Below are 72,089 nucleotides of genomic sequence, written 5' to 3'. Positions count from 1 at the left end.
ACTGAGTTTTGTCCACGACAAAATATTTTCAACCATTTTGTCATTGGGCAGGAGCAGAGGGAAATGAAAAACAGGGAGGGCAAAACTCAGTTACAGAGTGTAGGGACCACAACCACGGGTCTTATCGTTCCCTTACTGTTTATTGGGCAGCCATAAAATCCCCCTAGTCACCTGTGGCTCTCCACGTCCTCCTTGTGTTATAACCATAAGTCATAGTCTTCTCCTGACAATAATAATAGGACAGATCCAGTGATGAGGATGGTGACGTGGGCCGTGCTGGGACTGACGTGGAGCACCTTTCCTTCTGTTGCTGCCTGCAATCAAAGGAGGATGGCGCTCCATCGCTAATGGTCTACACTGCCTGGTGCACCTGAGCTGAATTGACTCTGCGGGGAAGGCCAGGCTTTGATCTTGACCAGGAGTTGGCCACATTCATAACCACGTATATAACTGTCTACTGTAGTATCCCTACCTGATCTGAGATATCAGAGGCTGTTAGCACCTCCCAGCTGTTTGTTGAGCGATGTGCTTGTTAGAACCTGTGAGCTAATGCATTTTAAGCGATATGTTCTAAGAGTAGTGGAGGCAAAGCTGTGCACATATTTAATACTAGTTTTCTGGCTAGATCAACAACTAGGGGATGGCCTAGCATTTAGTTCTATGTGATCCTCTCCTCCCAGCTCTTATCAGTCACATACCATAGCAAAAATCTGTTAGGACAGCACGGTAAGTCTGAACAGGGACATTTGCATAAGAATGTGAATTCAGACATGACTGTATCACGCATAAATCCACAGGCAAGTGGTTTAAAAGACTGTTGAGGTCTGACATGTGTGTCTCACTTTCTGGTGATAGAAGTATTCCTACTGAAGAATTTGTGTCACCATCTAAATTGCTTGTGAACAGCTGACCTAAATCCAAATTTTCATGGACAAAACAACTGCCAGTGTCGAATATACAAAAAAATCTCCCTGGAAAGAGGGGATCAAATAAAAGGAATCAGGCAAAACAAAACGTTGCATTATAGTATGTCTGCAAAAGTGTTTCAGAAGTTATATATAACTGTAATGTTGGCTGCAAAGTCCCTCGGCAACTGGCAAGGAGCACATACATGCATACCCTGAGCTCCATCACATTTCAATATTTTCATCACACCACAATTTCAACAGATAGCACACTTTCTCCATGTACTTTGGACAGACGATTTCACAAGTAATGCAAGAAGTGTTACAGTTTCTGTGAAAGTCCTTATAATGAAAACTCATCACTGTACCTATTAATAATTTTTTACCTTCAAGACATCTGTGTGATGTAGGAGACAATTGCTGTCACTTAGCAGATGTGGGCAGTGGCTGCACTGATTCCAGGGAAATTTCCATCTTTCTAGGCAGTGCTCTGCTTGTTGCTTTCCTAGTCTACCTGGACATGTGCCGGTCCTTCTTTGTGACCAGAGCCTATATCGTTCTGGTGCTACCTATAAAAAAGCGTCGGGAAATTTGAGCATAAACAACAAATATTTTCTGTAGTGCCAGGCTGAGCAGTTTCCTCACCCTAGTTCTAGCAGAGCCACACAAACAATGGTGTCGGCTTAGCAGAGGGTGGGATGCATCGCAGCAAGTGGTGGCAACGGCCAGCTCAGCCTGGCATGCAGGGGAGGGCAGGAAATCCTCTGATCTGGTGTTATTGGGTCTATTAGCTCATTGCAGTACTGCTTCCAGCCCTAAACTGCCACATACGCATCGTATTGTACCGAACTTAACATGCACGAGGACATACGAATTTGAGGATCCATTTTACTAACCTTCCTTTTCTTCTTCACATCCTCCCTGTTTTTAATCATTTTAATAGCCTCATTTACATGCCTTACTTTATCCATATTTTTGTTTCATCCCCTCTTACCCCACCCTTCCTCCCTGTTATACTGGATAATCAAGAGTTGGCAGTAAGCGTATTTAACAAAGGGCAAAAAACATCAAGGAAAGTGATTAACCACTCTCCACTCCCCAAACAATTTATGCACATGTTTAGACTCATCTAATCTATGCTTTGCTAAAAGATGGATTAGATGGAGTTACCTCTTGGTTCGCAGTAATGGGGCTGTCCTTCTCAAACTGCAGTTCTTGGGGCTCCTCTGGGTCTTGGTTTGTTAACTTGCTCTGAGAGGCTTCCTCTTTTCCTCCCTCTCCCTTTCGAATAAACCTCACCTTTCTTATGTGTGTCTGAAGATGACCGCTGCTGCATAAACAGCCTTCGTTGTAGCATTCGTGTGAAAACTTTCTTTTTGCCTGGCACAACTTTTTTCTCTCTTGAATAACCATGACATCTAGGGAAGGAAGTTAGACCCTTTCTAACTGTGGTTATAAATTTGCATGTGGGGCAGTCAGTGTATTGTCTGCTCTCTGTTACAGTCCAACGCATTGCTTGAGGTTACCTGAAAACACGGTTTAAAGTACAGGCTTGTACTCTTTATCAGGTTCTCCGCCACCTATGACAGATATTATGCTAATTGCAATAATCAAGGTAGCGTTTGAAATGTTAGATTGCAATTTTTCCTCTTTTTCTTTAGACATGGGTCTTGCCTTTCTGCACCTTGTGAAATGTTTTTCTGCGCTTACTATAATGAAAGGGAATTCTCCAGACACCAGTCCCAGGGGTATTTTGTATCCTTTATAGAAGTTAAGTATCTCGCATTTTAACATCCAAATATCTTAGATCACCGTCACCTTTCCTGATACTAAATATAGCCCAACTTGTGCCACATTGGTGCCTGACACATAGTTACAGCCCTGCTCAGTACAGCCAAGGGTAGATTTTGCTATACAAGCACGCCAGAAGTCCTCTGCCACCTTCTAGAAAGCGTGAAAAAGAAGAATTTCAGTTGTTTCAGATATGTGAGCTACCTCTGTGGTCCTCAGTATGCTGAGGACACGGTCCTTAAATTTGTTGAGGCACTGACATTGTTTCCTTTGCCTTTGGTAACATGACAATGTCTTCCTGTCTCTGTGGTCTGACATCTGGATCGATTAGACAGGAATATCTGTAGACCATGTGGGACCAGAAGATTCTACTCTTTCTGTCAGCATTGGCACACAGGTGGACATTGTGAGCAGTCTTAACCTTTTTTATATGTATTTTAGTACCTCCTCTTACATACTAGGTCATGGTTGGTGTTTTCCATCTTAAATCCTGCTTTGATTTCAAATAAGAACCTATATTGGCTGAGCAGCTGCTTCCATGAGACTTGTATCACAAATGGGAAACAGCATTTATAGTGTCCTCACCTTACTGTTGGGGTTCTTCCTCTGAAGTCTGAGGCTTCAAACCAACATGCAACAGTAGCCATTTGAGAAGCAAATGGGGAAATGCCTTTGTTATTAAAAAAGCAGAGTGAAACTTTGGCGAGAAAAGGGTACAGAATCGAGCAACAGTTACGCATTTCTGCATCCAGCAGTTGCATAATAAGCCTCAACAGCTCTGAGCTTTTCTTTTCTAAAGAGAGGGGGTTTGATATGTCAGTGCAACTTTTTTAAGGCCAAAAGAGTTGCTAGTCCCAGTGTTTTCACTAATCTTGGCACTACCTGCAAGCAATTGTAACAGCAATCGTCTTGCTGCCAAGCTGGACCTGTATCACAAGTGGGGAAAGTGCTAGCCAGCCAAGCATGAAATACTCTTGCCTGCTTCTCTTTCATTCAGAACTGATGGAAATAACATGTAAGTGAGTAAAAATCTCGGCAATACGTCCCGCAAGAGAGAGAACCTTAAAAGGCAGCTTCACTTAACAGCAAATTTGGGGTTTTGCATCAGGATCTTTACTTAGATGCTTTAATCAGGGCATTCATCAATTTATCCCGTGACCTAAGCAAATATTTCAGAAATGCTACAGGAGATTATAATGCAAAATCATGTTTTTAAGTACAGTTTTGTGTGTCTTTCTTTCATGTTTGCTGTATACCAAAATAAGATGAGGTGTCTCTGTAGCTTTTGGGAGACCTAGCTGTGCTACAGGCTCCTTTTGAGATGAGGAGCAAATCACCTAAACTTAAGTCCAACAAAAACCATAAATACATAAAAATCAGTTACAGAATCCAGTAGGTAGGTCAACTCTATTTTCTAAAAGTTTGTTGGCTTTCAGGAGCCCTCATTAATTACCTCCTTCTAAGCATTATATTTTTGACTCTCTCATTGTGCTTATATGGCTCTCAAATAAGCAACTCACAGTCATTAAGGAATATCTCATCAAAGCCTCTAGCGAGTGTTATCTTTATTTAACAGGTAGAAAACTGAGGTACAAAGATACTCAGCAATTTATTAGCAATAAGACAAAATACCTTTGTTACATCAATGCAACTCAGATATTCGCAGAGCCTCTACCTCTGACATAACTTGTTTCAGCTATTTCAGGACAGGGCTCATGATGTTGCTGATCCTTTCTTGCTTGTTGACAGTTTTATCCACATTTTGAAAAAGACGTGGGATGGCTACCTCTGATTTTTCTCTGCTTTCCATCCTCCTTGTTTTCTAATGTTAGTCTTGAACTTCAGATTGCTTCTTCGCAATCCTTTTACGTTAGGGAAAAAGTAAATGGGAAGTCCTTGTTTGCTCTCAGGTTTAAGGGCACATAAGTCAGTAAGACTTGTTTAGGTGTCTTGGGATAGAAGAGACACCTAAAAGGCCTCCCTCAGTTCTAAGTATATCTATACGTCAACGCTGACACATTGTTTTAATCACATGGTCAGCTGAACCAGATGCAAGGCTTCATCTCAGATTTTGCCTGACACACCTGGATGCTTAGGATCTCTGTTTTATTGGTGAAATGAGTAAAAGAGAAGGTTGTAACGCTAATCTTGGGCAAAGAGCTCTAGAGTATTGTGGTGGGTAGACCTTGGCTGGCTGCCAGCTGCCCACCCAGCTGCTCCCTCATTCCTTCTCCTCAGCAGGACAGGAGAAAGAAAATAAGAGAAAAGCTCATGGATTGAGATAAAGGAGGGAGATCACTTACCCGTTACTGTCATGAGCAAGCCAGACTTGACTTGGGAAAAATTAAGTTAATTTATTGCCAATTAAAATAAAGTAGGATGGTAAGAAACAAAACCAAAATCTAACCCTCTATTCCCCACTACTTTTTTTCCTAGGCTCAACACCACTCCTTAATTTCTGACGCCTCTGCCTCCCTCGCAAGTGGTGCAGGGGAATGAGGAATGGAGGGTTGTGGTAAGTCCCTGACAATTCTTCTTTGCTGCTCCGTCCTCCTCAGGTATTGTATCTGCTCTAGCGTGGGACCTTGCAGCGGGCTGCAGTCCTTCTGAGCGAGCCTACTCCAGCATGGTCTCTCCAGGGGCTGCAGGGAAATCCCTGCTCGGGTGCTTGGAGCGCCAATTCCCCCTCCTCCCCCTCTCCACTCTGGGCTTGCAGGGCTGTTTCTCACACTTTTCCCCTCACCCCTGGCTGCTGGGCAGCATTTTTGCCCTTCATTACACAGAGGGGCTCAGCCGTGCCCTGTGGCCAGAACCAGATGTGTCCGGCACAGGGCAGCCCCGGGCCCTGCAGCCCCTGCCAGACCCTGGGCACGTGCAGCTGGTACAGGCACTCTGATTAAAAACACTGCAGAAAGGCAACGCAGAACGATATCCTGCAGTTTCCGCTTTCTAACCCATTGTCTTTTTGCCTGACTTCACTGACACTGTCACCTGCTGCCCTTCCCCTTTGCCTTTTCCCTCTGCCTTTCCTCTTCTAGCCCAGGGCACCAGGGAGGGGGCAGCAGAAGCAGGGAGAAAGACCACTGCAGTGGCGTCATGTGTGCTGCTGTCACGGAAACTAACATCCTCAGTTTTTCTCGTCTGCCTCTTCACAGCGTAAGATCTTTCCAAGCCATGCAAAAATCTAATACCAGGCTCTCTCTTCAGGAATTAAATGCTTGACAAAATTGATCAAACCATTTTTATTAGGCTTGGATTGATGATATCCCATTTTTGGCTGTCCCTTGCGGACACTTCCTCTGCTCCTCTCTGAGGGTAGCAGGTAAGGTGAGGAGGCCTCTTGCTGGCCTCTGCTTCCCCCCCACCGTATGTGTGCACCTGCTGCTTTCCTCCACCAAGGGGCTGGATCGGACCCGTAGCTGTCAGCAGGAAGGGTGGGAGCATGGGGGCAGTGTGGGCCTCCTTTTGCTGCTCCCTCCACTTTTTGGAAAATTTTAAGTCACTGTAATAGTCCACTGCAGAGTCATGCTCGCTGTCTCCCTGGCCGATGTGCAACAGCTCATGTGAGCCACTTCTCTGGCACGTAACCGTGCTTGCACAACTCCATATTAAGACTATTAATACAGTTTGCCCATGTGAGCAACCCTTGTTGCAGCAATGTAACACGTAGCTCAATCACATAATGTTAACAGAGAACTGGAGTGGACACGTGGGCCCCAGTCCTGGAAAGATTTATCGTTAGGCTTGACTTCTAGCATCTTGCTAACCCCTCGAGTGTTTGCAGGATTGAAAACTTAATAAAATATTGGCTGAAATATTTTATTTACAAATGTTATCAAGAGAAAGCATGTGCATTGGCTTATAGAAGAAATGAAGTTTTTAAAACAAAACATCCATCGATCCTCTGTGTCAGTTTGTGCCATAGACACTGTAAGAGAGCACAGCAAGAAATAAACAGACACTAGTAAACCAATGCCTGGATTTGTATTTTCCCTCCTGTTACCGGTAGGTCTTCTGGAAAAACATCGTTCCTGCCTGAGACCAAACACCAAAAAAAAGTCAGCAAAACTTTCTTTTTTAACTTCCATTTATCTTCACTAAATTTGTCCTCTTGGCTTTAATATGCAAAGCCTTTGCTGTTGTGGTGTGGACAGGGTCCTTGACTTCCAGTGGGTATAAAGCTGAGCATGTGAATACGTGTTTGCAAGAGATGCTTGGGACCCCTGTTGACGTGCCACCTTTGTTGTGCCACCAACTCTTTTTTGCATAGCGTGGCACAGGATATATTATTGTTTTAGGCGATAAAGAACTAAAATCAGAGAGCATGGGATGGTCATGAAACCTTTTCATTCAGTCTTATTTCCGTGAGTGCAATGGAGAAGTCACAGCAGATTTGACTGCATGGTTGGGATTGCCAAATGCATGCTTTTAACTTAAAAGCTATACTTAAAGCAAAAGTAAAGGTTTGGATACATGATTAAGGTTGATCAAGGAAAAAAAATCACAGGTTTTGAAATTTCTCGAGTTTTCTAGGAGTATGTGGGCCTAAAGAAGAGAGGGAAGGGGCAAAGAGGGCATGGGGAAATCTTTTCCCATTATTATTATATCTACCAATTAATCTCAGTATTTCTACTCATTCTCTTATTGCTGAGTTCCACCTTCTGTTTATTTAGAGGATTATAAGTCTTAATTCCAAATATATTTAAATATGTGATTAAAATATTGCAGACAGAAAAATGCATAATAGTTTCACATGCAATAATATTTTTAGCAGAATAATTAATTTCATTGTGTGCACAAACTCAGCTGTCATTCCTGATCATAAGCTAGGCATAACTGGAAGGCAGGCGTCACATACCTTTACCCGCAGGCAATGCCCTCTACTGTTATGAAAGAGGCCTGGATCTGATGCCTAATTTGGCCTCTGGCTCCCTAGGATCCATGGGGAGTACAGCTGAGGCAACCCCAAATTGGGTTGCACTCGCCTCTGCCTGCCTCAGCTGCATGCCGAAGCCTGGGCAGAGGGACATCTGCGTGTCCCTTGCAAAATGCAAGTGTGTGAAGAGGCACAAGAGTGTCCTCCAGCAGCTTGTGGCCGATCCAGGCTGTTTCATGCTTGGTAGACCTGCTGGCCAAAGTCATGTGGCCGCCAATGGGCTGCTCTTCTGTGGTGTGTTGGCAAGAGCAGGGTGGTGCTGGGCTGGTCCAGGGGCAGCCTGGGATAATCCTGTAGGAGTTAATGAGGGACATGGACTGGAGGAGACTTTCTGGGCTTCTAATGCTGACATCCCACAGGGAAGCATGGTCTGGTTACACATTATGTGGCTTCAAAGGCATAAATAAAAGCAGCTAGGGAAACCCCCTCCCTGAGACCTCCAAGGTCCCATTGAAGGGCTCCCTCTGAGCCTGGACTTGTCCTTACACTTACAAAGTAGAACAGCACAATTCCTAATTATCTGGAAAGAAGAAAATTGGTGTTACTCTATGCTGCTTCTCTCACCAACATTTTCTTTCCCGATTATTTAAAAATCTCACCGGTTGTTGCTCAATAACATTTATGAACTGAGTGTGGTATAAAAATCCTAGGTACAGCGCAAATATGCACAGCTGTAACACACCTTTTAAAACGAAAGCACCATCAGGTAATTTAGCAAACAGAGAGGTAAAAAAATTCCACTTCATAAAACCATACATTTATATAATTCTAGTGATGCCAACTCAGCTGTCATATGGTAAATACATGAGCTAAAATAGGTTGTGTAAAGAAACTGCTAATAAGACAAAAAAGTGAAACCAAATTTGACTGAGAGGGGCCTGCCAGCTTTATTAATGTGGATTTCAAAGCTCTCCAAGAAAAATATTCTGTTTTTACCTTTTCAAAAGAAGTAAAACTCGGACATATTATCGGAAACACGCTGGAAAACTATAAACATTCAAGCTATGACATAAGGCACTAAAAGCTCAGAAAATATAAGTGACAACATTAACTCATGCTGTTTGCTTCAGGGATAGCAGAAAAGCAAAAGTCAATTAAGGTGAGGACATCCTCTGCTAAAACTGCCAACATTTGTTGCTTTATGTTAATCTTTGTGGCCCCAATCCCACAGTATTTTTCAGATATCGGCGGACAGCTGCGCTTGAACAGAGGCCTATTGACTTCATGTCATTTGAGCATCTCATTTGCATTTGAGTGCTTTGATCTGTGTGGCTGGAAGTCTCTTCTCAGCTTCCTCCTACAGCATCGTCCCGGCACATACCCACCACTTTCTTAGCACAGTTGCAATTCTTCTTGACTACTGCAACTCTGCAAAGAACTATGGAAATTCATTGCATTTAACTCCCATTAGATCATTTGATTGTACAATTATAATGTGACAAGTACCAAAAGCTCTAGCTGTGAGCAATATGAATGGTGGTTGTCCACAAGCCAGTCATTTAATAATTAGTGCCAATGAAAAGAGACCAGACTATTGATGTTGGAGACTGCTGCATCCATAGACTATGTGGCCTCTCACGGGTGTGGTTTCATGATAAGGCCTGCTGTAGATGAAACCGTTTGTGCACCTAAGACCTGCTTTCCAGCAAAGGGCACAATGGCTGTAAAATTGAACTTGATTAATTTCTGAACTGAATTACACGTCTCTCCTACCACAGCAGAAGAAGGGATACACCGATGAAGGAAGTACCTTTCAGACTTGTGTCCCTGAAATGCTACAAACCACACATGCCTAAACCCCCTGCTCGGGCTTATTTCAACATCCTAACAAGCTTGCAAGCAGTGTTTGATTAGCCAACAGTAGGGGAATGCAAACCTTCTGACACCTCCAAAAAGCCTCCAACAAGCACTTGGACTAGGAAGTGGTGCCTGGGGAACATTTCCACACAGAGATAAGTTTAGTTGCAGACATCAGCATTTTGCTGGGGAGGCTGCCGTGTCCAAAATTTTGCAGTGTGTGCATATGTCATTTCAAGCCTAACAGCTAGCAAAAAAGGATCAGCTGGTGCTCTAGGCTTCAAGGCCAAATGCTGTAAATATCTACAATGAATGCTGTTCCACACATGAGTAATTCCTTTGGCTCTGTCTGTGCTGTCTCTGGGACCATGAGCACAGTACGAACCCTGACCTGCTCTTTGTGGGCCTACATTGCTGGCAAGGGGATATCCAAAGCCCAGCTACCTCCAAGCCCTGTACATTCTCTATCACAGGTGAAATTAGGCTTTGCTATGGGAAGTAGCTTGTTTGTTCTGGGGTAGAATGGGGTAAAGGGTAAAAAGGCTTCTCATCTCATTAAGGGAAAAGGAAACCCTGCTGAAAGCATTACTTACTTCACTACACTGAATTTGTTCTTGCTTAAGATTAAACCAGTTGACAGCCAACCTTTTCAAAAGGACATTGTCATCTAATCCTTTTAGACTGTCTATGGAAAAAGCAGGGTTTTAGGGCTAGATTTGGTTATTTGTTACCATGTACCAGGTACCATGGGCATAATATTTCATGTGTGCTTTTCATCCTATGGCATCAGTGTAGGTGCTAAGGTGGATTTTTGGATGCTTGGGTTTTGGTTTTTTTGTATTTTTGACACACAATCTGATTTTGGAGCTAGCAGGGAATACAGAGTAGAGACAGAATATAAGCAATTAATTTAATGAGTTTACTGTTGGTCTTAAGAGTCAGAAGAAAGAAATTTGGTGATAAAGGGTGTGACTGGGATACATAGATAATTATCTGATAAAATAGCATGAACGTTGGCCTAAGTTGGAAAAAAACAGTGTTTCTAAATAGGAAAATATTTTGCTGCTGGGGATTTGGGGATTTGTGTGCTAAGAAAGGGCTGGGGGATTTCTTTATGCAGCATGGAAACACTCCCAGCAATTCATCCTCAGATTGAGTTGCTTTGTCATCTGACTACTGCCACTCATCCGTCTATGGTCTTCATGTGGCTGTGGGGAGGGCTGGAAGCATTTTGATGCTGGAAGAAGACTGAAATCTCATAATTAAAGGCACATACCTTTTTAAACAATTTCCCCTGAAAAATTTAAAAAGAAATGCAGAAGTCTTGAGCTGTTACATAGGAGTCTGTTGCCTATCAAGGTATTTTGCAGTTATCATGACCGGAACAGTGTAAGCAGAGGGTGGAATTTGATTGATTTTATGAGGGTGCATATGCACTCCCACACCATAGGAGTGCCCTGAAGGAGCTTGTAGAAACTGCAGTATCTGTCCTGTTTCAAAGAGCTACTGTGGGCAAGGCTCCTCTGACCCATTTTCCCTTCAATTCTCGAAGTTGGTAAAGATTGATACAGGCACTTCCCATCCCCAGCAGCTCCACAACAGCCTTGCACCAAGCAAGAGGCCTAGATGCCTATTTCCTTACCCAGCTGTCGAGCATCAGTCTGCCTCTATGGTGTCATTACACCTGCTGGCACCAGTTGTACCTCCTTGTCTTCATTTCACTGATTCTGCCAGCTTTGTCCCACAGTGGCAAATAGTGCCCCCGCTCTTGAACCCTGACTAGCACAGCCTGAAATCAGTGCAGCCCCCTTCATCTCTGCCCGTTTGATCTTTAGGGAGCTCATACACATTAGAAAGCAAAATCTTATGGAGAGCTGTAGTCTAGGATAAAAACCCCAAACGCTCCAGAACCAAGTTCAGGGAACTAGTGGCACATGGCTTCCTAGCCATGGGAATGATGGCAAATGTGTAATTGATTCGATTAAGCTCTTCTGTAGTATTAGGGCCACCCAAAAGATGGCACTAAACAACCTTCAGTCACACACAAACACACACACACACACACACACACACACACACACACGAAATTTGCTTCTAATACTCAAATAAATAGTTCACTAGCTTAATTCTGTAATTTTGTGTGCAAAAGTGGATGTCATCATAGATAATTTTGTGTTAGGAAAATTGAGGAGAAACACTTTTATAAAAGCAGATAAACTTTGTACTGTAAATATTATTTTTCTAGACCCACATGAAAGCATTAATATTTTTGTAAATATGAGGATGTGACATTTGGTGAGCAGCATAAATGTGTTAAAATTACTCAGAAGTTAGGCACTGCACTTAAAATACTTGTTTCTTTAGGAGCTACTGATGATGCCGTTGCTGTACATTGACCTTTGTAAATCTGTGGTTATTAGGCCAACAGTTTTTTTTTATTTATGTGGGTGCAATGTGGAGTCATTCCACCAGTGCCCACAGAGCCACATGGAATGACAAGCTTTAGCAAGGGGAAGCTCTGGCCTATTGTCACTACCTTTCTTAATAGGTAGGGCTGATTATGTTGATTCTTAAATTAGCTTAGTTGTCTATGATGGGAGGAAGAAGACATGTTTCTACTAGTCACATTCCATTTTGTGATGGAATAGTTGAAGGGGAAAAAAGTCCCTTTCATATTTATAACCTCTGAAAACTCAGTCATGGGATGTAATTTATAATAAACCCTAAAGATGACAAAAGTGCTGGAGGAGGAATCCTCACATCCTGTAGGAGTAATTTTTTAATATGTCTTCAGTTTCATAATTTTAACCAAATACCACGTGTTGCTACTAAACGATACAAATGAAAGAACGCCACCTTTGCTTAGAGTAGAAATCATTTGGGTATGAAAAGGAGTTGGGAGATCTGATGCCTTCCACAAATGTTTGTTTCCCTTGTATTACGAGGCTTCTCTTCTGAATGTGGTTACCTGTTAGCTTACAGCTAAAGTAGAAGGATAAAAAGAGATTTCCCAGGAACTGGGGGAGATGTTGTGGGAATCGAGCAGTATAAGGTCTGCCTAGGTATAAAAACTGCTCAGTATCTTTACTGAGTTGCAGTAACCAGTACTAACATATAATTCAATAATTGCCTTTAAAAGCTCTGTAGTAATGTACAGTTTTAATATCGTACATCAAGGCTAAGTGAAACAAGTACTTTTGCATCTTTCCAAGGCCCTCATAATTTGATTTTAAACAACTTTGTATTAGTAAAAAAATCTGCAAATAAGTCTTAGTGTAAAAATTAGATCACACCACAGGAATATATTTTGGGCAGTGGGAGGGGAGCAAAGCATTTTTCTGGCAATCATTGCAATATGTATAACCTTCATATTCCAAGGGGTTTTGAATTCACTGCAGATATTTCCTATACCAAAGAGGATGTATAGTTTCTTACATGAGCTAAAAGATAGCTTTTCAATGAAGTAAGAGCTGGAGGACGTAAAGCGGAGGGATGATAGGGAGGGAGAGAGTCTGAACTGGAACACTACTAATTCTCACAATGGTAGCTCAGTGAACAAAAATGCTGCAGAACAAACCTGCCTTCATCCAGTCAGTTTCTGGAAAGAATTGAAGCCATTTGGAACTGAGTTTTTACTTGAAAACTTTTTGGAAACAGGGTACTGCTCCCAAGCACTTTCAGCCCTTTCGAGACCTGGAACGAGATTCATCTCACTCAACTTCAGACATCTGCACTCTAGCTGTCTACATCTGAACCCTATGTCCCTTTGTCACTGGAAAGAAACACACATTTGTAATGTGCAATTCATCTAACCTATTATGGACGCCTACTGTAGGGTGAAATGACTAGCATGTGTGAAGTGCTCATTTTCTCTCTGCTGAATTCAAAAGGCATCTATAAAGGCTATTTCAGATGCAGATTTGAAAGTCTATGAGAGGAAACCCTTCCCCAGTGTCAAAATATTTTTTTTAAATTTTTGAAAGACCATGAAACAGTTGCCACAGTTTCATGTATTTAGACTTAAAAACTTAATAAGAGGAACAGTGTAACATACCCTTGGCAAACAACATGGAATGATTTATGACAGCAGCGTTTGTCTTCATGGACCAACTTGCATAGAAGTCAACCACTGTACCATAAAGCAGCCTGTAGAGCTGTCTGAGGCCAGGGATGGCTTTGTCTGGTCAGAGGTGGAAGACTTCTCCGCATCTAATACCCTAGACGCTCTCTACCCCGTTTATAATCAATGGAGAGAAACAAGAGCCCGTGGGACACAGGTCATCTTATCCTAAGGTCAATGGCAGAAGCCACAAGTCTTGTACCTTTCAAGTGCCTCATTTCCTCTGTCAGTTAGCAAAGGTGCCTGGGTTGGATAATTAAAGGCACTCCAAGAGCTGCTGCAGGCAGGACCAGTGCTTCTGCCTGCAGTAGGGAACTGCTTCTGTGGATGCAGCTGCAAGAGGGGACTTGAATGAAAAAAATAACCAAGACTGTCAACCTGATGCTGAAAGCAGCTGTAAAAAATCCTGGTAAAAGAGGAACAGTTGTTTTATATCAGTATTTTGGAGCCTAGAAGCCCACAGTACGTTCCTGGCTGTGCTTCTGCTCACTGTGTGACTTAAAACAGGATTAATTATGACTTTTATGTCTTCCAGTTGCTTCAGCTGGGAAACAGGGGTAAGGATATCTTCTGGTGCCTCTTTGTTTGTCACCACTTGATTTGACCTGTGTAAGCGCAGACAAATTCTGAAATCTTGCAGCTCAACTTCACAGTTAAGGGAAACCTGGGGTTACTTGATTAGGATTATGCTTTGAATGGTGACACTTTCTTTTAGCTAGCTTAGTCCTGGGTCAACCCAGCATAACTTGTTTGGGAGAAAATCCAAGCAACGAATTAAACAGTGAGTCCTTGGAGATACAAACTTGGTCTTATTTTGTGGCATCATGCATATATGTTTTGCATTTTTTTCTAATTTGTTCTCGTTCTCCTGTTGCTGCAATGCATGCTGGCTCAAGTCTGGGAACTGGAGACAAGAGCAGGGGGCAGGTATTCCTGTTGGTGCACACAGCCTTCCTCTTTTTTTGGAACTACTCTGGAGAGAGGGCTCGTGTAACTCCACCGTTAGCCACACAACTCGCATGCTAAGAACATGTGTGAGGGGGCCACTTGATGACTCCTGCCATTAAGCTAACCAGTGGGAAGGGATTTTTAAATACTCTGAAGTGCTACTGCAATAGCTCTCTATGTTTATTTTATAAAAGAAGCTAAAATGCCTAATGTAGCTATATGATACGTCACTTGCGCAGAGGCAGTGAAAATAATTTTGAAGGCGAAAATCTCAGTAAGGTCGGTACTTCATGGGGAGAAAAGGGTTTTAATCAGTGAGAACTGCATTAGCACAGAATACTAGGTGATGCAGTCCTGTTGCTGAGCTTGGAAGCAAAACCATAGTAATATCGGCCTCACAATTTTGCATTGGACCCGTGTCTCTGCTGTTACTTTTCCTTTCCCTCTGTTTTTCGTAATTTCAGGCTTGTGTACTGTATGTGCTTTTGGGTGCTTACACTGTCTACACCGTGTTTCTGCAATTTGTTTGCAAAATATCTTGTAGGCTGAAGCTACTGTGGTGGAAATTATTAACAATCACAATGTGTGCAATGCCTAATTAGTACTGGAACTCAAGCCTTATCTTCTTCTCACACCCAGCCAAAAATCTGAAAGTGACTTGTGTCATGGTGGCTGTGTTACATTTTCATATAACTTCTCAGTTCAGTCTGTAAGAGAATTCCTGCTTTACAAGTGGCTGTTCATCTCATTGTTATCACGATTCGTGATGCATTCCATTTTTTTACATTCTCGTACATTTGTATTCATTCACTATACAGGGGATTGAAAAAACAGCACTGTTTGCTGGAGTGGTCTGTTACAATGTTTTCTCCTAACATGAAAGCACGAAATCATCCAACTCTGCTGGAAAATGTGCTAATTATTTTCTGAGTGGGTAAAAGGTCACAGCCAACAGGGCAAAGGAAAGACAAGCAAGCTCCATATAACTGTGCATTGGAATTAAGCTAGGGAAAAAATATTTGTAAATACAGTCCATGAAAATAATTGTAAAGCTTTACCATGTTGTCAACCAGGAAATTTGAGAATTATTTTGTGTCAAGACCAGAAAGGCTTACTCTCAGAAGCAGTTTTGGTACTAGCAAAGCATAGGGACATTTTATTTTCAAATTCATAAAGTAAACTTTGATCATCATGCAGGAAGTACACCAGACTTAAGAAATCCTGCCACTGACCTCTCTGGTAGAATAAAACTAAGAGAGAAGGGGAAATAAGTCACCAATTTTTAAATTTCTATTATGCAAAGACTTTTAAGAGAGTTTGAATCCCAAATGCACATTCTAAGAGAGGAAAATATTTTCTTTCATTGAACAGCCCTGGGGGGTGGCTGGCTTCCCCCCACCCCTCCCCAAGAGTTTTTTTTCTTTTTTTTGCACGTACATGTAAATATACAAAGCCATTTGAAAGAAGTCCACTTAATTCCTCACTCTCAGCTCACATTTGTTACAGATTTTGTTTGGCTTCCAGTTTGCTAGAAGAGAAGGGAAGAGTGCACTCTAGCCAGGGAATGCTGCTGTCCACTGAAAAATGTGTTTGGATGGAGAAGCTCTTTTTCATGGATGGATTGTGGCTTTTGGCAGCAGAGGTGGCAGGAAGCAGTTGCCATAACTACTATATCGTTAAGAAAAAGAAGTGGGGCTCTAAGTAAAAAGGCATTTTTGAAATTATGCTTTTATTAACAATCCTGGTAGAATCAATCAGTTCAATATGATGGGTGACAGGATACTGAATGTGGTCTCTTGGGTGCACGCTAAGGATATGATATTAGGGCTATATTCAGGCATTGGCTTGTAAGGTACATAGGGGAGGAAAATATGTAGACAGCCAGAGAACTGAACATAATCTGCCTTGCGTGGGATTTCAGGGCTTGGCTAGAATCACACTATGGTGCTAAATAGCAGACAAAAAAGAATATATGTTTTTCAAAACCTTTAAGGGTAGGTTTTACAAATTCACTGAAATGATTTAAAAACATAAATCACATTTGAAGTCAACACTAAGGACTCTACCTTAAGTGTAGACATAATTTAATATTTATCTATATTCAAGTGACAGATACTACTCAGATAAAAAAGCCCAGATATAGTTAGTTAGCAATGAATATTACCGGCGTAGACCCAGGGATGGTTTATACTGGGTCAAACCCAGCTGAAGGTTTCTCATCCTCAACATTACACCACACGTTATTGTCACTGGCAAATTGCTTTGGCACTTTTTTTGTGTGCTGTTGGAATCAGAAAACATTTCACACTGCTAAAATAACCTCTGTCTATTGCCATATGGATACCAAAGTAGTTTTTGTGGTCCCCTAGCTACTTCACTGCAGTTCTTTGAGGCATGTCCCAAATAACAAAGCTATTTATTTACTCATGGGAGCTTTACTGAACTAGTCAGGTGAATTGGACTCACACCCCTGCTTAAACACCAGCTCCCAGGCAGGCTTTATCCTTCATTCTCACAAATTTCTAGGGTCAGCACCTATGAGACTGTCCCTCAACAAGCCTTTGCAACCCGTGGTTGTGCTGCACCTTCAGCCGGGACCCTTACTCTGGTCCCGTGGTGAGGAGAAGGGCGCCCACGTTCCCGTTTCGTTCAGCCAGCGGCTTTCTCCTGTGTAATGACACCAAGAGCCCTTGGGGTATTTGTTAATTGAGCTTCAGCTTAAATCCCTTGTCTGTGAGGTGTGTTTCCTATGGTACATCTTACTGACCTGAGTATGTGTATCGAAGAAACTTTCTTGTCTACCTACTAACCCTTTGCTTTACATCCAGGTTCAAGATGGAAGAGATATTGTTCATAGATACTTTTCCTTCTTGGAGCTTCCCCCCCCCCCCCCCCTCTTTTTTCTTTTGTAGTTGTAAATGAGGAGTAACTATATCTCCTAATTTTTTTGCCAATGTCTTCTTTTTTCCTAAATTACTAGGTCGTTGTCACCCTCTTTTACATATTGCTAGAGATCTGACTAGCTCTAAAAACAAACCAGGTGATGATTTAAATAAACATTATGAATGCAGCCAGAGGAAATGGTTCCTGGGGTAGAAGGTGCGGGCTCTGGGGAACAGGAGCCCAGGACTGGAGTCGTATGGGAAAGGCCTTCAGCAGGCTGAGGCAGGCAGAGACCTTCTGGAGGCAAAGCTGCTCCACAGTAGCCTCACAACTTGTCTTAAGTTCTGGCTCTGGCTCTGCCCTGCCTTAAGAAGCTATTTTGGGGAAAAAAATTAGCCAAAAATACACAATGAACTCATCCCAAAATAATAATTATTTGGATGGAGAGGGAAATAAAACATCCTTTGCTTCTTTCTCCTCTACTCTGAAGGAAAAGTTGTTCATATATAACTCTTCGTATTCTTCATATTCAATACTTAAGTTTTGTTTTAACCTGATGAAGGGCTAGTGTTCTGATGGTGATTTCCTGCATACATGAGGAGGCTGAGGTTTACACAGAGAAGTCCTGCAACTTCCCTTCTCCCTTTGAAGTGAAGCTGAAGAGCATTACAGCGTGCCTGTACGGCCAAGAGTCTGACTGTGTATTTTGGCATTTGAATGTCAGACTGGTTGGTAATTTCCCCTTAAATCCTTTCATAGCTCAAGTTCCTGTCGAAATAACCTATATCTCTGTAGCCGCTGGTTTACCATACAGAGCCTGCCTCTGCTGTCTGTGGCCGCTCTGCCATTCGGTTTACCCCTCAGAAGCAATGCTGTTTCACGTGCTTTTATTCGGTTGTGTGCAGCATATATTTAAAATTAAATACTGGCTGAAACCCCTCTGGATGGCTGTCAGATCTTAGCATGCCACATAAATATCAGTGCGAAAACATTCCTCCCAGCCCACACAGAATGCATCTAACGCTGTTTTTTCTGGAAAAAACCATCCCTAAGTACAGCGAGGCCTTCAGCAAAGGACCACTTCCAGTGGGCAGGGCCCTGTCTTAAACTGACCACTTTAAAGTGCTCTGAAAGTTTCCAGTATAATTTTCGTTACCCTTTAGTTACAGACCACCTTTACTAGGTAACTAAGCTCATTTGCCAACCCGTTGGGTAGCTGCCATCTAAGCAATTGCCCAGGTGGCCTGCTGCCAGCTTTCAACTTTTTCAAGATGTGAGTTACCTGATGCTCTCAGGCACTGCAGGACCGTAGCGATGTTCACTGTGCTGGTGCCTTCCTGCTTACCAAGCAGATGTTCCCCTGTGGTACCTTCACGGCTTTATGGCTGCACGGGGCTGGTTTCCAATGGGCCTCTGCTGGATTGCCAGTCGAGGGCAATTTGCACATTTTTTTGCAAGGATGTGCACTTTCTGAGCACTAACACATGCGTACGGCTCTTCTGTGGTTACCGGCACAGCTAGGGCAGAATTTACATCTGCAAACCTCACCGGGGCATATAGCCTTCGCTCATTACAGGAGAAAAGCAAAATTATCAAGGGCCATGAGAACATGCAGCTCCCAACAGCAGACGGCCCCAGAACGACACCTGCTACCACAGCAACTCAAAGCTTAAAAGGAGTAAGTGCCTCAGTGCCTCCAGAGCTAAAAAATGTAAATCCATTCTGACTGTACTCTCTCAAAATAACACCACGAATGTGTAAGGGGAGACAAAGGTGACTGGCAGAACCAGCGCTAGAAAAAGAATTAATTTCTCATGCACACCTGTGCGAAGTGCTCAGATGAGCTAGACACAGGCATGTCCTTGCACATATGGAGGATCTGAAAGGTCAGCCGGCTTCAACCCTCAAGACAGTCTGAGAGCCGATGCCACCAGGGCTCTCGCGCAATGCTGTGGGGCTTGCCCCCGGACCCTCCTCTTCTGTCTCTACTGAGACAGAGGAATAGATGGAAGAAATGAAATAAAGGCACACCAGTAAACCAAATTCAGATAGGCGAAAATGCACACGTATGAACTTCCTGTGGCAAAATGCATTAAAGCTAATAAAGATTACAGAATGCAACATTTCTTACCCCTTATGCCTCCTGAGGTACCCCTGTCTCTCCCATACCTAAACGCACATGCGTTCTCCAGAATTTCATCTGACTATCCTGTCTTACTGTATTTGTTTAGCAACACTTGGAGGCGTGAAACTGCAGTGGCAATGGCCACAATGGCCTTTTTAAATAAGCTCATCCTTAGGTTGCACCTGATCGCTACAACAAAGCTTTCTGGAGCAGCTGCTTAAGAAAACGTCTGTGCGCTTTCACTTAGACATACTTTTCCCAGAGTAATCAAGGGGAAGCGAAGAGATTGCTGCCCTGGTCCTCCAAGCATGGAAAATAATAATTTTTCCTTGGCTTTTGTTGGATTATTTTTTTCCACAGGTTTTTCTCTTCAACCCTATCCTTAGGTCAGCTTAGAATGCTGAGTGGTCTAAGTATGATCAATTTATTACCTTACACTTCACAGGCCACAGCATAAGGAGAGTGAGGTAACAGCGTAAGCAATGTGGAAAGCCTTGAACATTTTCTAGTTTAATTATTGGATATATATTGAAGTTTCCAGAACGTACGTTTTTAAAAAAGTATCACTTTGGCTAGAGGACTGAAATTGGATGTGATCCATCTTGCATCCCCACCTAAAAATGAGATTTGGGTCTAAAAGTTCAGAGTCCTGGGAATAGAAGGCTCCCTCCTCATGTGTAATTACGTATAGTTTCTGAAGAGGTGAAACGTCACATTATGAAGAGATGGAAAATACATAAAGAGAGAATGAGTCCATCTTGCTGATACGGAACAGTTCCTGCACAGTAATGGGATTATGACAGCGTTGGACATTTGAGAAAGTCTATACTGCTGTCTCTGCTCTGTTTGATTTGTATACGAATGGATTTCCATTCCCGGCAATGGCTTTCTCTGAGCTACTGCAAACTCTAAAATGGGAAATAAAAATGGAATTTTGGGAAGATAGGACCTAACATATCACTCAGTGACATTGCAGCTTGCTATGCAGACAAAACTACAGAGGAGGTACTAAAGTGTCTCCGAGGTGGTAACACCTGTGGACTTCTCCAAGAGATAAAAAATACCTAGAAGTAGAGGACAAAGTTGTGGCATGGTTTGCTTGGCTGCTGTTTCTACCTCAGGTGGGCAGGGGGAGACAAGCAGTTGGTGGAGGTTTTGCCCCGCTCCAGGACCCTGGCTGAGGAAAGAGGCAGGGAGGGATGAAAACCTCTTAGTCAATCTCTACTGAAGAGAGTGTGTCGCAGATGACTCATCTCCCTAAACCCTTCAGGCAGGATAAATGGTAAAACTGCCTTCCGGCACAAGATTTTCGCAGCACCCTTCACTGATGTTGACCACTGTGTTCTTTCTGATGGGCAACGACGAGTTTATAAACATCTTGTGTAAATTTATACGCAAGGTTTTCTGAAATATCTTTATATTCATATAGGCTGTATAAAAATATGTAATATTGTGCGTATATATAGGCATATTCTGTACCAAGCAGTAGCAGGACAGCTCTCTTGTAATGTGATTCAAGCAGATTTGTAAGCAGTGTTAGAGATTATGAGACCAATTTTTCTGAAGACCATGGGCCTCTCCATAGGTACTGGCAGCTCTGCAAAGCTTCGCTGCCGTTGTGTGAGCAACCTAGGAAGAAAAGCAATTCCTAGGCATATATAAAGGGTTTACGTAAATAAGAATCAATTTCATTTACAATTTGTAAAACAAAATAAAGCAAAATCTCCACATTAAAAAAAAAAAAAAAAGGCAAAATCCAAAATTGATAAAAATGCCAGCAATCAGTAGACATGCACATGGGGTAGGATTTAGACAGGATGAATTTGCTTTCGCTTTTGGAAAGAAAGCCTTGTTTTCAGGAAGAAGAAAAACTCAGTGTTGTGGAATGAGGAAGGATAAGCAAGAAATCAGCATGCAAATTGAATTACAATGCATAATCATACGGTTCTGTTGGAAAAGTAAATGTTGGTAATAACGCATCTTAAAGAGCCACACTGCGGCTGGAGTGCGTCTACAACTCTGCCTCACCAGCCCAAGCCCCTAGCTACTGCTTCTGTCTTTCCTTTGAGGCACATGCTGTACCACCACTTCTGCACACATCGTACACTTCCTTTACCCATTCTGGTGGGTTTTTACTACTCTTAGATTCGTTTATATGGCTAATTATGACTCTCATTCTGAATAGTTTAATCTGCTAATCCTGCAGGACGTTGCTTTTGGACAGATCCCATGGATTTCGGAGGGGCTTTGGGGCAGCTCAGGAGATCCCACCTTTCTGAATTACAGCAAATAGGAACCTTGTCCAAGGCCAAGGCTCTGGAGAGGCACCGAATGCCGCTCCCTGCACCTCCCTGTTGCACTTCATGACTCAAAAAACCGCTTTGACAGAACACCCCACCACAACTAAAGTGCAACGTTTACATACAGAAAGAATATTTATGCCTTAATGTCGGGATCAGGTCAACCCCTTTTTGCTCCTCTGTCTCTAGTGAGACCGAATGGCAAACAGTAGCCCACAAATATACTGTATAGAACAAATATTTTGGACCTAGGATACAGTTTATATTTATTACTTTTACTGAAATCACAGAATCAAATGTTTGAAGATTACAACTGGTAAATTATACATATGTAATAGTTTACAAAACAAAATATAGGCCTTCAATGTGTCATAGTACAGTGTAGACCTTGTACAATTCAGTTCAAATGAATTTATATTTTGCATAACATATTATTTCGGATGTAAACTGGCTGACATAGTAGTGCTCTAAAAATGTTAACTCTCTTCAATTAGACACACACTAGGATGAAAAAAAGTTTTGTGACACATCTTAGTTTTTCAGTGGGTACTGGTGCTTCAGCCAGGTTATCTGTAATGCACAAAGTGACACTTCCCAGAATATGCTGACACCAATAGAGTGTATAGAGGCACAGGAAATAAAGCAAAACCAAACGTTGTGCCTTCCCATTAGTCTTCCCTACAGTACCTCTCTCAGTTTATCTTATCTGATGTAGGGCAGATGACCTGGCAATAGAAATCAAATGGATTTATTGCTGTACAGGAGTATTACGCTGTCCCCAACTTACTTTAATTCAGTATATTATCTCCTGTATCTGATGGGATTTTGACATTGCATATATGCTTGACTGTCAGTGAGTATGTTTCATATGAGAAACTATCTGAAAATTTCACAGTTCATATGATAAATTGTGTAAACCAGTTCCTAAAAATTAAAAGACAAATTATGCTGTCATTTAAAGTGGTATAAGTCTGAAGCAGCTCCTGCAAAGCCGAATGGTGTAATGAAGTTACTCCGAATTTACATGGGTGTAACTAAAACCAGTGTAACTATTTTGCCCTGGGAGTGGGAGTAATGGAGACCCAAATACTCATTTGCGTATACATGTACACGTATGTGTTGATTTTACACAAGTATACACATGCACACGTAAAAAATATGCATTTGCATTTAGCCACAGTTAAGTTCTATGTACACCCACGTATGTGTTTCATCATGGACTATGCAAGGCTCATGTACATGGAAATGATTTTAGTGTCCTTACAGTGACCACGAGCCTACACAGACAACTTTCAGGGCAAACACCGTGAGTTTTGTTTTCGACCTGCAACTCCGCAGTGTGCAGAGCAGAGGGACAGTATCAAGATGTTTGGTACAGCATGTCTGAGGTAAGTTTTTATACCACTCACCTGCAAGACTATGCCTGGGGTGTTTCAAATTTTGTATGCTATCACTGAAAACTTGCACTTGTAATAAAATCTTCTAAACCCCAACGCCACATTTTGTGGTGCCAGGTGAGGACCCGACAACTTCTCTCACGTTAAGAGTCATTACCGCTACACGTGATACACCAGAAATACCTGCATTTGCAACGTCATTTGAGACAAGGACGTTGAACTAGCTTTACTATACAAGCTAGTATCAGTGTACCCACAGTAAAAAACCCTCTTGAAAACGTTACCAATGACAAGTATGAATGCAATGACGTACCCTGGCAACTCTATAAAAACTGTATCACTTAAAAAAAGGAACAAACCCCTCCAAACCAGCAACTTTTTTTCTGAAAATTGCAGCCCATGCTCAGAGAAACTAATTCTGGCTCCTGCCATAGGCTCCGTCTTCCTCAGTGACAAAGAACAGCACGGCATCCTTTAGCACAAGGTGGAACACTTGCCTAAGCATATTGCTAAAACCCCACAATTATTAATGTTCCATCCTTAAAAATCCTATTTAAAGCCTGCCCTAAAGATTGTCAAAGTCAAGGCCTATAGTCGTTCCCTGGCATTTTGGAGCAGGTCTTAAGTGAGGAAGCATCACTCACTGGCCATCACAAATCCATCTAAAGCCTTGTGGCTGGCTCCAGGTCTTTGGTAGTGCCTGGATGGCAGCACACAGGTGGCAGAGAGGCTGAGCTGGAATTTGACTTGTGCGAATGCGGGCACTGATAAGCAAGGTAACTTTCAACAGTTTGGAGTAGATTATTTGCAGTCCGTAGTACTGCCCTTACGGTGAAGTGGCTACAGAAGTCATTTGTGTTGTTAAAGAAACTGTCTGTAGGAAAGCTGTAGGTTTATCTATATTGCCTTTTTTTTTCCTTACACTGGACCCAATACCCAAAGTTCCCTTGAGTTCAGCAGTAGTTGGACTGCATGAAAAGTGGAAGCAAACAGATATTGTTATTTTCAAGGAAACACTGGCAACGCGTTCTTTGCTGCCTTTTTTGCACCTAACTTTGCCTGCTGTGGTGCAAAGAGCTACAACACTATGAAGTAAAACATTGCAAAGCCTTCCAAATTGGGCTTTTGACCTTTATAGCCATATATACATATTTATATATGCATATAAATGGTGGAAAGACTGAGAAGTAGCTTTATTAATGGTTCAGCCTTCATCAACCAAATCATACATTGTTTCCGCTACATTTTTTAAGAGGCACACAAGAGTGTCTCTGTAGTGTTTTCACTTAAGCATAAGAAGCTGCGTGAGAGAAGACTTGCTTGCCACCCTGACAACTCTGAGAAACTTCATTCACGGATAGAGGACTCCCATGTACTACAAGCCTGAACTCGCTCCCATTGAAGCAAAGGGTAAGACTCCTACCAGCTTCAGCGGTAAATCACTGAGGCACACGGCATGAACTGCACGCCCCTGTGCGAAGCCAGTCTGTTGTCTGACTTCTTTAGGAGCTAGTACGGTGGGGTTTTGGCCCACACACCTTTACGACTTGCTAGCTGAGAGGTCTTCAAAGTGAAGTGTAACAAGGAGCTCTGAGCATGAGGTGTCACAAAATTAAATATCTACAACTTCTCTAAGAAAAAGACGGCAGCAGAAAAAGGATATACATCTATACAGTGTGCTCACATGTATACACATATACTCCCGTTCCATGCAGAAAGCTTTCTAAATAAAAACGTACAAAAAATAACCAGTGCCATACATTATGTAAACTCACAAGGCGTACTTTCAACATAAATTTGAAGCATAAATTAAGAGAGAGCGAGAAAGAGAGAGACAGAGACGACAGCAAAACATTTTAAATATAGAATTTGCACAATTGGTATTTTTGTTAAATAAGAATAAATAAATTCATTACATCCGTTCACATACCAGTTGTAAAAACAATAAATTATTTTATTTTTTTTCAGTGCTTTGTTGCTTTTTTTTTTTTTTTTACAATTGTGATTAATCCACAAGATTATTCCCTCTCCCCCTTGTGATAAAACTGTTTCCACAGGAGGGCAGCTACATTTAATTTATACAGTCAAACCAGAGGCGATAGGCTTTTTCCTAATGAGGATGTCTTATTTGAAAAGCAGATGCTTTAAAACGCACTGATGCTTAGGGGTCCAACCCCACCTAAGGGTACTGGGGACGTGTCTCAATAAGTCAGCAGTGAATTTAACACCGAGGATTGTTTCCTTCTATGCAAAGAGCGATGCTCCGGGTTTCTGTGCCCTAGGTGCGTTTTATGAATCCCGTTTGGCAACACTCGGTAGTAATGTAAACAATGACATAACAGTGTGAGTGACAAGGAATTTAGCTGAGAACAGAAGCTGAAATGACAGTCACATACCTTGCACCAATTTTTCATTCATCGGCTACATGAGACAGCTATGACTGACAAAAGTAAGGTTTGGAATTGGAGTCCGATTACAAAGAACAGCTAAAAAGCAAGTGTTAACTCGTGCAGGCTGACCTAGCTTATCTTACACTTTCAGGGTTGCTTCCTTGGTCTGTCCCCTTTGCCCGCTCACCGTATAAAGGCAACTGCTTCTGGCTCTTGCTAATTTGCTTCATTACTACACTCGTGAAAAGGGAAAAATCGTTATAGTGGTTTGTTCTCATATTTTTTTTATTTTTTATAAATAAACTTTCTATGAAAAAAGATACTCTTGATCTGAGGAAGCTTTAAATTTATACCCGCATATGACATTACTCTTCCGGAGCCTGAATAGCATCCAAAAGCTTGACTCATCCTGTTGAATATATAATAAATTATTAGTACGATGCACACACAAATACTTGCACATTCCGTCTCTATTATGATAAAACACAGGGAAAAAAAAGCCACTTAATACAGCAGCTGTATGCAGGACAAATGTTAAGTCTACGCTGAGACATATGAAGTCTCCTTATTTTTCCTCTCATGATGGTTTCTATTTGTTATGAACCTTTTTGAGAGGTTCTAGAACTTGTGTAGTACACACATAAGTATAATCCTTAGATTTCTTGAAAGGAAAATAAGACGCTTCAAAGTGATCTTATGTTAATAGGTAGAGAAGGCAAAATCTTAACTTTCCAGAACTCTGCAAATATTCAGAGCCTTGATCTCAGTCCTTAGGGTGGGATCACAGATTAAGTGAGGAATTTTCCTCAAGATCCACAAGTTTGCATAGGACTACTCCTAATAAGAAGGCCACACCATCCTTGAAAGCTGAAGGTGATTACTAACATTCCTTGGTAGTTCATTTTGACAGAGGAGGACGCCCTGCCCCTATTACTGTTTATTTAGAACAGAGTACAAAAATAGATACTTCTCCAGGTTTCGTACTTGTAGATGTAGCAATTCTATGCTGTTTTGAAATCATCACATGCTTTCTTAGAGTTCATACAAACATGCCACAGTTGCAAAAACATGTTTGTGTCAGCCCAGAGTGAGACCTGCACTTGCTACACACGCCAACAAGTTTTCTCTACTCATTTCATGACTGGGATTTTCAGAAGAGCCTGGGGTATTTCGAGTACCACTGACTTACAGCTGTGAGGCGTGTCTGAAAATCCCCCTGCAGTCTCATACTCTCCTGTGTGGATGAACAAAGGAATAAGAGGCAGATGGGATTCTATTTTCATCAGCACATTATAACCATTTCTCTCGGCACCTGTTATCTTAAGGCTTAATTCAAAGCCTGCTGATATGAAAGGAAGTTATTTTAACAGGGCTGCTATCGGGCCTCCACCTGTTACCTGCATACGGTGAAATGCTCATCCTCAGTCACAGAGCTTCTACCAGACAACAGTGGGATTCAGAAGTTGCTGCCAGTGAAAACTATTACGAGCTACTGCCTGTGCTGTGGAAACAGTCTTACTAATATTGGGCAAGTCCTCCACATCCTGATGCGGTTTGACTTCCTAGCGACCCCTCTTCCTCCCAAATGTGGTAGATACACAAAACACGAATGCCTTCTATAGCTTTAAAAAAAAAAACCCCAAAACACACACAAAACAATCAAAAAAGACAAATAGTTACAAACTTTTGCTGGTAAGATGAATACCAGAGTTAGACATGATGGACAAAACAGTGATAAAATATTAACTGCTTGCTGTGTTTTTTTGACCTTTATAGCCTCTTCAAAAGATGTAGGTACGTTACACATTGTTAGAGTCAAGGTGGAAGCCATAGAGAAAATAACAGAGAAAGCAGCTGAACACAGCCTCAGAACATCTGAGTTAGTTAGAAGACACTTGATTATCTTACCTGTAATTTTTGGTTCTCTAACTAGTTTCTACAGAATACAGTATGCCTTTGTTTTATGGGAAGAAGAAGCTAGCAGCTATTGTTCATCGACAACAAGGACCCCAAGCTGTGACACAGCTGGAACTAGTGGAAGGTCTACAAGCCAAGTGCATGCAAATTCCTTCTAGCAGCCAAATTCTCCTTCTGTGTGTGTCTGACATACACATGGTGAGGAGTCGCTGGTGGTGCTGGTATTTGAGCAACGTACATGAGGGGATCCCTGGTCTGCAAGCTGCTGCAGTGCTCCTTCTTGATGGAAACACAGTATTTGTCATAGAATAATGATCTGCTGTCAGGAAATTCCTAGCACGAAAACATGTTTCCTTTTGTCAAAATCAAAAGGTATTACTTTTCAAAACCAGCAGCAAGCTCTTAATTTTCCAGTAAAACACCTGCGTCCCTTTCTGAAGAGAGGACCAAGTCCACAAGGGCTGCAGATATACTTTGGTCAATCACTTTGCTTACGTAGTTTGTCTTTTGATTTTTTAATAGAACCAAGTGTTATAAAGTGACATACCAAATGAAAGATATTTACAAAACAGTATAAAATAAGCTACTGTGGTATCATGGGTGCATGTGACATTTTCTAAGGACATACTGTATCAGAGGTAGGTGAAAAAGGGGAGATGATTCTGTAACCTTCAAATATCCCAGGATCCTCCATTCACTAGTTTTTCTTCTTTTGCATTATTTTATACTTTTGCAGACACAGAGGGCTTATAACAACTTTAATGCTTAGTTTTTTGACGTATTAAGATCACCCTACTATTATTTAAAGCAGTGCACATCTTCATTTGGTCCAGATAGGCAGATTCTGCCCATAATTTGAGACTGTATGCAAGTACATTGAAGCCTTTGCTTCTCTCTGTCTGGGCAGACCTAACACCAGTATGTCAACAATGGCTTAATCAAACCTCTTTTAAAGAAGATCATCACCACAGGTTAACACTTTCTCAACAAGCATTGTTTAAATGCTGACGGTCTCTGGGAGAGAAGACATCCCTTAGCTAATTTTCCATGCCCGTCTTTGCACTGGACAGTCCTAGTGTGCCATCCTGTGTCGCATGTTCGAGAACAAGAAAGCCACGGCCCCGTAACCCAGCGGGGTTGCATGAGCTGTGGAGTTACTTTGCTGCTGCTGCTGCCACTGCTGGTGACAGAGTTAGTCATTTGCCCTTGCTTCTTTGGCACGAAGAAACTATAGCGGACGTCCACTGGTTGAGTTGGATCAGTCGCAAGTATCTGCACAATAAGAACCTCCTTTGTGGCAGAGTGTCCCATGGCGTGCAAGAAATCATCTTTGTGGCTCCAGCCGCTGTAGTTCATGACAGTCCCGTTGATGTCAATGATTGTTTCTGAAGTGGAGATCATATACTTTCCATTGACAAGGTACTCACCGTTTTTCTTTTTCAGGGCCAGGTAGGCAGTGAACCTGCTCTGGTCCTTAGTCTTGAACTGCCGAACTTTGATGTGGGTTGCCCCTTCCGGGATTTTCACTACGTCTGTGTAGCCCTTGCTGAATGAAGTTAAAAAAAAAAAAAAAAAAAAGAGTATTCAGTAGCTAGCACGAAATAATCCTCAAGTCTTACTGCAACACCTAACGAAGTCACTGGCATGACACATCTTGCTCTGTTTTAGTTCAGGCCCTTAATCCATCTGGCTTGAGGCTCATCTAAGATTAATTAAACGAGGTTCCACCGTTTCTCTATTGTATTGTTCTTTATGTTCCTGAAGAAGTTTCTACTGCACTTATTCCAAATTGCTTAATCTTTAGCTTTAGTAATGATTTTAGGTGAGTCAGACACAAGAGGAATGAAAAATAACAGATAGCTTATATATTTCAGCAAAGGGTGGGAGATATGAAATACGACGCACGCTTTGCCTGCCAAGGGAAAGATAATGAGATATGCATTGGTTACAGCTGTTTCTTGCTGTCTTTACTATAATGATGATTAAGGAAAGCATGAGCAGAGTAACAGCTGGGTAGAGGTACCTTGGGAACATTTAAAAATAATCTTGATCACTGAGAAAAAATTTGTTTATTTTGAAATTCATAAAGCCAAAGATTAATTCTCAAGTGTCTAATATGAGGAGTGACCAAATGTTTAACTTGTACCATCACAGAGTTTTGTCCCTTGCTATTTATGAAGTATCTTAACTCAAATTTAGGAGAAGACATTTAACCCTTCTACCGAGAATGACAAGCATTCAAAACCTGCAGGTGTGCTGGAACTTATCACTATCTCAGTATGTTATTTATTTTAACTTTACTGATCTATAGAAAAAAAATCTAAAGACTATACATAGCTATAAGCTACCAGCTGGACTTTGGAGACACATATTTTCACTTCTAAACCTGTGACAGAACCATTCTGCAAGTATCTCATACCAGAGAAGTTTAGTGCTGAAACTTCTAGAAAACAAGGAATGAGAAAATATACTAAAAATATATAGAAGTGAAGGGTCTCCTTTGGATTGTTCAAAGAACAGACTGCTAATTTCAAGGATTTTGGCTGCACAAGAAGAGACTGCACAGGCTACAGATTAAATCTTTGCGCCATTCCCCTGCTATTTCCAGCAGTTACAGGACAATGACTAAAACTATATTGATTTAGCACCTCCATAAAGCTGAAGGAATATGGTGTGAAAAACAGGCTGGGGGGGCTCTGCTCTACAGCACTGCACAAATGTCTTTACGTAACAGTTGCCAAAATAACTCTTGTTAAAACATGTTATTAAAGTTACAAAACCATTTGTTCAAACACCAAAAGCAATGCTGGAGAATTCAAGTTGTCTGTGCAAAGAACTGTAACACTCCATTGCATAAAGAAGCACGTGCAGCCTTAATTCTCTTCTTTCCCAACTTCTGACACTTTAGCTTTACAGCCTTTTAAAGAAAGTTTTAGGAAGCCAGAAGATTATGTTTTGACTGCTTTAAAAGAAAAAAGTACAAACAAATGTTGTTATGGCACTTGTCTGCAATGGGAAATACTAGTTTCCCCTCCTACATTTAATAGTTTCCCTGTACACTTAACGTACAGATTGCACCAGTTTGGTTTATAACAGACAGCAACGCAGGAGCTTCTATTTTTCAGTGGAGAAAGATAATTTTACTACAGCCACTGCCCCTTCTTATGTAAAAACAGTTTACAGAGAATTAAAATTTCACTGTTTTAATGAGGCGTTTACTTTGAAGTCAATTACTCGCATAAGGTTATTGTCTCAAACTATATTTCCAGTAAAAAATAAATCCTTGTCACTCCAAAATTCAATCAAAATCAAGTTGGAACATACTTGTTACTTACAGGTTGACTATTACTTTCTAAATGGGGCAACTTTTTGAATGCATTGAGGTTGAATTAATATTTTACTCTCTGACCATTCTCATTTCAGTTAAAGGCATAATTTGAGGAGTAAGATGGTGACTTCATAGGAATAATTATAATAGAATCTCTCCACTTCCAAGTATATCTACGCTACAAATCTGGCCTCACTGAAATTCATGGAGTCCCTTTAACATCTTTGCTGGAGCCTGGATTCCAGCACAAGGATCATTACTGAATCACATGAAGCATATCCCACACTGTCTTCTCCCTTTAGACATCCCAGACATTTCAATATTTACAAATTGGAAAGGATTTGGTTTATATAATTCCTAATTTGGATGGGAAGTCATTCTTTTTGGCAGAGGTGTTTTGGCATCCTCAGGTGAGTAATCATTGGTTTACCAGGAAGAAGATTAGTTATGTTTATTTTTAGAATAAATTCGCTCTCAAAGCCATTTTTGACCGCTATTAATCAGTATGCTGAAATGTATAGAAATAAAAGGTCATTTCAGGAGTCAGATTTCAACTTCTTGTAGCTTTCAATACGCTATGTAAAAATTTGGAAGATATAAAACAAAATCAAGTTTATGCACATTTTAAAAGATGGTACACTAATGCAGTCACAGATACTGAGTAGAAATTGTCAACTGGCAGTTTCTAAGACTAGATCACTGCAGCAGTCCTTTGACAACCTGGAATCAATATGAATGATAATTAAAGTACTTGATTCTTCTATGAATCTTAAGACTTGAAGAGGGAGGGAAATGAGTTCAGACAGAAAGCAGGCTTACTTGACATTGGTATCTCAGTACAAAGCTTACTGCTACCCTCAATGTGGTCAGGGATAACAACGGGCGTGGTTCCTTTTATTTTAGTTGTATTAAGTTTAATTATAGTTAAAAGCTGAACTGTCACAGTAAAATGGCTTACGGATACCAGCTATAAATATTTTGGCTTAAAAAAATCCATCTGGAGATTGATATTATGCCCGTGGACATGAAGGGATATAGCAAATGCCATGCTGAAGCCTGTATTTACTTCTGATGTCTCATCTAGTCACCTAAGCTCCATATATACTCTGCGGTGTGAAAAGGTATTTTTCGGGTATAATTCCTCTCAGCTATTAAGGAAGACTTTTACAGCTGTGCTCTAATGCTGTCTGCTTCTCTCCACTAACTAGACAAGGAATCCGTGTCACTAAATCAGGTGGGATGTCCTCACTGTCATTCGAAGTTAGGTGAGACGAAACACACTCTCAACGTGTAACTTGCTGACACAGCATCATCTGGGAAATGCAGCATTTCAGAGAGACCCAGATCATTCTGACCCCAACAACTTTCTGATTCACTCCTCTCTTCCCTTTCCTCTCTCCTCTAGAAACCACAAGCCACCTGACACAGAAAGATAAGCAAGTAGCCAAGATGCTATGCCTTATTCTAGGCAGACTTCCTATTAATGGGGTGCTCACCTGTATCACTGGCACTTTGTGTCAGAAATGAACTGGGTGCAGCGTTTTGCCAGTTGATTATTTGTCAATTTTGGAGTAATGTTAAGAGGGCAGCTGTAAACATCTGGAAAGTGCAATAAAGCACAGACAATGTACTCTTTTGCTCAAACTTCATATGAAAGTAAGTTGCATTTAGAGACAGAAAGAAAGCAAGTGCATAGCAGAGTTACTATTTCCACAAGAAGATACATTTACTAATACTCAAGATCAATACCTCTTTTTGGTGAAGGTTCCCATGACTTTTGTGCAGCTGGAATTGTCTCCTCCACACACCCCACATTTGTCATACTGGAGCTTTGAACCAATGATGCCATCGCAACCAGTCCGGATGCATTTTCCCCGGACACAGACTGAATTACTGTATGGCCGACATTCGGTACCATCAGTTACCTAGGCAATCAAATGACCGTTGGTTAAAACTACCAGGGAAAAGATCTGCGTTTGTGAATCTGACTGGCAAAGCCCAGGTACTTATTTATGTCACCTACTGAGAACAGAGTGCCTACCCTGACAGACCAGACTAAGTTTCTCTAACATTCCCAGCACAAGAGCAGATGAAATTTATCAAAGGGCTGAAAGCAATGACAGGTAACTCCACCGTAAGCCACCAAAATGACCCTGGCTTTAATGATCATCTCACAGCTCGTTAATAATAACAATAACGATACTTGTAGATAGGCTTGCATTTGAGCCGTCTACATCTAAATGTTACCTTCATAACATTTAGAGGCAGAAAACACAAGCATAAGCATGGGAGACATTTCAGTTCGAATTACATCTGATGTAACAAACTGACCACAAGTCACATCTATACTAATTGGCTATTGTTCTGTATTAATTACTATTGTTCTATATTAATTGGCTCCATAAGAGTTACTTTGGACTCCCTTAACATAATTCAGGGTAAAACTTATTCTTTTACTCATAGTACTCTCTCCCCTCCAGAAAACCCCAGAACGACAGATGACTCTCCAGGCAGAAACCCTTTTATCCACTGCTGAAAACAAACTAGTGCAGAGTGCACTCAGAGGCCCGTATTTTTCATGACTCCACATACTGAGATGTGGAAAAACTTACCTCATTTTAGAGGCCAATTCTGGTCCTAATGTATAACCACTGGATCAAGCCATTAAATCTAATCACACAGTTAAGTCTTTGAATCATACGGTTAACTTCTTTCCCCTTGTTGTAGGGAAAGATTTCTAAGATACAGGACGCTTCTGAACTGGAGCATGATATCACCACTGGAGATGCCATTACCTTCTGAGAAAATACCACATAATAGCCAGTTCCTTTGGCTCGGCAGGTGAGCTTGCAAACGTCTCCGGGAAGTACTCCAGCATACTTGGGGACCCATTCAACAAATGTCTTGACACCCTTTGCATCAGACTGATAGCCATTCCTTGCTTCACACTGCTCTTGACGAAAAGATTTAGCTGTAGAATTGTTCACATCATTAGTGACTACTTCAGACCACGCTGCAAATATAATTATGCCCATCTATTATACCAATTTCTTTTTTTACATACTTTTAAAGTTACATCACTTTACCTCTTTACTTAGAACTGGCCTTCAAATCCTTCAAAACTGTTTTAGCTTGGAAATCTTCCCATGACATAATAAGCATTAAAGGACTAAAGTTTGCATTATGGTTCATTTTTCAGGGCTGAAATTTCTTTTCATTCAAGTGTCCTTTCTGTACAGCGTCAGGGTGGAGATGGGGGAAGAATTACAGTATTGTATTAATGATGAGTGTCTTGCCTTGGCAAATACATTTTGGAGAAACTACAATGGACCTTTGTTGTTTCCTTTCACAGTAGACGTTCGATATTTACTATCTAAGAACAGATGCTGGAGCACGAACGCACTTTGGCGTGAAGGCACTTACCATTTGCTGGGCAGGGTGCGACGTTGCAGGAGCGGTAGATGGCCCTCTTGCCTGTGCAGTACCGGCCGTTGTTTCTAGGAGCTGGATTGTTGCAGTGACGATAAGCAAACTGAACGCCGCCGCCACAGGTACGGGAGCACTGTCCCCAAGGTCCCCAGGACCCCCAGTTACCATGGCTTGAAGCCTGAAATTTACAGAACAGTGGGAGGTAAGGATATCTTCTAAGTGTGAAATTTAAGGTGCTACATCTCAAAGACACTGATAATGTTTTCCTCAGCTGAAGGTGATCCCTTATTCATTTTACTCAATGAAAACAGGAGCCTTCTTTCAACCCAGCAGAGTTGAAGCTGAACTGGCTACCTAGAAAGAGTATTGCAAAACCATGTAGAAGTATTTCATTCCTTAAAAAAGTATGTTATAAGGGCTGTAGCTTGATTTGAATAACTCTTGTAGTTTGCAAGTATCTTCATAAAGCTCTACAAGTCCGTATTTCTTCTGTGGGTATAACAGAAGGGGCAGTGCTACTGTCTACCCAGTAAATTTAGAACTATCTGAACTGTGCAGTTGACAGTTCTCATGAGCCTGTGGACTCTTCAGATGTATAAAGCTTACAAAGGGGACTCTGTCACTGGAGGTACAAACTTTCCTGCTCCAGAAAATATATTCTGGATGAACTTCAACCATCCTTCTCTTCTCTAGAGTTAGGGCCCTGGGGCCTTTCAGATGAGGGCTGGTCTTTAAATTTACAGATTTAATTTACCTCACAGTCCATTGCCAAGAAGTCAGGAAGCTAAGAATAAGTCTGTGACAACCTTCCCGCATGTACTGAGACCTGACTTACTTACTGAATGGACAAATATTCTACTCTGAAGGGATGCTCCCTGTTTTCCAGGAATGAGGGCTTTCATACGTCAACAAGAAAACATGCTTCCTGAAACTCAGCAGCTTTTTCTCCTACATCCCTCACCAATAACACTCAAATTACATGCTAAAAAACAAGGCAGCTTTCAATCTGACTTCCATAAAGTCCCTTTCACTCCCACAAAAATCAGCGCCTTTGCAGACCATGCCTTCTAAAGTTCCCTAGCTAAAATACCACAGCTGGTAACTTACTGAGTAGTATTTCTTCTTGGTTTTGTCAACACATTTTCCCTGGAGGCAGATCCTCCCTTTTCCACATGGTGTTCCCTCTACAGCAGGCAGCTTCTTAGTCAGACAAACCATCTGACCTTGGCGCACAACTGCACACCAGAGGCGAGAGCACACATCCATACCGGGACACACTGTGTATTCGGGTCCGAACGCCAGTTTGCACTGACGAATGGCATCATAGGTTTGTCCTGGAAGCTCCTCGGGGCCCAGGATCTGCTTTCTCGGTTGGTCCAGCAAACAGTTACCTAAAAGAGCAAACCAACCTATTATTACTCATTTCCTAATTTTCTCTGCAGTGCTGCGCATCTGACATTCAAGCTAGGCAGCCGGATAGTGACAGCGAACCTCATTCAAAGGCTGCTGACGTGAACAGAAAGGCTCTCCGAGGTGTCATCAGGTTTTGGACAAGATCATACTATTGCAACTACATTCTCACCCAGCAGCGTACCAGGTGTTGAGCTCCCTACTTCCAGACTGAGGGTGTAAATGAGTTTTACCCCGGTCCCTTTGGCGTTTCATCCTGGTTTCCTTTATTTGAAATTACCCTGAACACATTCTACTCTATTTATCAGTTTGTGATTTAAGGAATGATCAAGACTCACGGCAAAGTAAGCAAAACTGTAATGTGAATTTTGAGACAGAACGTCAGAAATGGTAAAGCTTCTAAAAGGATGCCAGAAAAATCACAAAAATCAGACTTGTAGCCAATGAGGCACTTGAAAGAAGAAGAAGAGAAAAAACCCCAACAGATCAAAGGAAAAATATAAGCTGCATATCAAAACTAACGTTGGCTGTAAATCTGTACTGGGCTTTCCTTGTAAGGAACAAAACTTGGCTGCTTCTGGAATTAGTTTGAAGAGGGTTATCCACTTTATACAAAAATATATAAATAACAGAAATAAAAGAAAAAAACAGCGTAAACATGTAGAATTGAATATGTGTTTTGAGATATATTGCAGAGGTCAAGATTTGTCTGACACACTCTAAAAATGAGAATTCACATTTAGGTTCTACTGATGGATTTTTTTACTGTTGAAAAACTTACTTCTTGACATGTAGAACTATTTATTCAGTGTAACCTCTTTTACACTTCAGGAAAGGGATATGTGGTCTGGGCAAGCTTCACTTATCCTTGGCCAAAATAACTTACCACAATTTACCTCACTTTGGAACCTACACCAGTGTTCTTCAGTTGGATCATGGGTGAAAAAAACTACCTATAAAATCCTCACTATTTACACAAAAATGGAACAGAATTTCAAGCTATGGCAGTGAATTTAAACAAGCCAAATACCCCATCTCTCCATGGCTTGTATTTTCCCTCCAGAACACACACTTACTGCAGCTGTTCTTTTTTACCTCTAAAGACTAAGGCCAATTAGCCAAATCAGCCAAAAATTCTTTCTGCATCATCACTTACTTACTACCAAAAAGCTCTCTGTCTTCTTAAAATTGTTCCGTTTGTCCTTTTCTGACCCTAATTTGTCCTAGCCTTATCTTTAACCTGGATTATGATGACTTTTTTGATGAGGAGCAAGGTGTGCCAATGCTAACTGATGAACTGAGTGCCATGAAATAAAGGTAAAAGTACCCTAGCATTCAAAGCCTGTTATAGGGTAAAATATAAAGTCATGGTGAGGAGTGAGGAAGGACGGGGTTTTTTTCTGGTGTTTCTGACAAGGACATCATTGACAAAAGTTTCTGTCAAAAATACACTCTGTAAAAGCAAAGAACAGCAGAAGTCCTACTTCATATACCTTGTGACAGGGAGGAAGCCAGTACAGTTTTAGGGTGGTGACGGGAAGGCACTAGCATGTCAGCATTTAGTGGTATACACTACTACTATATATATAAACTGCAGAACTTATCAAACTCCCAAGTGCAACCATTATTTGGTATTTTAAAGCATTGTAATAACACATAATTTCATCACGCCAGACACTGCTGCCCATCACTGAGATCTACCATGACTGATATGACTGAAAATATAAATTTAGACAACAAAGAAAAAGTCACATCCTCGTGTGTACTTGATTTGTCAATCATCTCAGTTAACAGCCATTTTAATATCTTTCACATGTAAATAACAAACAGATTTCAGAAGCTTACACTGCAAATAAAGCATTTTTTCCCCTTCAGAATCCAGGTGAATGAGATCCAAAGTTCTCCTTAACCAATGCTGCTCTGAGGAAACAAGTATAATGTCTATAAAGCCAGATGTTCTAGCTGATCTCACACGATAAATTCAAAACTGAAGATAGGAAAGGCCTCTAAGGTTCCCCCACAGGGCAAAAAAAAAGCGCCTTTACATTTATAGATATTAGCAGTGGTAACCTATATTTAGACAGGTTGCAATGAAGTGCAGGTGTTTTCACCACCAGCTGATCCAACTTCCTACTTGTAATGGTCAGAAAAGACAGAGTTCAGAAGCTGGGAGGATGGTTTGCTCTGGCCTTCCTGGTAGAGAGGGGCAGCAAGGGCTTCAATTTACTAGACTGCATTGTAACATACAGTGCACGTATATAGTGCTATACCCATTTTTTGTCCTGAGCACCGAAGAACATCTGTGTGCCCTGGAATAGAGCAACATTGTTGTCTGATGACAGTGTTAATCAAGCCATCTCATTATCTCTCCACAATGTTATGTGCAATACATCTTGAGAAGAAAAGGCAGAATAAGATCTGTGCAGGAAGCAGATAACCAGGATATAAATTAATTAAAATAGAAATAGTCTTTGTTTCAGGTTGCACAGAGCACCGAGCACTCTGACAAACACAATAAATTTCAAGCAATCATGCCCCGGCTTAGTGGTTGGCATGACAATAAAGGTAATTAGTACCTTAGGAGGGAGCTGGTTAAAAGCAGATGGAAATATATGTCACTGTCTTCTGGAGACTAACTCGGCCTTTTCTTCCTGAATGTCAAACTGCTGTCTGGGGTCATCTCGTGAGTGGAAAACAAATGGTGGTATCATGATAATGATGTTTACAGTTCTCAGAGTGGGCCTCAGGAGACAGAGAATCAGCACCTTGATCCTCCCCAGACCTCCTGGTTGACCTTGGACAAGACATTTATATTGGGATTTATTTGGCTGACTTTAACTGTATGTAATGCTGATGTCTGCAATTCTGTCAGTTGTCAGATGTTGCACTACTCAGGCAAATGAGTTTATGGTGTAATTCAGCACCACTAATGCAACTCATGAGATCAGTCAAACCATTGATGCCATTGATTAGACCCCGCTGCACTACGATGGGAACTTAAATACCCAGTTTAGGAGTAGCTACCTACAAAGTAAGTACCCATATTTTATAAGATGAATCTGCTCCCCAACACTGCTTTCCAAATTTAGAAAATAGGAACATCAGTACTTGATAAAGTGATGTTAAGGAATTAGAGCCAAGTCTGTGATGTTTGCTGTTACAGCAGTATGGGGTGAACATCTAAATCTATACAGGAAACTTACTTAAAGCTTTGGTAAGACATCGACTGCTCTTTTGCAGTAGAATACTGCTCACAGATCCAAACTTCTAGACCTCATTCACATTTCATTATGCTTAGCCATAAGGAGCAGCAGATGAAGCTCTTTATTTCCCCACCCCAATGCTGCCATGCCGTTTGTCACAAAGCACAATTTGTAAGCTTGTGCCCACTCAGACCAAAAGTGTGGTGCAAACTGCTTATGCTGCCTACCAGAGAATGGATGAGTCTCCTCTTGTTCAGTGTTTCCCACATAAGCATCCTGTGACTACGCAAAATCCAGTCACAAACATCCTAAAAGAAAGCCTGGCATATTAATATCTGTATTCTTTCATTGCAACTGCTGTTTTGTGCCTTCCTTTTCTGTGTTATGCCTGCAGCTCTGCTCAAAATTACACCTGAATGGTTAAGTTTGGTTTTTTTCCCTGCCTAGCAGCACTTGAGAGAGAGAGGATTTTCTTCTTTCTGTGGGAAGATTGCAGGGGAGCACCTTCTTGAAAACATAAAGGGAGGGAAAACACTGCAACTACACAATAGTACATCTGCCCCAGCTAAGAAAAAAATGAGCAACTGAAAAGGCAGACACATGCTTATTCTGAAGGAAACAAAGAAATATGGCTTGTTTGCACTGTTTTATTATCAAGCCAAAGCAGCCTTAAAGGAAGCGTCATGCCCTACTAGGATCCTGTGGTTTCTGGTACACTCAGCGTACATTACCAATGGGAATTATGGAGCTATGGATTCATTCACTGGCTGGAAGAAGAAAATAAAACCAGAAGTTCCCTTCCTAAAATAGTGCCTGTCCTTTCAGCACAATAATTTGAAGAAACTGCAGTTTAAATCATTGATTTCCATTTTTATTTCCATAGATAGTGTTTGTCTTCTGTTAAGACACATCTTTGATTTAAGATAAATCACGGAAAAGCTATAAACTTCAACAGAAAAGGAAGACTGTTACTTAGAAAAGGTCTCTGAAAGGCTGATATTTCAAGAAAAGAAATTCCCTAAGCTTTGTGTATTTGAAATCACACCAATACCATCAGTAATAAAATTCCCAGAAGACTATGGACCTTTATGATGAGAGGTTCAAATTTTCTGTGAATTACTTCATCACGTCGATAACTCTCTGAGAGTACATGCCTGAGTGATAACCATTCATGAGTAAGAGAAACGGCAATGTACCCTAACGTATGTTAACAGACTGACAGATCATAAGCCCTTTACATGCAGCAAAGAATACCTGACTTTGTGAAAAGTGTCAGCAGTTGAGGACTGCTAAACTACGTGTACAGGACAACATGCTGAACAAAAATACTGTAATGCAGATCTGGAGGATCTGAAGACCCTACCTACTTTTATTGGAAAAAACTGGCGGAGTGACCTGAAACCAGGACACAGAGTTATAGTCTTAGACCTGTAGGACTGATTGTTACAACCCCTCCTTACTTGCATATTGATGCCGGGTCCAGCTCATGGGTAAGGGTCCAAATTTCAAGCATCCCCCCAGATACAACAAGCCAAAGGGGAGCTTGGTGGGAGAAATGCTCTGTTTGCTTTCTTTATTGTTGGAGAAATTAGCCAGCTGGATGCATAGTAAAGAGAAGCCAGGTCACAAAAAAGGGAAAAAATGAGAACAGCCTTTCTACTTGCCTGCAGCAGGAGAGGAACAGAAGAGGAAATGTAGTTCAGAGTTCCTTGCACTCTCTAAGAGGTCACCGCTAAGGTGGCAGTGGAGGTCCCTTTTTTTTACCCCAGCGAACTGTACTGTACCTCAGTAACTAAACTCAAAAAGGAAAGTTCTCTTCATATGTGGAAACTAACTTGGTAATATTAAGTCAATGCCAGAGCAATATGGACCATAAAACAGGCCAGTACAGATTAAAGGATCTAATAAAATTGAGAGAAAAAATGAAGTCATTCTCCAGTAGAGGAAAACAGGAGAAAATATTTCAGAGAGCACTGAAATTAGCCGACAAAATATTTAAAACCAAAAAAACCTTTACATTCAGCAGACATACATACTTTTTATCCATAAGCATTTTAGTTACCATAACAACTTGATCCATTCGCTCAATTATGTCATTTTTATCTCAGCATTTTGGAATTTGAATGGTTTGTTTAAGGACTGCAGTTGCTTTGGGAGCACAATGAAGACTTTAAAATTCATTAAAGAGTGTAGAATATGCTTTTTTATTACTACTTTTGGAAAATTAAAGTTTTGCACTTATTCTGCAAAGGGTAAATGACATATTTAACAAATATTAGTTACATGTCTTGGAAGGTAAGCTCCTGGGGCAGAAGTAATCTTTTACCATATACAGCACAGAGGAGTCTTAGTTCTTGCTTACAGTCCCTCCACATAAACATAATAAATACAATGGCTTTATAAATGCAATAAATGTCATTAACGGCAACAAGAACACATACACTCTGCTCATATCTGTAGTTTAGCACTAAGTAGACCATAACATCCATTTTAATTTCTGTGAGGAAAAAGCCATTCTTTTGTATGCTGTGTTTAAAGTACTCTCTGAGCTCATATCTGTGGCATTTGGGAAGACAAGACTATTTTAATGCTTTAAAACAAAGGCATGTTCTCCATGTCCCAAATTGAATTACCGTGAACATACACTACATCAATTCTTTCTTCTCTCTTGCACTAACACAGAATACACAGAATCATATAGGTTGGAAAAGACCTTTAAGATAATTGAGTCCAACCATACACTTAACACTGCCAGTTCACCACTGAACCATGCCCCTAAATGCCACATCAAAGGTCTTTTAAATACCTCCGGGATGGTGACTCAACAACTTCCCTGGGCAGCCTGTTCCAATCCCTGAAAACCCTTTCAGCGAAATAATATTTCCCGATATCCAATCTAAACCTCCCCTGGGGCAGCTTGAGGCCATTTCCTCTTGTCCTATCGCTAGTAACTTGGGAGAAGAGACCAACAGTCACCTCACTACAACCTCCTTTCAGGCAGCTGTAGAGAGCGATAAGGTCTCCCCTCAGCCTCCTCTTCTCCAGACTAAACAAGCCCAGCTCCCTCAGCTGCTCCTCATAAGACCTGTGCTCTAGACCCTTCGCCAGCTTCACTGTCCTTCTCTGGACATGCTCCAGCACCTCCGTGTCCTTCTGGTACTCAGCGGCCCAAAACTGAACACAGTAATAGAGGTGGGGTCTCACCAGAGCTGAGTACAGGGGCATGATCACTTGCCTACTCCTGCTGGCCATGCTGGCCACACCTGTGACCGGCTGCCAACTGGATTTAGCTCCTTTCACCACAACACTTTGGGCCTGGCCATCCATCCAGTTTTTTACCCAGTGAAGAGTACACCAATCCAAGCCATTACAAGCCCGTTTCTCCAGGAGAATGCTGTGGGAAACCGTGTCAAAGGCTTTACTGAAGTCTAGGTAGGTAACAGCCACAGCCTTTCCCGCATCTACTAAGTGGGTCACCTTGTCACAGAAGGAGATCAGGTTAGGTAAGCAGGACGTGCCTTTCCTAAACACATGCTGACTGGGTCTGATCACTTGGTTATCCTGTACATGCCACGTGATGGCACACACGTTTGAACCACGCAAAGGGAGGTTGAGACTCAGCCAGCTTTCTAGACCTTTGCCTTGTTTTGCAAGCACTTCCAAGACAGTCCTGAAGATGAGCAAGGAATGAACAAGCTGGTACAAAATGTTCTTATTAAAAAAACAGATCATAGTAAAAACTAACATGTAGCTGACACAAGGTGTGATAACACATACCATGACCATCATCGAAAAATTCCGTTATAGTTGCTGAAGTGCATTTGGACCAGGGTTTTGAAGCATCAATGCTAGTCAGAATGGAGGACATCAGGCGCTTATCTTCCATGGAGCCAAAGTTCTCCTCACAAAATTTGGAGTCATCATGGGAAAGCCCAAGCAAGTGCCCTATAGAAATGAAATAAATAAATAAAATTATATGACTGTTCATAAAGAGTTTACCAGCTAAAGCTCACAGTCAAGGTATAATGAATTGTATAATTCATTCTCAAATTTTGAACAGCAGCACAAAGCAGGCCATTTGAAACATGGCATCTCTGCCTGAAGACAAAAAAAAGCTGTGACAGTTTACACCATTACATATAGCAAGGAAATAGTGCCATCAGCTGACATCTCATCGAACTGTGCTAGTTGAAACCTGTTGAAGACTAAAGTGAACTGTACTCATTTATACTAGTCAACAATTTAGTTCTTACTGTTCTTCCAAATCATCTACAGCAAGAAAGACTTCACTCTGTGAAGATGTTCTGGAACTGTCTAGAAAGGTGCTACTATATGTTTCTAAATGGACAGAGTGCTAGTATTTATGGAGCAACTAAACAAACTGTATGTAAATTCTTAAAGTGCTTTTTAGCATTGTTTTGGTTAGGGTTTTAGTTTTGCTGGTTTTTGATTTTGGATGTATATGGTATTAGATATTTATACCCCAGAACACAAAATAATGCGCACAAAAAGCAGTACATGATGGAACTTGCAAAAATCCTTAATGCCCAGGGAAGCTCAGTCAAGTGCTAGATGAGTTCTTGTAAGTGCAACAGCAACCTTTTCTGTAGATCAGTGATCCCCATCTTCTCTAGTCTCTGGGCAACAATAATAGATTGCAGGCAACACACTTTGTTCCCTCTGTAAACATCAGGTTTAACTTTAATTTCTACACCCACACTGGATTATTTCACAGCCAACTTACTATCCAAGAGATAGAACACTGAATGAGAACCAAAGCTGCAGGGAGCTCAAGCCTGAACTTAACACTCATAGTCTTCAACCTAGGCCAGGAGATGATTAATCAGGCATCCAGGGCTAGACCAAGAGTGCTTTAATGGCAAGGACAAAGACCATCCACCAAAGACACTGGAGAGAAATAAACCTGATGCCCTCAAATAGGAGCTGAAGAGACAGATTTTATTCTTCTGCAATAACTAAAAGCTTTCTACACACCATCGGCTTCACATTTTGGTATAACTGCTGCAGACTAGTGTAAGGTGACGCAAGCAGGGATACCGATGGCAGGATATCGTATTCTGATATCCATAGCAATAGGCATGACAGTAGTAACAACAAAAATAATACCTACCATACAGGCTGGAGAAGAAGAAAATCAACAAAATTTACCTATTTGGCTTATATAAACTTGCTGTTTTCATCTGCTTTGGAGGGGAAGCCATGAGGAAAGACATGGAGGCAGCACTCACTGCCAAGATGTATCTGACATCAGGAAAGCACCTATATGACCAGAAGTCTGTGCTAAGGCTGCAGAAGATCTGTCCTGTGAGGGAAGCCAAGGTATCATCTGGCAGCCTTACTCACGTGCTGGGTTCCTGACCTAAGGATGGAGCTACAGGAAAAGTGACAAGAGGACCTTGATCTCTCAATTGTAGTTGCACCAGTGGTGACTGAAAACAGCCAGTCTGTCTTCTGCAGCTACTGGATTCCCACTGGAGGGGAGGTGAGAAGGAGAATGAAGAGAGCATTTACCTTTTTTTCTCTCTTCCTCTGATGTGCACACATTTACCAACATCATTCAAACACAGCTACTATTTGAACAAAAGGCCCTGTATTATAATAAATGCTAGTAATAATTTATTCAAGGAACCTGGGTCAACGCTGATGAGAGTTAATACTCCTTTCCCTGTTACTACTGTTGCTAATTGCTATTGCAATGCTGTATCACGAGTACATTGTTGCAAAAACATACTGAATCAAACCTTCATACTGAAGGCACGTCTAACTACTGTTGTATTTTATATGCAAGATTTGGGCTTATTTTTTTCTGATAAGTAAAACCACTTTCCTTTGGCAATACTTATTATATATGGGCCAGATAATGCTATTTTTATTCTGTTCTGAGACACAACTGAGTATCAGTAGGTACATGTCAAGTTTCAGTCTGATATAACACAATACAAATACTTCCTTTGACGAGGCGACAACATCTTTGTTGTTGAGCAAAATAATTTACTAGTAAGATTACGATTTCAAGCAGACACGTTTCTCTGACAGAGTAACCACACAGTGCATCCCTTCTAACCTATAGAGCAAATTCTGTGGAAGTGTCACAGGCTAAGTGTTTAATGAATCAGCAGCCACTATGCCAATGAGGACTACCTCTGATTTTGCCAAAGTCCTAGACACTGACAATGAGTGTCTTCAAGAAACCAAAGATGATGTTATTTTTGGCTGCCGTTCTATACAAAGTTATCGCTATGCTTGTATTTCTGCCAACACACTGAATGGCACCAGGTCACACCTCATGCCTGAGAACTATGAACAGAGCTGACAGGTTAATGAACCTCAACACATGCCTAGTAGTAATATAACTAGAACCATTTTCTGCTGACATTAAATAACTCCTGCAGCATGTTTCACCAGTGTTCTGCTAACTTAAGTAAACATTTACTAGAGAGGGCTTTAGCGCCATCCCCTAGCTTTTGCTGATGTACCCTCAATATGCGGCACAGCTCTCCGTTTAAATCAGGACCACGCACACACACTGCTTTGCAGAGCTGTTCAGGAGTTTCAGCCAGTTTCTTGTACTTTACTTGAATCTGTGCACTTGATTATGCATATATCACCAATCAATTATACAGGACTATTTGCAAAAAATCAGCCCAGCAAGCATGAAAACACCATGCTGGTTGACCTAAGTCTCACTATAGCAACCTTCTCTGAGACAACTTCTAAGCTTAAAGGTTGCAGGAGCAATGCTTTTGTATTTAATGTCTCAAGACTGCTCACAGTCGTAACACTGCAAGAAATTACTTCACTGCAGCATGCTTGTGAAATAAGGTAATGAGGTTCTGTCAGTGGAAAAGGACTTTCATTTGTAAGGCACTAAATAGCTCCCAGTGAATAACAGAAGCTGGAGGATTGTTCAAAAAGTTCAGATGGATAACATTACATGGCACACAATGCAAGTTCCGTGTCGGTTACAAATAACAGTTTGGTGCAAACCAGCAATTTGAGAACTGTATTTTTCGGAGTGCTCAACGTTTTACAGCACCATTCAGAACTACCCAAAACTCTGTGATGAGAAGGATTTAGTCTTGTAGGGCAGAGTTCAAGTTTCTTAACACCCTCTGATACTGCCCTGCAACACTCCACCCGTTTAAGATACAACTTTGCTCTCTACACAAATCCCTTTCTTGCATAACTGCACTTCACCTTTCGTAACTTTGTTCATCTTACATGACAGACATCCCACATAAGCCCAAAGTAAATGACTTAATACAGTGCAGATATGCACAGGCCCTGTTAACGGTGATGCTTCTGAATGTGCAACTTGGACACCTCTGAGTTTCTCTGTTACCTATGACATTCTTTTAACACAGTTTTTGTGTGTGTAAGTTCCTCCTTGCACCAACTTCATCAATCCTGGCTTCAGAAAGACCTCTGTCTTTCCTACGTGCGTTTTTCAGCACCAGCTCCTCCTGCAGTGCAGTTTGTAAGAACAACAGCATAGACTACCTACCGTAAGAGCAATGTGGTCACAGCATGTGAAACTATGGAAATCCTAGAGCTGAGCAATGCGAATGCTCCTAGAGCAGGCCAGGGAGTATATTGTGCTTTATCTACCTCCTGGCTTTCCCTGCCTAAAGATGGTATAGTCTTCTTCCCTCTCTGCTCTTAAAAGATGCACTGACTCTGCGGAGAATGTAACTGCTGAGCTGTGGGTTGAAGTTGTTCTTTTTCCTTTCTTTTTTTCCTCCTCCATACATATAAAAAAAGAATATCCTTCAGATATGAGAAAGCTTGCAGCCAAATCTCAAGGTCTTCACTTTGAGCAGGGAGAATGCAAATTTTTCCATAAAATGACTGCAAATTCATCTCCCTCTCAGAAATGGCTGGACAGTCTCTGTGGAGAAGTTCAGAGTAAGTAAATAAAATGAAACGCTTCTCAGGCGACTATTCAGCACAGAACATTTCATCCCAAAATCTTTGGCAAAAGCACAGGAAACTGAAACAGGGTCATCTTCTGGAAAGTGTTAAGCTACTGGCTTCACCTCTATTTAGAGTGCAGCATAACTTCTATACTTTACAGTGATAAATGGGGTAAACAGAGGACACACCTCATTAACAGTGTCGTCTTTGTCATATTAAATCAGGCCATTATTCTAATGCATGAAAAGAACTAAGTCATTTGGCTTTTCAAGGAGAAGCTCCCCAAAGTATTTGTGAATCTCTCGTGTTAATTTTGAATTGACAAGGAAAGAAGTAGTAAGTAGTGAATATTTTCCAAAATATGTAATTCTGATTGTCAGTATTTGAACTTTTAAACTAACCATCAGTGACATTAGTGAGTGTAACATCTGTTAATGACATTAAATATATGGCACTTCTACACCTCTGCCCTTCGTCCTTTGGCATCCAAGAACTAAAGAAGGGACACTTCCCTTCCTATTTGAAAAGTCTTCCCCCCACACTACTAGGGTGCATGAACATGCTGGTATTACCACATACTGCTGAGGACATTAGGGTGGTTTCTGGCATTTACTGGTGAGTGATTTCTTTCATAAAAACCAATATGAAAAAGTGACCAGTGATCCTTCAAGTGATCCTGTATGTAGGCATAATTCCAGCAAAAGCTTTGGGCAAAAGCAAAGACTTAATGAACACAAATTTTATAATGAAGGCTTTTAAAAACCATGCCAATTTTAGCACCACAACATTTTGTACTACTATGAACTTCGAACCAGGCTATTGAAAAAAGAAAAAAAAAGACTCCCAGCAGCTGTGTAAAATGATGACTGATTGAGAATGAGTTAGTAGATCATCTGATGTTTTCCACTTAATGAAGCATCTTACTGGTGTTGACAGTTCCCACTGAGTGAAAATGACATAATATAATTTTACCAGCAGGATGGAGTTTAGTTAAGTTATGCTGTAGGAATGCACAAAATGGTAAAAGAAACAGATGGCGAGGAGGCAGGGTTTACCCTCGTGCAAGTGAAGAGGAGCTAGCCTTCTTGTAAATTGGTTCCTTCCCAAACAGCAAAAAGACCAACCAGCTAAATGGACTGACAGCCTTTCTACACAGCCTTCCTTCTCTCCCTGAGGCGAGAGAAGGTGTGACTACATCAGTAAACTGTGGAAACAGCATGAAAGCAACCTGCAGACTTTGAACCTTCATATATTTTGGAATGTCTTCTGCAAGAGGCTCTTGACACAGCTCAGTCTGTTTAGATCCTGAAGCAAGAAATGAAGAGTCAACAGCAGTCATCAGTCCCTGGATCCCAGTTCACCTGCACTATTTGCATTTCTGATAGTGGACCCTGCACTGCACAAGCTTCCCTACCCCAACAACTACCAAAGGCCAACACCTGTTACAGACCAGCAGGAAATAATACCCTCAATGGGTGCAAAAAGCATTCCTACACCTTGCAGGAATGGGATGTATGTTGCTAATATAAGGTGGGAATACTCCAAAGCAGTTATGACAAGTCACCTAAAACTTGCATCTGCTCTAAATATCAGGACACAGAGAGCTCTGCAGGTAAGTCAGAAGCACATAAGAGCTATATTGGATGTGTGGTGAAGCACACTGCACTGCAGCTATTTTATTCCCAGGAGCACTGGGAAGCAAAACAGAAGTTTGGATATTTCTGAATTTCTCAAAATATGTTGCCAGACTATCTGTAGAGGTTCTCTGAGTGAACAGCATACAAAAACTACTCTAATCTCATTTATTTTCCAGTGGTACCTCAAGCGTAGGAATAAAGAAAACAAAAAGTGTCCCTAACATACAGCAAGTAAAACCCAGCTTTTGCTAGAACACAAATCGTGGTGGCTCTTGTGGAAAAAAACCCTGCAACCTTGTTTATGGACATACACAGATCTCTAGTGCTTGAGCTGAACAGCATGTCAAAGTACAGCTCTTGCACTGAATTTGACCACAGGACACATGCAAAGTGACACAGCACGCTAAAAAATTGCTGCAGGCATTGTAATATGTTTTCTTAGAAAAGCTCAGCTCTGATGAAGCATGTGTTTTTCAGTGAGGTCATGCCTTTCACCTAATTTTCAGTAGGGATGACTGGGGTACAAAAGAAGGTCAAGCGATTTGCCCAAGGTTACCCAGCGAGTCACTGGCTCTCACGGGATCAGGATTCAGGAAGCTCCTGGCTCAACATTCCTTGGTCTAATCACCAGCCCATACTGTCTGCACAAGCCTCTCGCTCTCTCCTTTGCTAAACAGAGATTTCATGCAGTAACTCCTTTAAAATAAAACCAATTCTTTCTGCATGCACTGCTTTTCTAACTTGTGTGAGTACTTGACTCCTCGTTAAGTACTGCATACTGATACCGCTCAGATATCCTCTTGAAGTCATGGGAATTTTTAATAAAAAATGATGGACCTAATCAATAACAATTAATAAAGTGGGGTTTTTTTATAAAACAGAAGTGTTTTGAATTACACAAGCTTACAAAAACCATGCATAGAATATAAAACTGGCTATTCCTCTTTCTTCATTCTTGAACTTTCCTTCCAATTTTCTTTTCTTTGACTGCTATCCATCACTTATGAAAGATAAAAGAAAAAAAAATCACTCTCTCTTTTAAATCTCCAGCCCAGAGGCAGTTTTTAATATTTCTGGCTTAAAAGAGTTCTTCAGACTGAATGAAACAATAGTCTGAAGTGCAGCTTCTTTTCAGGAGCAGACATAAAAAAAAAGCCACAATCAGACATTCATACACCAGTCCTGCAGACTTTACACAAAACAAACTTCTGCTGAAATGGCTTGTTAGAACAGACTTCTGTGGGAGATCACAGATACATCACCCAGTCAGCTTGCAGGCGAGATTCTGTCCAGGCAATGCGGACTAGGCAATCAGAAACCACTATGCCCACACAGACTCAAATAATCATTAAAAAGATGTGGTCTTGGAGGTCCATGCTACATCTGCTATGCTAATTAATGGAGCATGTAGAAGATAAATATTAATTTTAATGAAAGAGTGGGAGATGGTGAAATCCATTTCACATCTGTCCAACTCAGAGTAACTCACAAAGAATATAATTCATGGTAGCTCATGGCAAACGGATGAACTCTGGGAGAGTAGATACTGCAAGAACGTAAAAATTGCATTGCCTCCTGCCTGTTTATTGGGTAATTCTGCCTTCCTCTCTGTCCCAGAAGTACTTTCCACACAAAACCTACGTGATAACATCACTAGTATTTACCTGCCAAGGAAGAAAGTAATCCCTACTTTCCCCTGCAGTCTGTAACGCTGGGGGTTCAGGCACACACAGGTAAAGTGGACTTATTTTAGAGTCATAGAATCATTTATGTTGGAAAAGACCCTTAAGATCATTGAGTCCAACCATAAACCGAACACTGCCAGTCCACCACTAAACCATGTCCCTAAAATGATTTTTGATAATGATTGTTCTGAAACATTAGGCAAAACAGTTTCATTCTCAATTCCCTTATGGTTGCAGAGATACTGGTATTTCACTCTATATATTTGGCTTTAAGTTATGATGTTTCAGGATCCGTAGCAGCTGTTCAAAGCATAGTGCTTGTTTAATTCCTCATGAGGTTACATGTACACAGAGATCAGCACAACTCCAGAAAACTCCAAAAACTGGGGCAATGTTAGTGCTGTGTCTGAGTCGCTTCCTCAATTCTCTGGTTGAGAACCTGGCCCTCCACCTCCTCACTGCCCTGTCAGAATCGCTTCACAGATGTTAAGAAGGCAAAGAGCCCCAGTCTACTCAGACTTAAAAGTACGTGGTAGATAAAGAAAAGCTCAAACATATTCAGAACCTGTGGATTCAATTTTTCTACATCATATCCATTTCCCCCTTCCATCATCTCTCTACCTTGCCATACAAACTATCTCAAGAAAAGGTTTGTTTTAAGCACCATCTGTGCTGCAGGTGGAACAATTATATATTACATATAACACTGTAAGTTAATCAAAATATTGTTGGGCAAGCCAAGAATTTTTACCCAAAATTTTAACCAGCAGCCTTTTGTACAGCTGATGTTGGTTTTTTGAAGCATCAGTTGTATTTCCTGCCATGCTTTTCACCTCTTGTGAAGGCTTAGCTTTGACTGCCCATCTTCTCTCCTAATGAAAGAGGATACGTTCATGAGGGCTTAATTCAAGAGCTTTTGCAAGCAGAAGTTTAGATAGAACTTTGAAAAAGGTTCAATGAGAAGGAATCAAGCAATTTTCCTGATGTCTGTCATCAGAGAAGACTTGGATGAGGGCAGTCTTTCTTTTTTGTTGTTTTAAGAAAGCAAATCTGCCTACTTATGATTACCTGGATATTTGCCTAAACTTTGTCTGTCATGAAGGAAACATAATATGAAACTTAGACAACCTGCACCATTTTTTCATGTGCCCATGAGATTCTGTACCCTTGGCAATGTATCCCCCTTGAAATGGAAGCCTACAAAAGATCTGTACCTGTCAAGTCTGAAGCTTGTCTTTATCTGCTTTATCTTGACAGCCTTGAAATTACAGGGCTACATGTTCAGCAGTGGAAAAGAAAAGATGACTGTATATAGCTACTTTTCAGTGTATACAAAATAAGCACATGTAGAAAAATATGGAATGACTATTTTTTGACTATTCTATGGACATCAAAAGCAAGACTACCATTTCAATATCATACATGTTGTTCTTGGTTTCAGTTTTTTTCTGAAGAAGTGACAGAATTGTACAATTTGCTATGACGGTTACATAGGTCAGACAGGGTAGACATGGCCATCTTTGTACAGAGGCCTACAACTAAAATACAGGCTCAAGCTCTGAATAAATACTTTCAATCCACTCAGAATTCAATAAAATGGTATTTTGGTGTATTTCAGTGAACGACCTGAGTAGGGACCCCAGGAACGATACCTCACTTCCAAAATGGCTTCTATACATAAAATTATGCTCTAATAAAGCACTACACCTTGATGACAGCACTCACAGTATTTTGGTCCTCAGTGGTGGCAGATGCCACAGAATGATGGCATGCTGAAAAAGATTTGGTATTGAACACGCTATTTTCTAGTTTTAGTTTCTGTACAGTTCCTTGATTTTAGGTGTTACACAGCATAGCTGTGGAGGAGGCTGTGGTAACTTCACACAACCATAGAAAATGAGGCTGAGACCTTGAAAAGCCATCTTGTGCATCCCTCTGCCCTAGAGTAGGATCAGTATCCCCTAAGCCACAGCTGTTCTACCCAACTAGCTCCTATGGGCCTCCAGTAAGGGAGATTTCACAGCCTCCCCAAGCAATTCATTCCTGCCCTTAACCGTCCTTCTGGTTAGATTATTTTGGCTTATGCTTAAAGTAAATTTCCCTTGCTGCAATTTAAGGCCATTACCCCCTGTGCTGTCCCAGGTGGACATGGAGAATGATTTATTGTGTAAATTTTGACAACAATTTTTAAAATATATTCGAAGACTGCTGTTATGCCCCCCTTTGGCCTTCCCTTCTCTAAAGTCACATGTAAAAGATAAAAGAAAACTAATGAACAGAAGTTTAATTAGTTCCATGTAGCAATTTTAAAGCTATATTCTAAAAATAAAATCCTTGGAAAGAACATCAGTAAAGCATATTACTCAGGAGGATAGAAGGAGTAATAGCATGCCAGTGTGGTTGCATAACAGAGAAATAGGAACTTTGCAAAAGGTCAAATGAACATTACCACTGAGCAAGAAGCCAGCGCTTTCTCTGTACCTCCTGTTCAAAAAAAAAAAAAAAAAAGAAAAAAGTTCTTCAAGATTGATGGGAAGAATAAAGAGGCATATAATTTAAGTTATTAGACCCATGTAACTCTCACCGAACTTAACTGGAGCTTTGCCTGCTTAAAGACTGCAGGAAGAATGATTTTGTATTTAAGGACTAGATTCAAACTCAAGAGACAAGTTTAATCTTTGGCTTTCCTTGAGGCTTCGTGATTTTGGGAAATTACCTATTGATAAAATGAGCAGTAGCTCCACTTTATTTCCTCTTAACTCTTCTTATTTTGTTTTTGTAGATGTTTTGTAGACAAACTGCTTAGGATGGTTGGCTGTCTGTACCCAAGCACGTGGCACTCCGGCATAGGAAAAGCCAAAGTCAGCAGGAACTTCTGACAGCGACTGCATCACAAAATGCAACACCTGGCTACTAAACAAGGAATTGCCATGTATTGGGTATATCCCATCGCAAGAGATATTAAACGTAACTCCGAATTGATTGACTCTGTGTGTTGGTGATGGTGGATCTTATCTGCATGGGATACACAGGCTGGCTTGTAATTCAACACTGTAAAAGTGACAAATGTCCAACCTGAAAGTTCAGAGTATTAGAGTGAAAATCTAGGTTTGTTTTTTTTCCTGATCGTTATTTTCATAAGGGATATATGGCAAAGCAATATGCAAGTGCTGACCTATGAAAAACATCAAATAAATGTTGAGATTATGAGCAATCATAAGTTGTTTAATGCTTTTCTCCAGATGTCTCTGTGAAGCAGGAATGTGCATGAAGTAAGGAAGCACCATTTTTTTTACAGACAATAGGCGGATGATAATGAAGAGTTGGACAATGTCTACATACTGTGTCTAAGCTAGCTCAGATATCCCTGCAAAGCTATGGAGGCATAGCTGAAAGAGTTGTTTAAAGTCAAATAAGACATCCATATGCCACAACATGGAACTGAACTGATACTTTCAGGCAAGAATCCAGAAGACTGTTTTTGTGACAGCAAAGCTACTGCTGTCCAAACTGATAGCAGCATGTCCCCTGCTAGAAAATAACTGTATATGGATTTACCATTAGTGGCTGGATGTCTTGACAGGCTGTGATTTAAAAATAACATTTAAGCTATTAGCACTGCCTCCCTCTATTCTGAGAAGAAAGTGAATTATCACGTTCAAAGTTACAAGGTTTCCTCCTGTTTTTTGTTGTATTATCCTCATTTTCTGCATTTGACATTGAAGACAAATTATTCCTGATTTTCCTACACACAAGCAGGATAAGATTCAGGTCCTACCTCATCGGTCTTTATATATGGATCTCCATATCTTTTTGTCAGCTAATCAGTTGTACTAAGAATTTGGCTGCATCTATTTCTTTCTGTGCTCTTGTTTACAGCTCTTTGGAGAGTTTGTCTGTAATTGCTGCTCATTCATACTCTCCCCCTCAAAAACCTCTGGTCAAAATCCACCTATTTTATCTGAAAGAAACAGAATAAACATCTAACACATAATGTAGTAGAAACCCTGGTAAAAGAAGCTGCAGGCTTTATTCTGTAGCAGGCTGCTTTTTGGTATCCTATGCACATATCCAACCTGAGCCCCTGGGCTGCGCGTCGTCCTGTTTGGTTGAGCTGCAGTTCCATTTACTTTGGTTGCCTTCCAGAGAAATAATCTGATCCTCAAAAATGCTCTTGAATCCTTCAGAGAGGAAACAGGAGCATTCAGATCCCCTTGGAAGTCGAAGCGAGGACACAGAGCCATTCTCCAGATCAAGTCCATGTTAATGATGCTGCATCTGCTACACATGCACACGCAGCAGGGTTATTTAAAAAACTGCAGATGGTGACTTTGATTCCCTGAGAAGCTCACCTTGCTCTTGCTACTGACAGAAAGGAGCATCTTAGGCTCAGAGCCCTTAGCATCCCCTCTGTCTCGCAGGGAATCTCCTATGTTGCCAGGTGAATTCCACTGAATAACTAAGCCGCTGTAAAATTAAAGCTACACCCTACCCACAGGACAGGGAGAACTTCAAGACTTCTGAATTGTAGGAAGAAATCTGGTCTCCAAATAAAATAAAGCAAGGTTTTCCCCAAGTGCTTAACTAAAGGGTATCCATGCCACACTTTTATTTTTCATCCTTTTTTGACCTTTAATTTAATATAAGTACTCAAGCAATTTTAGCTGTGTTTTCTTCTCAACTTCTCCCACCTCAGGCCACACACACAAAGATCATCTTGTGACTTGACACCCCTCCTTTCTTAAAATCTTATGGTGAGGAGAAGAAAAGGGATGTTATTTTAAAAAACCTCAAACTAGAGGTTTTTTTGTCTATTAGGGTACTTATTTGTTTCAATTCATGCCTTTTTTACATTGAAAATTATAGCTTTTACAGATTTCTGTAAATGTCTAGGTATGAAAATGGCTCTTTTTCAAAAATGTGCTTCTAGATCACTAAAATAATTCACTTTCGTTTACATTTTCTTTGTGTGGAATTCAAGGTAATAATATGTATATTTACTGCTCATGCCTATCTTTATCGATCTATGTTCTTTCGTTTTTCATCTATCTAAACATCTATTTATTGCTGATAAAATGGTGTCAGAGACACTACTTGCCTCTACACACACCAGATATATCAACACTGGCATCACAACCTTGCCAATGCCCACTAACCTTCAACAGTAAGTGTCACGTCTGGATGCAAGACGATACAGGCAGTCCTTCTAGCACGCTGGCCTTTGAGTGACAGGTTGTTTGCCCATCCACCTGCCTGTCACAGTTCGAGACCAGGTTCGTCATTAGCTTCACAGCATCCAGGTTTGATGCCACTAAACTCATCTGATGTGAAGTTGTATTTGATGTGTTGCTGTACTTATCTCCAAGTGCTCTAAATTAGTGATTTCAGAGTGGTTTTTCCTTTATAATTATATTCTTGTTTATTAAAATAAAATTTCTGTTTTGGGGGCCCATTTTGCCACAACATTTTACATTTTCATGCAACACATGATCCCTCTCCAGCCACTGCTGTTTTCATTTCTTTGTAGCACCGTAAGAGCAGTAGGGTTAGGTTCACTAATCGTTGAAAGGTCAGGTCACTGACACACCAGCTGCTTTTTCACACTTGGTGACCTCCGGTTGCTGAGCCAGATGCATATATAAGGCATACAACTCCTGGGCTCTACCTGCTAGCTACTTGAAAATTGAACTACTGCAATGATACTCCCCCAAAGCAAACTTTACTTTGGTTTGGCATGAGGTACAAGGCAATTCAGAAATTGGCTCTCTCTGAAAGTTCTCCTTCCCTTGTTATTTCCTTCCAAGAATGTTAAAAAAAACCCAGCTCTCCACTTTCAAATTGCTGTTCACTCACCAAAGTGAATAGTCCTCATACTGAATTTATTTCCAGTGAACACAGCTCACAAAATATTAGTAAATTAAAAATAATCAAGATTGCAGGAGTCTCTGAAGGAATATACCATGACAGATGTAATGTTGCAGAATATGAACTTTCTTCCATCACTAATTCTATCTTAAATCCTTCTGAAGGGTACATGTAAGGCTCCTACATTAAATTTCTGTCCACTGAGGTGGAAACTGAAACAAAGTTAAACAGATTTTTTGAGCAAACCTTTATCACCTAAATACTACTTCGCTTATATGAGGGTTCACATTAGTACCACATTTTACCATAAAGGTGGAATTTCCATACACTTAGCAAAAGATTAGAACTCTCTTTTTTTCCACAAACGCCTTCCTCTGCAGGTAATACATTGTCCCATGAAAAAGTAGAGCATGCAAGTAGTACAAAAAGGTGAGTTATTCTCCACTGTGTATGTACTAAATGCATGGGAATTACAATAGATGGGCCAAATGCTTTCTCAGGAGGGACACATATTGACATTTTTGGACAGTAGCAGCAGCTTTTGAATTTTCACTTCAACTACCGCTTAGAAACGACACTGTCAGAAAGGAAACACCTACTGTGCGCCTTCACTTGCCTTCTGATCCCTTATTAGTTAACCCTGAAGTGCATATGTATACAGCCTTAATCCCCAAGTGAGTATCTGGACCAGGGGAAATCTGGAATTAATTGCGAAGTATTTTGGTTACTAATGCAGCTGTTACAAGTGTTTGATTTGGCAAGCGAACAGAAAAGGCACTGCATACCAATTTCGTGAGCCACTGTAAAAGCTGCATGGAGGCCGTCATCTTCAATCACTGCACAGCTGCGCTCAGGAGAGCATATGGTCCCAACGTCTGCCATTCCCAGAGTATCACATGAGTGATGCCCACATAAATCCTGCCCAGGAAGGAAAAAAAAAATCATTAAAATAAATTTCTACACCCATAGGTAACAACAGGTTAAAGTCACCAGCCCTTTGCAAACAGCAGAACCTGGATAAAAACATCAATATAAGCTTCCATCTAAAACTGTCAATGCAGTTTAAAAGCATGATGACTAAATCCTACCCCTGGTAAAGTTGGTGGGAGTATTTTCATTGACTTTAACAGGACCTGGATAAGTTCTGTAATTAAATATTGTTAAATTTGTATTTCTGCAATACATACAGAGGCTCAAACTTGCATTGACTTAGGTACTCAAAATACATGTGTAGAAGCATTTCTTCACTGACAGTAAAAATAGAATAGTCTCTTGATTTACAGAAGGTGAACCAAGGCACAGAGAGAAACCTTCAGAACCTGATCGATCCTTGAACCAGAGATCACCTTTCTTTTCCAAAGGCATATCTTATTCTTGCTCTTAAAGGAATTAGATTGTTATATATTAAACTTCATGTCACATCTGTGAAGTAATACAATGATTAATAACGTATTACCCAATATACCAAGTATTTAAGCAATTCTCAGAGGTTGCTTAAATGGTCAGTGATATGACAGAGTGTAAAATCCCTTGATTCCTAATCTTACTAGTGCAACTACTTGATCACGTTTCCTACGTGTAGATATGGGGTGTCTCCAAAAACCACGCAGGAAGCATTGCATTTTTTCTTTCCGTTCCAGGATGATAATGATAATGTAAATTATAATGATGAAGGCAGCTTTGGTCAGACATAGTGTTTTAATCATCAGCAGTAGCTTTTCAGTGCTTCTGCTGAAGCAGAGGGAAGAATACTAGTCTGAATGTACAAAAATCTGCTTTTTTGGCTGAGAAAGAAAAGTTGGTAGCACGCCATCTGTAACACTTCAACATTTCATTGTGGTTGACGGAAATTGTCATTTTCAAGGCATAACTATTACCAAAATGATCAGAGAGTACCTTTTTTCCCTTAATTTTTAAGACTCTCTTCTTCCGTTCAAATCTCCTTTTACAGTGACTTTCTTTTATGAAGCCTCTCATAATTAATCCATCTGAATAACAGATATCCTGTATGAGGCTTCAGGTCACCAATTATGACAGTTTCAAATTTAGGCAAATTTAAAAATGCGCAGCATTCAAATCCCACTGAAGTCAAAGAAAAACACACTGACTTCACAGATACCGTGACAGAGCATCTCTTTACAAAAAAAAAAAAATAATTTTTTTTTCCCCAGATGAAACAAAGAAATCTTCAAGCTTAAATTACATAGCAATATTACATACATGGAGCAAGAGTTTCGGGATCAGTACTGGCTTCCAGGTGTCTGGGAACTCTTTTCGGTAAGCGCACTCTTGGTGCTACTTTAATGTCAAAATTTAAAGGCCGCAGTACCAATGAACAAAACAGTCCCACAAGAAGAGAAGGAAAAAAGTTCAAAAGTATGTCAATTCCCAAATTTTCACAGGTATAATCCATGGCTTAAGAAAAACTTCCATTCTGTAGCAAAGTTGATAATATACAGACAATTTTCTCTCTAACCCCACTGGCTCCCATCCTTGACATCCAATTAGCTCCTGACTTTGCTTCTGGCACTGCATGGGTTATGGGAAGGTACAGAATAAGGATGCCCATTTTCAAGTACTTTAAAAGAAATGCTATTTTTTTCTGATTTTCTTTAGGCAAATAAACTTCATATAATTTTCAGCATCTCTGGACCAATGTTGGAAGAGGCCCTAAGCGAGGTCATGTTATTAGAGCATCAAACATCTAGCGCATATTCAACATGGAAGTTACAATCCTTAAAATCCTATTGCTTTTGCTTGGGCTCATATCGATTTAGCCCTTTACGTATCACTTCTGAATCTGGCCTTTTCAGTCTAAGGGTACACTTTACATAGAGTAAACTCTACGTAAATGTAGCTGTAAGTGGTTTACCTACAGCAGCACGAGTAACAAAACTCAGAAAAAAATGCATGTGCATAGTACCAATAAAAATACCTTTTCATGGTGATATAATTGTTCTAAATAAATAAGTGTAAGATGTAGAGGAAGTAAGATACTAATGCAATTTGAACTGAATCCACACAAGCAGTTGAACTAAAATACCTACACAAATACCAAAAAGTAAAAAAAAAATCATACAGAAAGCAGCTTACTGGAGGAGGTCTTAATAACTCTCAGGTTGACAGTGCCAATAACAGTATAAAATGCATTAATTCAGGCCTTGTCTCTGCATGCAGATTCTGTGTCATTTGGTCTTTTCTTGTATTTGGGTCCCATTATTATGTAGATACTTACATCAGTACTGCTCCCAGGGTGGGCCCAGTTATATCAGCACACAGATCTCTTACGCCAGTGCATGATTTATTCCCATGTGCATACAAGAAGCAGCTATGCCAGTGATATGGCTATGAAGCTATACTAGCAGACGCAAACAGGCCTCACAGTGATTGTTCAGATTTGAGGACACAAGTATAAGTAAAAGAATGCCATCTTTCCAAGCAGGCAATCTCATAAACTTCCTCAGAGTTACTTCTGATGGGATGTGTCAAGTATGGAAAATTATGACAAGGATGTTTACCGTAATCAGCCCTTCTGACTCTTGTCTGGTTAGTAATCCCACCTTCAAAATTTCAAAAGCTATGCACAGCATTGTGTTACACCACCTTCATTAGACATCCAAAAAATAGCTATGTACATATGCAAGCACTAACAGACATAGCAGTGTTGGTTTACTTTTCATATGTTACATATTACTGACATGGCACCACACTGCATGACTGGGTCTTCCTCAGAAATCCAGTCACTTCATCAAACCACTGTTCCCCCATTCCCGTCACTTCCCGGAGCATGACACATATCCACTCATGTCAGCATCCCACTAGTAGCTTTCAAGGCACTACTCATTTGCATAACAGTTGTCTAGACAAAACAAAGCAGGCTTTATGCTTTCTTTATGAAATACTTTAATTTCAGGTGGGGTAAAATGAATTTCTTGAAGGGCTGCATTAGTTAAAGGTTGCTCCTAGGAAATCCCACAGCAGAAAGAAAGTGATTCTGCAAATTGCTTACCTGTAAAATTACCTAGCTCCTCCATCACCCCACAGACAGCTGGAAAACAGCTGTCTTCAGATGGTGTGGGACCAATGATCCCAGTAAAGGGGAAGAGGGGAGAGCAACGGCACTGTGGTCAGAAAGCAGTGGACAGTGATACAGTAAAGCCCCATTCCCTTCAGCCAGCTCCGTGACCACATCCACGCTGCCTCCCCAGCAGCCTGAGCAAGGCAGTGTGGGGAGCCCTGCAGCCACCTACCAAATCCCAGCTGGGCAGCGGTGGGGGCGGCTTGTAAAGGATCTTGGAAACAGACAGGAAATATTTTCTGGCGTTAGCTTCTTTGTATGAAGCCATTACTGGGCAGGGATGTCTGTGGGTTGCCCATCTGCTGCTAGAGCAGGGCATGTGTTGGCTACGCTTTCAACAGAGGGCACGTGCTGAGCCTTCTGGTTTCTGTTGCAGACTTCAGTCCTCAGTGACTGCATGAGGATGCTTTTTTCAAGCTAATGCTGACACTGTCAATAATCACTTAGGCAGATTACTGAAAAGTCAGCTCCATTATGTTCTCAACTCATCGCCTCATTTATTCTTTACTTCTCTTGCTTCGGCATGATTTGAACTTTAATATCTTTCTATTCATAGCATCATATAGTATATACTGTATACATAATTGAAGCCTATCAAGTAGCATCTCTGAGACAAATACTCTGAAAAGCTTGCCATCAGGTCAACCCACCCTTCCCTAGCTACATGGCCCTTCCCAGCAGCGTGATTTTGAGTGACGTTATTGAAAATCACGCCTGTTTACACTTCCACTGATTTAAATCTTTATGGCAACATTTCTTTTGACTTAAACTGCGCATAGCTGTACTGGACACGGATTATTTGTTACCAGCATCAATACCCATATTTTTAGCTTTCCTAGACAGTCTTGGAAAGCAGTCTCAGACTTTCATGAAGTAAAGTTTCTGTGAGTACATTAAAAGTTCTTATTTCCCTTAAAAATCCTTTTTTGTTGTTGTTGTTAAAAACAGGTCCTGATATAATGATGCAATCTAAAAAAATCTGTGTGGGTCTCCTCAACTTTTCATACTCCAGCTAAAGCACTAAGAAAGCAAGGACTCACGTGATACTTAAAATCAATTTTCCATGATTATTTTGCTCTGGTGTGTGGCTTTTATTTAAAAAGTTAATAGCTTGCTCAGACATGTATACTGATGTAATTGCCTCCAAATAGTGGTAGAAGCTTCAAAGAATAAGTTTCTAGATAGTTCTAATGGAGTAATACAGAGTCTGGACCTTGATCTGCATTACAGCAATTTAAAAACAGAAGAATGACTAGGAAATGTATTTGCTACACAGGAGGCAATAGATGTTAGGACTTAAGCTTTGGCAAAGGAATGACTTAGGAAAACCGAGCTGTACATCGTAAGACTAGTAGTTAATTAGACATCTTATTAAGGGCCAAGTTTTCTTGACATTCATAAGTACATCAAGAGCAGCTGGCTGTTTGCCATGTATTTGTGGCAGTGTTGTGAACGAAGATAACTGTCGTGGCACCCTGCTGGAGCAGTTAATTTATTTTACCTGAAATTCTTTGATTTCTGCAGTAGGCTTAGAAACAAGAATAAACTGTTTACTGAAACCTGATACTAGGCCAGAACCCATGGACCGGATCCAAAACAGGATTTAAGCACCAACACGGACAGTTTGGTGGAATGTTAAGGGCAGAAGAACAAACTTGGCTTACATGTCCTCTGGTCTTTGAGTTATCTTCCTTCACAAGGCTTGCAGTTTGTGACCTTATGGGCCCCAAAGTGCCCCACAGTTTTATAGTCCTGTGCAGCTTAGCACCTAGCTTATACTAAAGCTTGACTGGGTTTGAGATGCTTAAAGTTTCTCCGCCTTTGCCCCTGAGGGAAGCTAAGTCTACAGACATTCTCAGATCAGATGCACAGAAAACCAGCAGGATTAGGCTTTCTATCAGGCACAGCAGCACATCACCTTTTTTTAAAGCACAGCCAAAGGCTTTTACAGCCCTGTGTGTCTGTTCGCTTACTTTTCTGGCTTCTTTGCAATGGCTCATCAGTTAAAGCCTTTGCTCAATAAGAAGGTGATCCAGCTTCAGATACCTTTCAGGGATGAGGACGCTTAGAAGCATGTTTCTTAGGAGAGGGTCCTATGGTCTACACCAGGCTATGGTCTACAAAGAAGGTCTGCACATGTCTGTGAGTTCAGGGAGTTGTGGCTCCTCCAGTTGCAGCCCATGTGCCAAAGGTTTCCCTAGCCCCGGCTGCAGTTAGTGCTTATGGTGCTTGGTGAAGGGACCTAATTTTTGGTCCCTATTCCTCAGCCTGCTTCTGTATTTTACACTGAACAGTCCTTCGGTAAATTACAGAAACAGTCTTCTCTCCGTGCTTTGGGAACCCAGACCGCCTTGCCCAAAGCAGTGCGCTCCAGTCAGCAGCTTTGGGTCATGATTTCTCTCCTTCTCACCGTATGAATCTTGAATTACTTGCTAAACAGTGACATAGCTTTGGTCGAGGGGTGGAAAGTTTCCTTAACACCTGGAACAGCTTACAACCTTACTGGTTAAGGACCTCTCCTGGGAGGTGGGCGATACAGACCTAAAATCCCTCAAGCAGAGGAAGGAATTAAATATGACTTTCTGACTTCCTGCAGCAGCATTCCCACCGCAGCCCTGTAAGGGGAGGGTGGGGTCAAGAGGTATTTGGGACCCACGTGTCCACCCTGCCACATGCCCCTCTGCAAAGTGGGTGAAAGTTTATTAATGTCACAGCAATGCAGAACAGCACATCTAAAGGAAAGAAAGGTTCACCCTGACAGAAAGGATTACAGGTATCACCCAAAGACTGTATGGTGTCTGGTAGACAAAAGGAGCACAAGACTGAAGTCGACAGACTGCAAAAGGTGTACTGGAAATAAGGACTAACTGGTAAAAAAAATAGTTATGACATGGTCTATTTTACCCCTCAACCAATACTATGACACTTAAAAGAGAGGCTTTACAAGCCAAAATGGTGGACAGCTGCCCTGGAGGAAGCCTGCTGTGAAGAAGTCCTCTTCCTGAGACACTTAGGTCTTGGTCATGGGATTGTCCAGGTCAGGGCACCAGGGAGAGGGCCTGGCCATCACTGTGAAGCGAGGAAGGACTCCTGTCAGACTCACTGGGATACAGCTTTGTCCTCCTACGGCCATGTTTTGAGAGGACAGAGCAAAGTCCGGTTACCTTTTGAGGAAAACAGGAGTGGTGATACCTGCCATACCTACCAAAACAAACATCACGTCTTTTATTCCGGTAGTTTAACTTAAAAATTGAGGTCGTTTTCCTTTCAAGTTAATATGATAAATACAGGCCTGAGTTTTGGGCATTTGAATCTCAAACATACAGAGCTGTCTTTCTGAATTCTAAGTAAGGTGACATTCAAGAAAACCCAATGTATGGGTCATGTCCTGTTGGGCCAAGTTTAGCACATGCGTACTACACTTGCTGGTTTCAGAACTACCTCCTCACCAGACTGGATATTTAGGCATGGTCTTATTCTCCCGTTGTATGGCATGGGGACCCTTGGCACTTGTCATCCAAGGACACTCTGCAACCAAGTGTTAGAAGTAGAGCCTAAACCAGATTAAGCTTTTATGCTCTGATTTTACATATTACACACCTTTGTTTTCCTAAAGCACATAAAGAAAATGCAGCAGCATTATGCAAACCGCAGATTATTTAAAAATACTGACAAAACGCACATAAGGCATTTGGACTCTGCATGGGGAGGGGAGGGGCAAACTAGGTTTCAGTTATGAAACTAGTGACTGGTGAACAAGGTAAAATATGCAATTTAACTTGCGTAACCCATAGCTCCTCTGTGGGGAAACTCCACACCATCTCTGTGGACTGGTGTGAGTCATGTTACTTCTCCCACACAAATGATGTCCCACTTTATTTTCCCCAGGGACATTATCTAAATGTATTAGATTTGCAACAAAATTGGTGAAAACACTACAAAATTGGTAGGCACATCACATGATAATTTCTTCAGAGTAATAATAAACATTAGTGAAATATATTCTACTGACCATTGGTAGATTTTGCTCTTTTACTAATATGGGATAATAATTGTGGGAAGATGGTAATATAGAAAATTAAAAAAAAAAAGAAAAAAGAACTAGAGCCAAAGAAAGCATGTGCTCCATGCAATGAAATTATCATCTATAGAGCTGCAGTAATTCAAAGCTTGCTGTTAAATTTCAACAGCACTATCAGATTGACAGTTCAACTAAATGACACACACAAGACCCACATAATTACTGTGTAGAAAAAGGCAGGACAGTGGCCTTTGGCTCTAGCACGAACTTTTTGTTAGAGCCAGGCATGATGGTACTACCACGGGTGACACTAACAAGCACTTAGGGAAGTATTTTTTCTTGCTCTTGTTGCCCGTATCTACTGTGAGAAATATCTATTTTAATTTTCACATGATTCAGAATTGGGGGGAAAGGAAAGGAAAAGAACTGGATTTTGTCCAAATGCATTCAATAGTGCACTTGAAATCTAACCAAGGGTCACTAATGAAATAGACTGGATGAATTCTAGGGGATAATTGCAGAGTAGGCTAGACCTCGGGAAAGAACAGTCTGAGTTCAAGTGCAGTTTGCAAGTCATGTCTAATATATTTTTCTACTGTGACAAATAATCTGGCAAGTATTTTGTTGCACCCACAAAAACCTGAAGACTGAAGACGACCTGCTTCCAGCTGACGAGAACTGTTCACAATAAAAAAGCCTGAAACGGACCAAACTCTAAATTTGCTGTGGACTTCACTGCCATTGAGAACAAAGCAAACTAATCTCCAGGGGAAGAGAGCTTTACAAGCTCCTCCTCCTTCCCACCACACAGCCGCATCTCTACCGCCCCAGGGGACGGAGGACTCACCTGGCTACCAGATGATCAAATCCTCGCATCACCGTTTTCCACAGAGGATGCTCTGAGGATGCATGCCGCCCAAAAATATACAGCTGCTGTCAAGGACTCAACCACAAAGCAGCCTGGGACCCATGTATTCTCTAAGCCTGTTAAGGCCAAACCGCCTTAATGAGAGCTTTCATGGGATTTATTACAAAATTATTGCCTTTGCTACCGACAAGTCAGACCTCTGTCAGGCTTGATACTGGCCATCGTGGGTCAAAATGAGAGACTGAGACCACTGAGAAAATATACTTCTCCTTATCAGATTTTGGGGATTTAAATATCACTGTGGAACCCAGCTACGTTTCTGCACTATTCAGTGATAGATAATTTCTGTGCCCATTGAGGGTTTTTACAATCTCTTACAGAGGTGTTAACAACGGCCAGGAGCACTGCTGTAGTTTTCCTTGCAGTTACGGAGTAAACGGGTTCACTGCAGCTAATGGATAGTTACATGGTTCTCACTGCCACCGATAAGCAATACAGAGCCTTAAAATAGTTTTAACACCAACTGTCTGTGAACCGAACAGTCTGTATTTATTCACTACTTATTATGCTCTGCAGCATGATTGCTTTAAAGCCCTTATCAAATTAAATGACCAAACGTGAGTAAATGTTTTAATCTGGAATCAGTAAATCTCCGTCTAAAAATCCTTTTGCAGGGAAAGCGCTTCGTAGTATGAATGACGATGATACTAATTTGAACCGCCAGTACCAATTCTATAATAAGGGAGAGCTGCCAGCACACTCTTAGTCTATGAATGGTTATTAATTTATCTTTAAACAAGTAATGACAACTGAAGAGGAGGAAGCGATGGTGCTGAATTCTGACGGGGCTCCTTCTTTATAAGGAACTCGAGTAAAGCTACTGTCTTTTCGGAAAGCCTGTTTTGGTGGCAAAAATAACACCCAAGTAAATGTCACTCCAGAATGAAGCTAATTATTGTATTAGAGACTTGTATGGCAACAGGCATGCATAATTTAGATTCTCACTACACATAAACAGTTACATACAGCTGAGGACATGCGATCGGTTGACAAACGATCTGCAAATATTATTCTGTTGACGTAGAGACACAAAGTTCAAGGTGGCCTCAGTTAGTAAACAAAGACGGAAAATGTACCTCACACATTTAGCCCATGCCTAAAAAACAAGCCATTTAGAAGAAGACATCTGGATGTTCAGAAATTAGCATGACGGTATTCAGAGCCCATCAAAACATGCAGCCATGGCTCGGCGTCTAGTAGCTAAGCAACACACTTCATACATTCAAAACATAGTTGTAAAAGTTGGATCCTCCTGCCAACTGCTGCCACTCTCATTGAAAAGCTAAACTGGAAAAAATCGCTCTTTAGCTCGAAGTGGGGCTGTTTTCTCCGGGAAACATCTCTACTGCTTTTTCATCCTTTAACCCTTTTCATGTTTACATTCCAAGCGCAGTAAATAGATTCATGTTGACATTTCAAGTGTAAGCATATAAAAAGTCGTGTGGACTCACATACACTCCCTGCAAAGAACATCATGAACATGTGTAGCAAGAAACTACAGTCTTGTTCTTACCGAGTACTGAAATGTAACGCCAAACAATGTGCGCAGGCACACAGCAAATTGTTAAAGCAGATCGAGTTATACTGAATTGCACTGAGGAACTAATCCCATACTACAACGTGTTAAAATGTAAACCAAGAAAATGGGGAAGCCTGTGCTTTTTTCTTGCAAAGCTTTACATCCCTAAGTAACAGCACCAGCAATATTTGCATCTTAAGAGTGGAAGAAAACCACAGGAACCGTGACATTTTGTTTAGTTTAGGTACTACTTACATGCAAAAGAAGTAGCTCTAGGCATGGAAGATGCATTGCTCAGGGGTCTTTGAAAGTGGATTACTGATTGGCAGCACACACTTATTCTGGCAGGAGGGCATCCATGCAAGAAACTACAGATAAGCATCTGTAAAGCAAGTGGCTTTAAAGTCACATCCTATCTCAATCCAAATTAACTTAATAATTGATGTTAAGATGTTAAGTCTGCCACCCTAAGAGTTTCTAAATTGTAATAAATCCCAGGGAAATAGATGGGAATACTGGCAAACACTCTTTAGTGAAAAGTGATGGATTCTGGCCCAGGCTTAATTAATAAGCCATTAGACAGGATGTTTATAGAAAAAAACAAGAGCATTCTGACCCAGCCTAGGTAGCCTGTTTTCATTCAGATTATAATGATAAAAAAATGAAAGCTTGCAAATTGGACCCACGGGCTTTAAACTCTAAAAAAGTCTCCTGCTGTACAAGTGATGCCTGACTGACACAGAACCTAATGTTTCAACTATTTACAGCTATAAAAGCAAGCCAGGCGCTTTTTTTCACTCTTCTGGAGCAACTCCTTCCACAAACCATCCAAAGCATCCTTTCTGGCAGGCTCCTGTGACGTAGAAAAGCAGGAGAACTCAAACAAACGGAAAGTCATGCAGTTATTTTTTTGTACTTGGGGAAGGGAAAAAAAAGAAAACACCAAACCCAAACCGCTGAAGGGATATTCTTACAGAAGAACTTCATTGCATAAACTCGGCCACATGTCTTACTAGAGCAATGTCCCTTAACGACCTCTGGCAATGCAATTAGTGAACAACCAGGCAGGGAGCAAGGCACAGCTCTGCATGGGTGAGACTGGCCGGATCCGACCCACAGTTGATCAGGACACTCATTTTTCACTTGGGCAACAAGGAGACTGCATCGCCTTACCTCCAGCCCAACTCACTCAACCCCTGCACCTCTGTTTACCTGCGGTTTGCTTTTTACGTCCTACCCTTGAACCACAAACGCTGCCGGCTTCCAGTGCGGTGGAGCTATTCTCGCTGGAAATAGCATCTCAACACACTCAATAAGGAAGTTGCGTGTACTCTTAAGGTGTTCTTCACCATTTTCACTAGCAGGTTTATTCGGGAACTAATTTAGGCTAGGGAGCGCTATCAGCCAGGACCACCACCTCCCTGGAGAGAGGGGGGCTGTGTGTGAAACGTCTCACTGGGAAAGACGGAACAACGTCACCTCTCAAGCAGAGATCAGTTTGGCGGCCTCAGCCGAGTCTCCCGATGAGGCAAATTACCACCTCTCCACCCTGGCAGGAGTCCCAGCACCGAACTGGCAGGAAAAACTGTGTACCCGCAGTGGAGTGGGGATGACCTCGCAGGGGAAGGGGCACACAAGCGCACAGACAATTTGTTTCGTTTTCAACCCCTCTTCCATCCCCAGCAGCTGTGTGCATGGGTGCCGGTCCCTGAGCCGCAGCGCGAACCCGAGGGGATGGCCGAAGGTGCGAGCGGGGAGGCGACCGCTGGGCAAAGTGGGGCAGCGTGGCTGGAGGGCTGCCAGGGCGGCCTCGCTACAGCCTAACCACCCCACCACACGTCGCTCGAGGGGCACCAAGCTGCCGTTGGCTGGGGTGACGCCTACCTCGCGGGTGAAGAGGATGGCAGCGTCGTAGTGCTCGTCGTGGTCGTCGTCGAGGCGGTTGTGCTGGTGCTGCCACTTGCAGAAGTTCTTGAGGGTGGTGGCGGCGTTCCTGTTGACCTCCAGCCCCTTCTCCTTCTCCCCCAGGGCCACCACCTTCACCACGGCCAGCCGGACGTGGTTCTCCAGGCTGGCGTGGGCATAGAGGCGGGAGGCGATGGAGGCCAAGGTGAGCAGGTAGTGCTGCAGCCCCTTCCCGTACTTGCGGACCATGGAGGCGTCGGCCACCAGCAGCAGCTCCACCTGCCGGGCCCGGGAGACGGAGCGACGCCGCCGCCGCCGCCGCCGCCGCCCGTCGTCCCCCCCCGCCGCCGGCGGCGGGTCGCGGGTCTCGCAGCTGGTGCGGGCCGGCACCGTCTCGAAGCTGAAGCGCTCCCTGCGGAAGAGGTGCGGGGCGCGGGCCGGGCCCTCCCCGTAGATCCGCCGGCCGGCCGCCTCCCCGCCGCGCCGCGCCGGCCTGACGGTGTAGCGGGAGCGGCCGACGGCGAAGAAGCCGTCGAGGCCGCCGCAGAGGTTGAAGACGGCCAGGGAGCGCGGGCTGCCGTCCACCGTGCCGCGGTAGTAGCAGCGCGGCGGCCCGCCGGCCCGCGGCGCCCGCGGCCCCACCGCCTCGTCGCGCTCCAGGTCGAGGAGGAAGCGCTGGCCCCCGGCGTAGAGCACGTACCCCGCCTTGCCGCCCCCCGCGTAGGTCGGGTCGAGGCGCCGCACGACGCCGCTGGCCCCGCGGGGCGGCCCCGGGGGGCGGCGGGGCGGCCCCGGGGGAGGGCCGGGCCGGGGCCGGGGCCGCGGCCGGGGCGGCGGCGGCGGGGCGGCGGCGGAGGAGGAGGAGGAGGAGGAGGCGGCGGGGGGCGGCGGCGGCGCTCCGTCGTCGGCAGGTGCCGGCGGCTGGGCCAGAGCGAGGTGCAGCTGGGCGGCCAGCAGCAGGGAGAGCAGTCTCAGGCAGAGCGGCTTCAGCAGCATGCTTGCCTCGCCGTCAGGAGCGGCCGCAGCGGTGGTGATAATGAGGAGTAGTAATTAATAGTGAGAGTTGGGGAGGGCTGGTGGTGGTGGAAAGAGCCGGTCGGCGGAGTGCAGCAACGTAGTTAAGGGAAGGAGAGAAGGGGGAAGGAGGGAAAAAAAAAAAAAAAGAAAGGAAAAAAAAAAGTTCTCCCTCCCAAACTCGAGTCAAGTGTGAGTGGGAGAGAAAAAAATGTCAACAAAAGCCGCTCGCGTGTGAACTTTGTGTTTCTCTGCAGGGAAGAGCCGGCAGCACATGGAAGGAGAGAGAGAGGCAAAAAGTCCCAAATCACTGCTGCTGGGGAGGCAAAGTGGGGGGGAGAGAGAAAAAGGAGGAGAGGAGGCTCGGACCCGGCAAGTAGAGAAGTTTGAGCACTTCCCACTCCTCTTCCACTTCTCTGCTGTAGTCACCGGATCATCACCATCACCAGCAGCAGCAGCAGCAGCAGCGGGGACAGGGGGCAGGTCTGCTGCGACTCGGCACTTTCTCGGGCTCCGGTGGGCTCCCTTTCCTTCTTTTGCCCCCTTTTGTTTTGAAGAGAAGGAGGAGAAGGGGAGAGAAGAAATTCAGGCACCAAAAACCGCCTCGATCGTCTCCGGTGAGATGGTTTGAAAAAAGAAAAAAAAAAAAAAAAAAAAGAAAAAAGCCCAAGAAGCGGAAAACGTCCCGGATTTTTGTCAAAGCCCCCTCCCTGTATCTTTTCTGTTGTTGTTGTTGTTATCCCCAGTCTGTCGATGTGAACAAGAGGAGAAGGGAGAGAAATGTGAAGATGAGAGGAGGTGGAACAATGAATTTATAGCGGAATGCCATCCTGCAATGGCAATTTCAACAATTCGTCACTGCAGGCTGCCTCTTAAAGGGAGAGCTTCAAAACCACCACTCCCACACTTCCTTCTCATTTAATCAGACAGAGGGAGAAACTTGAGGGGAGGGGGAAAGAGGGGGGGTTTGCGGGGGGAGGAGAAAAGGAGGGAGAGAGAGCGGGAGAGAGGGAGGCAGGAGAGGGGAAGAGAGGGAGGAAGCCGGGGAGGGGAGCGAGACCGGGAGAAGAAGGAAAAAAAATGTTTGTGTACGAAAACCGCAAGATTTCCCTCGAATCGCTTAAAGCCACAGAGTCACCCGGGGTTTGCGATGTCACCGCTGGCCGGGGACCCACTGCTGTCGGCGGCGGGGTGGGCGCCGGGGGGCGGGTTTGCGCCTTGGTCTCGGACGGGAGCGGGGCGGCCGGGGCTCTTCCGAGAGCGCCGGGGATGCGGGGCGCCCGTGGGGAGCGGGGCGGGGGGGGCTGTGGGGAGCGGAGCGTGGCGCCGCTGCCCCCCCTCCCCACCCCCGCGCCCCGTGTCCCGGCTCGTCCCCGCTGGCCCTGCACCTTTCTGGGGTGGGCGGCAGCACCAAACCTCCTGCCTTTGTCTGGGCGGCCGCGGCTCGCCTGCACCCAGCCTGTCATTAAGTCCCGGCAAGCTGTCATCCAGTTCGGGCGGGCTGTGATTTCCCCCGAGGAGGAGGAGGAGGGAGGGCGGGGAAGAGTTAATGCTTGCTTTGACCTTTTGAATGACTTCAGATACTTAGATCATCCCCCCGCCGGCTGACACACACATCCACGCACCCTATCCCCTCGTCTTCCTCCCCCCGCTTCGCGCTCCGGCGGGGACGCCGCAAAGGGCAGATGTCCCCGCTTACTTTTCCAGCCGCCCTTTCCGCCCCGACGCTGCCCGGAGAGCGAGGGGAGACCGGCAAACAGCGCTCTCCGCCGAGATCAAGGGCTGGACGGCAGCCGGGGCTCCGGGAGGGCGACAGGAGCGGGACCCCGGCGGAGCGCGACCCTGCTGGCTTCCCTCCCGCTGCCGTAGGCGACCGGCGTCCCCGGGCGCCTCGCCTTGCACCCACCCAAACGCGGGAAAGGCGTGGGGAACGGCAGCCCTGTTACCGCCTGTCTCCTCTCCACGTGCCACGACGGGTGCCAGGAGCAGGTGCTAGCCTCTAGCTGCGGGGCTCCGAAAGGGATATGGCGCTCCAGCCCCGTCCGAGCCTGCAAACGGCGTGTGTCAGCCCGGCCACTCCGCCTGCGAGGGCATGACGTGCGCACACGTAACGCTGCGCAGGTTGGAGACCTTCGCAGGACGGGGACCGTGGTGGTGGTGGTGGGGGTGGTGGCCCGCTGCGCGGAGAACGGCAGGCCGGCACCTGCCTCCGCAGCGTCCGGAGCCTGCTTCGAGAGTCTAACACTTCTGCAAAGAACAGGTTAACTAATGCAACAGACGTCTCAAAAATTAATATTCCCATGTAAGTGATTCCATTAACATAACCCTGAGGTTACGCTTATGAAATACGTAACGCACCGAAGTTTTGCAGGTGTTCTTTTTTCTGTTTCCGTTTTTCCGGAAATCGTGATACCTGCGAACAAAAAGTTCATTTCTCAAACTCCTGGTATTTCTTTTTCGACATTTCAGTATTTTATCAACACCAAAAATTCTTGACTGGAATCACTAAGTTCCAAAATTAAGAGTTATGTATCAGGAAGGTCACATTCATTTTTGGGGCATTGGTCCAGGAGTATCCAACCTTTTAAAATTTAAACATTTTCTCAGTTACTGTAGTTATAAA

General features: G+C 42.3%; 1 protein-coding gene across 1 annotated transcript; it reads right to left on the bottom strand.

Moving 5' to 3' along the window:
- Nucleotides 1-22,059: 22,059 nt before the first annotated feature.
- ADAMTS5 (ADAM metallopeptidase with thrombospondin type 1 motif 5) lies at nt 22,060-69,748 on the bottom strand. Its single transcript, XM_075101401.1, has 8 exons — nt 68,432-69,748; nt 56,787-56,919; nt 42,657-42,824; nt 35,374-35,657; nt 34,261-34,444; nt 33,633-33,808; nt 32,587-32,762; nt 22,060-29,055 (listed from the first exon to the last, which is right to left on the bottom strand). Exons 1-8 carry the CDS (start codon nt 69,446-69,448, stop codon nt 28,482-28,484), a joined length of 2,712 nt encoding a protein of 903 aa, XP_074957502.1. The 5' UTR covers nt 69,449-69,748; the 3' UTR covers nt 22,060-28,481.
- Between the last annotated feature and the right edge of the window lie 2,341 nt (nt 69,749-72,089).

This window comes from Phalacrocorax aristotelis, chromosome 1, assembly GCF_949628215.1.
Source record: "Phalacrocorax aristotelis chromosome 1, bGulAri2.1, whole genome shotgun sequence".
In the NCBI taxonomy this organism is placed as follows: Eukaryota; Metazoa; Chordata; class Aves; order Suliformes; family Phalacrocoracidae; genus Phalacrocorax; species Phalacrocorax aristotelis.
Note: the sequence above shows the minus strand (reverse complement) of the source record. Positions and strands in the feature narration are given on the sequence as shown.

Coding starts and splice junctions, on each gene's coding strand:
- ADAMTS5 (XM_075101401.1), bottom strand. CDS start 69,448: ATGCTGCTGAAGCCGCTCTGCCTGAGACTGCTCTCCCTGCTGCTGGCC. Junction 56,920..68,431: donor CCATCCTCTTCACCCGCGAG/GTAGGCGTCACC, acceptor CTTCCTGGGCAG/GATTTATGTGGGCATCACTC. Junction 34,445..35,373: donor CCAAGAAGAAATACTACTCA/GTAAGTTACCAG, acceptor TGTAAATTTCAG/GCTTCAAGCCATGGTAACTG.